This window comes from Ischnura elegans (genome assembly GCF_921293095.1).
Source record: "Ischnura elegans chromosome 13 unlocalized genomic scaffold, ioIscEleg1.1 SUPER_13_unloc_1, whole genome shotgun sequence".
NCBI classification, from domain to species: Eukaryota; Metazoa; Arthropoda; class Insecta; order Odonata; family Coenagrionidae; genus Ischnura; species Ischnura elegans.
The window spans coordinates 14839335-14911423 of record NW_025791657.1 but is presented as its reverse complement, the minus strand read 5'-3'; the positions used below and the strand labels follow the sequence as shown (position 1 = coordinate 14911423).

At 37.3% G+C, this 72089-nt stretch overlaps 2 protein-coding genes across 3 annotated transcripts in view; both read left to right on the top strand.

Moving 5' to 3' along the window:
• LOC124172259 (oocyte zinc finger protein XlCOF6-like) overlaps window positions 1-5748 on the top strand; it is a 13513-nt gene extending 7765 nt beyond the window's left edge. The window contains exons 3-5 of the mRNA XM_046551683.1: window positions 348-479; window positions 2105-2177; window positions 3810-5748. Of these exons, the coding sequence (XP_046407639.1) occupies window positions 348-479; window positions 2105-2177; window positions 3810-5659 (2055 nt within the window). The 3' untranslated portion in view covers window positions 5660-5748. The remainder of the gene's footprint in view (window positions 1-347; window positions 480-2104; window positions 2178-3809) is intronic.
• Window positions 5749-29034: 23286 nt separating this feature from the next.
• On the top strand, window positions 29035-62715 carry LOC124172180 (zinc finger protein 271-like). 2 transcript variants are annotated; one of them, XM_046551595.1, is made up of 9 exons: window positions 29035-29118; window positions 29266-29459; window positions 29569-29706; window positions 33637-33804; window positions 43692-43796; window positions 44508-44627; window positions 46663-46794; window positions 48585-48657; window positions 59871-62715. In XM_046551595.1, the coding sequence occupies exons 2-9, from the start codon at window positions 29292-29294 to the stop codon at window positions 62300-62302; spliced, it is 3336 nt and encodes a 1111-aa protein (XP_046407551.1). In that variant the 5' UTR covers window positions 29035-29118; window positions 29266-29291; the 3' UTR covers window positions 62303-62715. The 2 variants fall into 2 exon arrangements, with proteins under 2 accessions (XP_046407551.1, XP_046407550.1); XM_046551594.1 differs by having other exon boundaries at window positions 29053-29459.
• Window positions 62716-72089: the final 9374 nt, after the last annotated feature.

Here is a 72089-nt window from a genome sequence, read left to right as displayed (position 1 = left end):
TGAGTTTTTTTTCGAATGCTATTATCGATTGAAGGATCTAAGGAAGACGATGGCAGACTAAGCCCTCGAAACGTGATCCTAAACCCTTGCTGATAAACCCTTGGACCCGGCTGGAAACCCGAGAACTCTTCCTCCACTATTATTGGTTATTGTACAATTTATTGCAAGTGAATGTATAACATAAGCTGTTAGAATGTGAATATTACAGATGTGTATTTTTTGAGGTGGTGTGTAGATATTTCTAAATTCTATGAATAGGAATCGTTAGTTTTTTGTGAGCTTACAAAGCTTTTTCTATATTTCTGTATCTCTGTCTTAAATTGTGCTGATTTTGGACTCATATGCAGGCACAGGCCTCAACATCTTCCCAAGGCGAAGAGGTGGATACTGAAGGCACAGGAGCCGTTGTGATAGACCTTGACACACTGCTGGTTTTGGCCAAGAAAGAACTATCTCCCAAGGAGACGTATGCCACTGAGGTATGCATGAAATTCACATTCAATTAAATTAATAGATGAAAGTGATGTTTGGAAGAAATCCTCAATTTCAACTGCTGTAAACTCAGGCACTTGAGCCCAGATTTTGAAGCCTTAAACATTATGTTGGTGGTTGTATTTGGGAATTGCTCCATAGAAAACATTTTCACACTCAACGTTTCACTTCTACTGGGAGCGTTATCAAGGGAATGGGAGGGAATCAATTCTCGTCCTGAGCTTATATATGTTTCGTTCACCCAATGTTGACCCTATTTTGAATTTTTGTGGAAAATGATAGCCGTTGATCATTATATTTGGCTAGAAACCCTCTCCATATGCGGCTGAGGTTACATCCATCCTCCCTATAGAAGTTGTTTCTCATTTTCGCTATCTCGACGGATTCATGTAATAAGACATGGATGGTTTTCTTTCATCTTTGCCAATACCTATGTAGCGTTAAACATGATTTTATTACACAGCAATTCCCAAAAACAACCACCAGCATTGATAAAAGAAGCTGTGAAAATCTTCGTACGAAACTTAACCATTATTTTCAAAAATAGGCACAATGTACTGTAACCGATGCTGCTTGGCAAAGTTCATGTGTATCTTCAAATTAGCATTCACAAGGCAAGAAGAACTGATTCAATATCGTGAGTGATTATATTTGTGTATATACAATGAAGATTGATGGAGTGTTGAGTGTTTCCCCCTCCCCCCACAATTCCCCGCTTTCCTAATTTTGAGGTTTTTATGCTTTGTGTATGCAACCATTGAAAGGTCCACAATTTTCCCAATCCCCTTCCTCCAAGCAACACCTTTGAGGAGCGAATGGAGGGTGACGGAACTTGCACCCCCTCCTTCTACAAAATTAGAGCATGCTTCAGCAAACCCCCTTCACCGTAGTAAGGACTCTATGAAAACCTGCTTATATGAAAATACAACTCTCTGGTTAATAAAATACAGACAAATTGCAGCTTGAGGAGACATATGGACCCCGGCTTCAAGTTTCAGCCAAAGGCTATACCCAAGGGCTGATGGTGTCTTGCCTGTCAGTTGGAGGAGAGGTAGAAAGAGAAGAGAATCGTGGAGGTTAGACTGCGAGGTGAAGATTGGCAAAGAAGAGGAAATAGGAGAATAGAATGTCAATTTCTCGGACCTTGAGGAATAAGGTCAACCAATGAGGCCCCTGCTTAAATATTCTCTCAGCACATGGTGAATGAAGGGGCTGCAGGAGCCAGCCAAGGAGGTCATCCCCATCCGTCATGGAGAGCCAATAAGTAAAACTGTTCTCCCACATGACTTCCCCCCCTGTTAAGAGGATTCATGAAGAAATCCCCTATGTAATCAAGAATAGAAGAGCTAACTCCGAAGAAGACCTGTTGCCCCGCTATAGTTGTACCTTACCTTTGTTTATTCTTTTGTCCCACTTTTTCCCTGGAAAGTAGTGTATATTTCAGTATTTAGGACAGCAAAGTATTGGAGAGATTTTAGGATTAGTGTTGGTGTTGTCACTTCATTTGTTTTTGAATTCACGCCAGAAAAGAATTTTAGATTTTTGTTTCATTTTTTTATTATTTTAGAGATATCATTCGTGTTTGGTCAATCTGAAATCTGCTTACTTTCAGCCTACTGTTATGGAGAATGGGGAGCTGTTTCAGAATCCCACAATGGCCATGGAGTCTATGACGGAGGCAGTGGGTGAGTGCTCTTCAGTGCTTGAAAATTACTCGTCCCAGAAAAGACTTGTATCTAATTCTGACAAGGGAATATTCAAAAAGGGGATCACAGAATTCAATCAAATTTTGAATTTGAATTTTTTTGTACTCTGTTTCTAAACTCTATTTTACAAAAGCTAATTTTTTGTTAATATTTCCATTTAATTCACTGAAAATTTTATTTTTATAATTGCTCGACCCCAGGTCCTCGGTGTTGAAACTGGGCCCTTTAACCACTGCACTAATGCTCAACCTTTGCAGAGTGGCTCTTATACATGAATATATTTGACCTGTAAATGTTTGACTGCATTTCAGTTTAAACTATTTGGTTATATAACACCATATGGGGGCTGATTCAAGGACAGCTCCCAATGGACTCTTAATATTTCATCTATTGAATTTTGAGACCCTGTTTTTGGACACTTCATTGTGAAGGATGTATCATCTGTATTTTTTCATCCATGTATACATTCTTTAGTTTATGATTTATAATTCTGCTTCAGAATGTGATCAGGTCGGCAAATATCTGGTAAAATGTTCGTCATGCTTCAGAGACATTAACCAATATATGCTGTCAGGTGCATTCATATGGGAATTCAAGTGTATTTTACCTACCAATTTTGTCTTTAAGACTGGGTAATAGAAGCTAAATAAGCTTAACTGGCTGAAGCACTCGGCCGGAAATCGAGGGATCCGGGTTCGAATCCCGGTCAAGGCGAATGATTTTTCCTCTGTGGATTTTTCGCCCTATTCATGGTGATTGCTTGCCTTGCTTGACTTAATCCATGGTGAATTCAACCCTGAATACAGGGTCAGCCACTGAAACCAGACGATTGTATATTGCCCTAAGACGGAATTGGGGGAAGGTTACTGATATGTTACAAAATGTATTGTCTGCCATTTCACTGTGTCTTTGCATGCAAAGCCTTTTATCAAAATATTGGTTGCATTGTGCAAACATGACAAGGTCTTTGTCATTTTAACATTCTACGTAACTGGTCTGTTCTGATGGTTCATGATACCAATCCATCCTGAATCATCCAGGCTCTCAAACTAAGTGTGGCAGAAAGTGATATCAGCGGCACTGTGAGGACAAATTCAAAGAGAGAGTTAGAACCCTTTCCTATATTCTCATTTGGGGTGTGCATTCACTGAAGCCATAATATAAAATTTCGGATCTCTACCTTCTAGCCACTCTACTTCCTTCATATATCTGTATTCCATATTTTAAGCTTTGTACTGTGAGGAAGTAATTGTTTTTTATAATAATCATAATTGTTTCAATTCAACACTATGTGTATGCATGCCATTTGTAAATTCAGTTTATGATTACTTCAGTGCATGAAAAGTGCATTGATGTGTTTTCTGTGGTGGATAATTGAGGGTAAACCTCAATGCTTAGCTCAATTTTTCTGAGCAGTGTCCCTCAATTTGTGAGGAAATGTTTACAAACCACCATAAAAATGATTTCACACCTTGTAATGAGTATAGCAATTAAGCGGAGGATCGGTTAAAGTAGCTGCCTATATCTCTCTATAGCTATTCTAAATTAGTTCAATAAATCATAGATTTCATGCATGAGTCTACTTATTTTTAATGTGAAATTCTTTTCTAGAGTCCCAAGCTCCTGAAAGAGCCTCAGCCTTGTTAGCAGTCCTTGAACCAAAGACTAGAGCATCAAGTTCAAGGAAAGGAAAGAAGGTGATGGATAAAGACATTGAAGAATGCGATACCAGGCTTCCTGATAAAATAACGTCATGCTCTATTCGTGGGGATGGACAGTTGCATTCGAAATCTAGATATGCGTCTAAAATCAGAGAAGATAGAGCAAAAATGACTATTGCAGCGAAGCAATTTGGTTGTGATAATGCAGAAACCATTACGTTTTTCAAGAGCACTGATAATGGAAAGAATAGCCCCGAGGCAGTCATACGGGAAAACAAAGTGAAAAGTATTTGCATGATCAAAAATCCTGGGAAGCGTGCCAGTTTGACGAAAAAATCTTATCATTGCTTCAACTGCAGAGATGAATTCAATGCAAAATATGATCTCATCAAGCACCTCAGGATTCATTTCAGTTCTGGTGAATTGGATATTGATCCAAATTTGTCAATCAGAAAAGATTTGTCCCTTAAAACCTTTGTTTCTAGAAGAGAAGCTAATAGTTCTTGTCAGACATTTTCCTCTAAAAGTTTAAATCAACCGATGTGTAAAAGGCAAGGGGTGAGGCAAAAAATAAATGGGCTTCTTAAGGAGAACTTCTTAGGAACAAGGGAGAACAAAAGTGCGGAGGAAGTGAGAAGAAGCTTCATTGTGGATGGGAAATTATGCACAGTTAGTCCAAAAAACGCAAAGAATTCTTATTCCTGCAGTGAATGTGTAAAGTCTTTCTCTCAAAAGAGTAACTTTCTCCGTCACATTCGTACTCATACAAAGGAGAAACCTTATTCTTGTAATGAATGCGATAAGTCTTTCTCTCTAAAGGGCAACCTTGTCAGTCACATGCGGACTCATACGAAGGAGAAACCGTATTCATGCACTGAATGTGATAAGTCTTTCTCTCGAAAGAGTCACCTTGTCAGTCACATGCGGACTCATACAAAGGAGAAACCGTATTCATGCACTGAATGTGATAAGTCTTTCTCTCAAAAGAGTCACCTTGTCAGTCACTTGCGGACTCATACGAAGGAGAAACCGTATTCATGCAATGAATGTGATAAGTCTTTCTCTCATAAGTGTCACCTTGTCTGTCACATTCGGACTCATACGAAGGAGAAACCTTATTCATGCAATGAATGTGATAAGTCTTTCTCTCATAAGTGTCTACTTGTCTGTCACATTCGGACTCATACGAAGGAGAAACCGTATTCATGCAATGAATGTGATAAGTCCTTCTCCCATAAGTGTCACCTTGTCTGTCACATTCGGACTCATACGAAGGAGAAACCTTATTCTTGCAATCAATGTGATAAGTCTTTCTCTCAAAAAAGTCACCTTGTCTGTCACATTCGGACTCATACGAAGGCAAAACCTTATTCATGCAATGAATGTGATAAGTCTTTCTCCCATAAGTGTCACCTTGTCTGTCACATTCGGACTCATACGAAGGAGAAACCTTATTCTTGCAATCAATGTGATAAGTCTTTCTCTCAAAAAAGTCACCTTGTCTGTCACATTCGGACTCATACGAAGGCAAAACCTTATTCATGCAATGAATGTGAAAAGTCTTTTTCTCATAAGAGTACCCTTGTCAGTCACATTCGGACTCATACGAAGGAGAAACCTTATTCTTGCAATGTATGTGATAAGTCTTTCTCTGTAAAGAGTGCCCTTGTCCCGCACATTCGGACACATACAAAGGAAAAACCTTATTCTTGTGAAGAATGTGATAAGTCTTTCACTCAAAGGAGCCACCTTGTCAGTCACATTCGGACTCATACGAAGGAGACCTTATTCCTGCGGTGAATGTGATAAGTTTTTTTCTCAGAAGGGTAACCTTGTCCTTCACATTCAGACTCATACGAAGGAGAAACCTTAATCATGCAATAAATGTGAAAAGTTTCACCAGAAGAGCAACTTTGTCTGTCACGTGCGGACTCATACGGAGGCAAAACCTTATTCATCCAGTGAATGTGAAAAGTCTCTCCCTTATAAGGGTAGCCTTGTTCGTCACATTTGGACACATCTGAAGAAGAAACCTTTTTTTGCCGTGAATGTGAAAAGTATTTCTCCGAAAGAAACAACCTTGTCTGTCACATGCGGATTTACACAAAGGTGAAACCTTATCCTTACAATAAATGTGAAGTCTTCCACTACCAAAGAAAACCTTGTCTTACACAAGCAGGTACATCGGAATGGAGCCTTATTCCTGCAATGAATGTGAAAATATTTTTCCCTCTTAATAGATCCACCTTTTCTTTCATTCATTTGAAAACACACATAGCTAGCTGTTAGTTTCTTATTAATTGGTATTCCTTAGCTGTCAAGGTAAATAATTCTTAATATTACGAGTACTGCTTGTATGAAATGAAAAAAAGTCCCATAATGTTGAAAATGATGTAATAATATTATGTTAGTTCTGTGACCTAATTTGATAGGTGTTTTAGGATGGAAGACTATATTTTCAAGGACTTAATTAATTATTCCTGTATATTTATGTTGATATTTTTTACTGTTAGAAAATTGTCTGTATTTAAATGTAAGCCATGCATTTTAACACTTTCGATAAAAATTTGAGGCACTTTGTCTCAAGAATAATTTTCAACGTAAATGTTTATTGTGTGATTAATCAATATTTAATTGTTTGATCGGTGTTAGTTGATGTAGTGCTTCTGTGTAATTTATATGGAAAAATTAATATAATAATAATACACGATTTATGAAGAGAGTGCTAAACTGAGTGACTGGTCTGTTTTAATTGTTGATGTACCCACATGCCTTTCAATGATAACGTCAGTATTGGGTTGTAGTTTGAATAATGTAGGTTCGAGAGGATGTTATGCCCAGGTGCACTCCAAGCATGCTCAGAAATGGCCGAGAGTTGGTGCTGCTTGTTTTTCGTAGCCCTCCGATGTTCCTTCAATCGGACTTTCAATGATCTACAGGTCTCGCCTATATAATATTTGCCACATGAACAAGGCACTCGATATATACCCTCATAAAGGTCCACTGGGAGTTTGTCCTTCGCTCCGGGTAGCATGTCTGATATCTTTGCCACGCAATTGAAACGTGTAATTAGTTTGAATGCCTGCACCACAATGATCATGCAATTATTTGTTCAAATGACAATAATATTTCCTCTTGAAAACATTGCTAGCCATGGTTAAGGCGGAAATGATCAATCAAGGAATTTTTTTCTCGAGTAAATGGCCATATATTTCCTGGTGACTGTGTCCCGTTGATAGGCATGAAACAAATACTTACGTCATGCGTATGAATAGTTTTTTAAAGGAAATTAGTGTATTATACGCGTCTTTTAGCGTGTCGAGATATATCAATTGAGATGATTTTATCGTGGACAAAATATTTCATGTAAAAATGTGGTCAATATGCATACCCACCTAGTACACGGGAGACTGTCTCTGAAGAAGGGTAAGAGACCGCGAGGAAACGGCCCCTTTTTCTTGTATTTCTTCAATTTTCGAGTGTACACCCCTCCCCTTCCGCTTCTTTCCGAGGTTAACGTTCAGCTTTTCGGAAATTACATTATCTGCAAGAAGAAGTTTGTTGAGATTGAATGATCAAAGCAATAATTTCAATTATTGCCTTATTTTAAAGTTATAATACGGTTAAGTATAACTAAAACTTAACAATACTTAATATAGTCATACCACTGACTGCGCCGACGCGCAAATCTTTACAGCTAATAGGGTTGTTAAAGCCTATCAGAACGGTCTCAAAAAAACGAATGGATATCACTTCTGATGTAATTTCATTTTGATTAGGATTAATTACAGATGCGTTGAAAAAGTAATGGTGGATTTATTAGCAGTCAAAATTCGAACAATTTCATCGCCGCCAAAAACGGTCCGCCATCTTGAAATAGAGTTGATGACGTAGAAAGCCTGTACGCCTGGCTTGTACCTTCGATGCCAAGCTGCATGCCGACTGGACATTGACCAAGGTTATTCCTTATTTTGAAATGGCCTATTTTGTGCGTGAAAATTCCGGATGGATCAAGGCGACATAAAATCCATTCTTCAAGTTAGGCAGGCAACGTATGTAGCGTTGACAGGAATTGAAAATTTTTACGTACCTCTAGTGCAAGTGAACACGATTTGCGCCCTTAATCCCCTATGAAAAAATTGTATAAAACCTGTATAAAATTGTATAAAATTTTTGTATACATTCTGTATAGAATGTTATACAAGTTGCATACTGTCTCAATACAGATTGTATAAAATCTATTGTGACGAAAAGCCTCGTCACGGCGCATTCTGCGTCCATCTCTTCTCCCCGATTCATATTGGCGCGCGGCAACAGCGAGTGATGAGCGACCTTCTTTTCTTTTTCCTATGTTGTCTGCTAGAATTTAGCAGGTCTCTTGTTTTGTAAAGGGTATATAAGGCCCGGTATTGTGGGATGTGGGGTTGGATTCCTGAGAAAGCGGCAGTTGATCCGCTAGAGAAGACGGAGGTCAGCTGTGACAGTGCCAAGGTGGGGCGACAAGACGGGGCTGCGGCAGACGAGGGCTACGGCAATTTCGGAGGTCGGGCAACGCGACCAGGGGAAGGGCGTGCGGAGAGAGAAGCGTGGAGTACAGCGAGACACGAGAAAAGTGTCCTTGCTTTTTCGTCAGGACATCACGACATCGTCCAAGGATTTGCGGGAGGTGGTTCCCCGCGATCGACGCATCGTGACCCGGCGGCCAGGATTCGGACCCGCCGTCTTTGACACTTAAGTACTCTAAACCCTCTCCCGGGACGGGGAAATAATCCCGATCCCTCCCCCGCTCCAGCCAGCCCACGCGCCCTGTACGAAGACAGACCCCCAGTGTGCACGTGTGTCATCCTAATACTCATGTGGCTTCTGACACAAACTCACGTCTCTCTTTCTCGGTCTGAAGACCATTTTTTAATTGTATCACGATTCTCCCGTTCTCGTCATCCCTTCTGGTTGACGTCAGACTCATTTTTGATTGAACAGAACGTGGAGCATGTAACATTTGATAGTAGAACGACGAACATTACTCATAATTGCCTTTGAAGTGCAGCAAGATTTCGAGTGCCCGTGTCTTAGCAATCTCTGAGAGTATACAGTGTTATTTTTGTCCATTTTTGTTCATTTACCCCAACAATCATCTCATCCCTCATTTATTAGATATAAGATTTCTCTTTCTTTTTGTGTATGGCATATTCCCTTCATCATTTTTATTTTTGCAAGTGTATCATTGATGTCTCGCCCAATTCAGCATCACTATTCCATCCCTCATTAGCGTTTAAGGACAGAAGTGTTCGTTTATTTTTCTCTAATAAATTTTTGTATGACAGTCATTCGCTGTGTACGAGGTCATTCATCCCCTTGCTGTGCCATTGTGTTTAATGCCGCGAGTTCCCATCTTGACCGCGAGCCCCAGAACCTACGAAAAATTAAGAACTCGGATAATAATCTCAGTTCGACGGTGCATGGCTCACGGGAGCGTTCCGTCACACTATATACAGATGTTATACAGTCTGTTTACAAGTTATATACAAAAATGAGTGTACATATACAATTTGTATAAAAATATACATTTTCACACAAATTACATACAGGCTGTACTAGAATTGTACATGGGCTGTTTAAGAATTAAATATGGGCAGCATAAGAATTGTACATGGGCTGTATACGGGCTGAATACGAATTGTATACGGACTGTATGAAAGAAGACCTAGGAATACCTCATCCAAAATAGGTGGAGTAATACTACCCATTTTCTTCCTCATTTCATCTCAGGTCCTAAAGAAACACTCATAAAAATTATTCCAACAGACCATTTCCCTTACCGCACTTCCTCTAGGAACCCACATGCATACAAAGGCATAAATAAAAATGGAGTGAATGCTGTCCAAAATATAACATTATAATCCTTTACACATTGTTAAACTGAAAACTAACCAACCATTCAATACCAGATTTTTTAATGATAAATAGGGGATTCTCAAGTTAAACAGAGGAAATTAAGAATAGCATGTAATTAATTCAAAGTAAAACATCATTTACTCATAAAAAATAAACGTCTACAAGGTACTTCCCACACAGCACACGGACATTTTTAAGACACGTTTAGGTTAGGACTGAATTTCGTTCGATACTAGTATCTAAATAATAGGTCCAGACAGGAATTTAAATAAATTAGGCATCAATTCCATACACAATATTTATTGGGCTTCTTTGGTGAAATAATACAACACAAGAAACTACATAAGTATTATGTACTTAATTTTCTTCTCCCCCTGCAGCCGTGTTGTTGCTGTCACTTTGCGTGCCTTAGTGAGTTTCTGATAGCTACCTCCACATCTTTTTCAGGGACTGACATGCTCTCCTGCACTGCTACTGTAGTAATGAAGTATATAAAAATTTCATTGTAGCAAGAAATCGTCTCTTGTAGGTAACAAGCAGATTACATAAGACAGGAAACTACAGTCTTATTAGTCTCGTGTTTAACATTCTTAAGGTTTCAAAATTAGGAAACCTGTCCATTTTAGGCCGTAAACATTTTAGAAACTTTTCTTTGGATTTTTCTTCTTCTTCTTAAAAAAGAGAAGATTTTAAGTAAAAATATTAATACATTATATATTTATATGTATATTAAAGTTATAAAATATACTAGCAATACATATATTATAATTAAGAACATTTTTCATAAAGCAATTGTTGCACGTCAGAATACAACAAACACAACTAAAATGCAAGAATTTCCAAATGAATTGCTGCTACAATATTTTAAATCACCACTTTTAGTCCTGTATAAACCAACAAACTGTATAAGTTGTATAAAATTTTTATACGGTTTTATACAATTTTTTCATAGGGGCTTGTCAAACTTGTAAAAAGTTTTCACCAGCTCCACCGTGGAGTTTGAAAGTTGTTTCCCAGCACATGAAGATGGCATAGCAGGTATTCCCTTCTCATCAAGTAACTTTTTTTACTTGTCTCACAGTTTAGTCTGAAACATAGAACTCAATCATTTTCCTAGACCAAGATAAAAGGGCCACTCAAGTAAAAATTTTTCCCTTGAAACAGAGCTGATTCTGGGCTGAAACTCCACTGAATGCGCTCAAACTGCCTTGAAACAACCTTGTCACTGCACTGCACTGTCTTGTCCTCAACAAGAAAAAGAGCACTCAACTGAAACTCTGATGCCATTCTCCCTTGCAAGTCCATTGAATTTGAACTGCTTCTCCCTTGCTGCATGTGTGCTCCACTGATACTGAACTGGACAATAGCCTCAGGCCAGGTCGAATTTATGGCTCCACTGCATCTCTCTTGCCGAATGTCTTTACTGCCCTGCCACCGAGCTGCTGCAGCATTTGGGTATCCCCTCTCCCTCATGAATTTGAACGGCTTCCCCCTTGCTGCGCGTGTGATACCCACCGTAAGTTTTGCCAACTTACGGAACCCTTCTACCGGACATATACGCGACCCCTGTTTTCAGCGGAAATGTATTTTTTAATTTATTTTTTGGCAACACGTATATCTTTTCCCGCGCGTCAAGCTGTCGATTGCCGTTATTTCTCTCAAGTGGCTAGGAGCGAAAGACGAGTGGTGAGCGTGGGTTTTGGCATGCAAAGATTGATGGCATAAATATTTTCCTGGTACTTCGACAGTTGTTAACGGCAAGAATTAAACGAAATTAAGGTGAAGGGGAGAACGAGGTCGTTGGTGGTGACTGCAGTCATAATTGGAGGTAAGCGTTTTAACTTCTCTCATGGCATGTTTATTCCTTCCATGTTTAGCCATGAGAACGTTGACATTGAATTCGTGTTTTAATCCAGGCACGTTTAAGGATTTCAAGCTCCTTTTTCGGGGGTCATGCAGCCAATAACGAATTCTTCTTTCAACGCGTTGGCGACTGCCGTCCACTTTTCCTGCCTCATGGATACCCCGGACGAGGAGGATAATACACCGACCGGTCATCAATGCCGCGGATGCCGCGCCGTCTGTTAGTCATCCTGCGGAGGACCGGACTCAGTGAGCTGGAGCGGGCTTTCGAAGAAATAAGGAATGCGGGTATGTTTCGCTATAGTGCAATGTGTATTTACTGCTTATGCTTATTAGTTACTGCTGAATGCTTTGGAATCTTACGTGGTTTTCGTTTGGAGTTCACACAGCCTAAGTAACGAGTCATCGCTTCGTTTTTCATTTAACTACGATGCAAAGCGCATGCTTCCTCAGTGATATTTTAAGTTTTGCTTTCTATAATTTGAATGGTTCACATTAATGCACCATAAAACTAATAAGCCAAGTAAAGGAGAGTTTTTCATGTGCAATTTTGCTGATTTGATTTTGAGTTAAGTCGTTTGTGACTCTCATTAGTCATGTTTCTTCTCTTTTTCAGGAGCATCTAACTTCCATGACTTCTTTCATTTGGAATATTTTTGTATGTGCTTTTAACAGTTATTAATTTATTGATGTATTTTCATGTTCTAATAAATTGTGTCTTGAAAAATGTTTTGGTCATTGCAGTTATAATAACTATTGTTGATCGCAATCACCTATCCACCCTTTATCTCTTATCATGCATGCAAAATTGTGGGAGAAATCTGTTATGTGATCATCCACTGTTGGCTGGGTTGCGCAAGTCGTTAATTGACTGTTTCATATGATTTGACAAGGGAATTTTAATGGAATGGGTCGGGGAAATGATATTCAGCATAACAAGGGAGTTTCAGCCTGGCATACAAGGGAGTTTCAGCCTAGCTATCCAATGGAGTTTCAGTCTAGCTGGCCAAGGGAGTTTCAGTCTAGCTGGTAGTCAAGGGAGTTTCAGTGAAGTTAGTGGCCAAGGGAGTTTCAGTGTAGCTAGCCAAGGGAGTTTCAGTTTAGTCAGCCAAGGGAGTTTCATTGGAGTAGCTGGAGTTCTTAATTGCACTGCTACTGCACTGCCATCCCTCTCCCAAACTCCACTGGTTTGTTTCAATTTCAATGCAGTTTCAGCATAGAAGCAAGGCAGTGAGTTTCAAGGTAGTTTCAGCACAGTTTCAGTCAAGTTGCAAGGGAGAAATTTTTACTTGAGTAGGGATAACAATAGTTAATGGTGTTTTTATGGCTATGGAGATGTTTTAATTTTTTTTAAATCAGCATTACGAGATATGAGGGAAAATATTTGGAAATGAAATCCTGTAACTGGGGTGACATGTTCCAACCAGAAAATTCATGAAGCATATCCATAAACTATCACAGCAATTTCAAGAGGCATTAACGTGGTTTATTATGATATTCACTCCAAAATTGAAATTATAAAAAGTTATCACAATATTTACTCTTAAAAATATTAAGAAAGTACACAGGCATAAGCAAAATTGCAGCAGTTGTAGCTACAACTCAAAAGAATGAATACTAATGCCCTCATAGTAGTACACCAACTTCTATGCACACTTTTTTTCCTTCAATCATAAATGCTAAATGCAAGACATATAATTGTGAGATCATCTTTTGAAGATCATGAAAAAGTGCTAATAAATTCTAAGGAACATTACAAACCTGTTGGATGAATGTGATTTTAACAGTCATCATGAGTATTTTTAAATGTTTGACTTTTCTTTCAAGGTAGAGTTTAAGGAAGATGAAAACAGAATGCACAACAATTCGGCATGGTGTGTGAAAATACCTCTCAACATTACTATAACTTATACAGAAAATCAATTATTCAATAATAATTGCTATTTTATTCTGAAGAGAATTAGTTCCATGCATCCATGGCATTGGTATATTACACTAAATTGAAAGTGAAATGCTGATATAAGGACCTCCAACATTTGTGATAATTTCATCAATGGATAGTATGAAACAGGGATACTTTCTAATTATGTAATGATCACTTTTTATCAAGCACAGGAGCTATAGAAATCAAATGAATTCCAATTAGCTGAAAATCACTAAATACACCTTCAGTACTCTGTCCTCACAGGTTCTCTAACAACAGAGTTATTGTAGCAGCTCCGTCAAACACATATGAATTTATTACTATTGAAGATACTTCAGATAAGTATATGATTGCTTAGATTTTAGCACTTGCCACTGCCCAAACAAATACTTTATTATTGTGTAGCTGAGGCAATTACTGTTAGGACTAAATATTGTCAAATTTCAAGCCAATTGTAACGTGTTTTACAGGTTAATCACTCTTTCATGATTTTATTATAAATTCCATACTCTGCTATTGTAAACTTTATCGGTCAAAAAAGAATTTGAGACAAACCAAATTTAAATAATAAAGGAAGTTTTCACTGTTGTCCTCAATGCTTCTATCAAAGTTAAGTAATCACTCAATTACACACATCTATCACAAAATTCTGCTCCAGGAACATTCTAAAATACACTTTTTCAAGTTTACTCGAGATGACCCGGATAATTAATGTTCAATGTTCGTAAAATAAACATACAACTTTCACACCACAAAGTTTACATTCTGACTGAATTTTACTATTTGCCCTCCTTCATAGTAAAACTTACAGTCGATAAAGTGAACATAAAACACTGCGACGACCTCAAGGATATGTAATATCAATACAATTAGAGGATGAGTGACATCACTATCTTTAAAATCTAAAAATGATGGAATGCTAGCTAAATACTGCAACCTTGCCTTGCCCATACCTGGTAACTGACGAAGTACAATAAAAAATAACTCAATTCCACAGGATGAATTTACAATTCAGGACACAGATTACCCCTGTTTAACTTAAATTAATGGAAATTACATCCCTTCACGGACGACAAAGACGAAAAATAACAGACGATGCTCGTTGATACGTTCTTGCACACGTCGATTATCTTTTTTTTCATAGCGCGGCAGATTCAAGTGTAATATTGCAAGTTACGAGAAGTTCTCACAAAATTTATTTCAAATTGTACGCCACACGCCTTCTATTATGACAAAACTCATTCAAAAGCAAAAAAACTGCAATATAATGATAGTTAGAGGTTTTATGAGCATGGTAAAAATCAGTTTCTCTTGCTAAATACTACTCTTACCTCAGAAATCATCCAACCAGCTGATTACTCGTCCGCCATTTTCAAGAGTTATGGAACTCATAACTATTTAACCCCGCTCATTCGGCCCAATAAGTTATGGAACGGCTTATGGGACTCATAAAGTTCTTGAACGTTCCTGCAACGCAAATTGTTTGGTTGCTATGGCTTATGAGTCCCATAACTTTATTGAATACATATGTATCGTTCCTGCAACCGGCCCTTAGTTGAGCAAAATTGTTTCGCGTCTATGTGGAATCGGTACAGGGCAAGGTCATTCACTGGAAATGTTACTTAGTAGACATAAAATTCAGCTTTTGATGCATTCAATTTTAGAGACGATAAAATGACAGGCTGAGAAACAAATAAGTTGAAGCAGGAGTATGGCAGTAGGTGCAGTGTTCCTCTAGTCACTCCTTTTTTCTCAATGCTTGCCATCTCTTCTCCGAACGCTTAGGAGGTGCAAGGCTAAGAATCAGTGTTTAATTGGGTAGATATCAGTATATAGTCCGCTGGAATGCCTATTTATCCCTCTTTCAGTAGTTATATTAATAATATTGCAATATTTTTTGGTCGGCTTGTTGTAACAAAATTCATCCAGATGAAATAGTGAGGAACATTTTGCACCTCAGAATTATACTTAGGAAGAATTGTCAAGGAGGTAACTGAAGAATATTTATTAATGAGAGAAGTATTGTACAAAGTTTTCCAAACTTAGGAATTCAAATAAATATTACAGTATTTCAGATATGGACGATTTCAGAGATACAACACGGCTGATGAAATAGTGGCTGTGCTGGTAGAACTTTGCAAGGGTAGTGATGCGGCGGTACTCCCTCCTGAAGTTTCTGAGCTCACTGAACAAGAAGGTTATCAATGATATAATCATAATTGATATTACGGTATTGCCCTGTCTTAGGATATCACTGAGGCTTTCAAAATACATTAAAACCTGCTACAAGTCAAGCCACAGTTTATTCCAGTGTAATCCACGGACTTAGATTTTAAAGACTTCCTGGCCATTGAGTTGCCACGAGGTAACTGTATGTATAGGTGGCAGAACAACTACTCACCTTTGGTTTGCCTTTGTAGAGATAGCAGCTGACTGTGAAAACATGCATAAACTACAGATAATGCGACCAATTCAGCATAAAACTGTGTGCAATCGTATAATTTCTTGCACAGAAATTTGTAATAAACGAATTAGGTATGCCAGGACATTGCTGTATCGCTCCAGGCTGCACCTCGGGCTACAATGGCAACAAGAGGAAGGTGCATTTTTTTTGGTACCCCGCGATCTTCCAACCCTCAAGAAATGGGCTAACGTGATACCCCGTGAGGGTTTTCAAGTGAAACCAGGGCAAAAAGTTTGCGAAAAATATTTTTGCCATTGGAAATCATAAGGAAGAAGCCTCTTTACGAACGGAATGGTAAAGTGATAGCCGAGGTTGGCATAGTGTTTGCAGACAATACATTTGAGGCCATTGGTGCATGTTAAATTCATGTCCGAAATTTATTTCTTTCATATATATTAATATTCGCCACTTTCTAACTATACTATCATTGAAATAAAATTAATACGATTTTTCGTTTTCGTTTTACCCTGTATGTAATTGATCTTATAGCAACTCTACAAACAGCTAAACTTCTTGAGTGTGCAGTACCATCGCAGTATTCAAAATGTTCCAAATATTTATCTGCTACTCCGAAAATTAAAAGGACTTCAGAACGTGGGATACCACAGTTGGCCGTCAAGAGAAGGATTTCCAAATCACCAGTCGATGATTGTATTCCTTCAGTCGCAGATTGTATTCCACCAGGTAAGAATTATTTTCTCTTGTAGTGATACAGCCACTGCAAATTGCAAAACAAACTATTATCAAGCAGCGACTTTTAAATAAACTATTGTGTGGGAATGCACACTCAATATATTCAAGATCCAAATAGTTTATCCACTAGTCCTTGGAAACTCCCAGAAGTTACGCACCGCAGTGGCATAAATTATTGCAAGTGTTTAACATTTACTGAAGATCAAATAAATTTTCATATACATGTGGTAATAATTAGCTTGACGACATGTTTTGTGATTATAGAGGAGTTGAGCATGTAAACCATTCTTTGTATATTACTGTGGGCAAGTTAACATAATTCTATTTTATTTCACCACAGGATAATAAAAATGAGAATATCCAAGTTAAAATTTTATTATACTCCACGCTAATTTATTTGTGAAATACTATTTGCATTAGATTAACTATAGTTGAAGAACAGCACAATCTCACTGTATATTAGTATACCACATTAAATATTATTTCAATGCAAATATGTGTGGTCTAGCCACATATTATGTGAGGTATTTTATTCCTGTTGCTGAATATATACTGGTTGTACCCCAAAAACTGATAAGAATAATGCTAATAGGGGGATACCAAAATATATGGCATTTATGCATTTATTTAAAATAATTGTTGTGATAGGGGTAGCATGGGATAAATTAATTTGTGAGCAAGGTAAGCTACAGTGACGCTATCAGAGTAGTGCAATTTGTAAATGAAGTAATTCATGTAATGAAGAAGGTGCTGTTTGAAACACTAACAACTGAAGTAAATATACATTGAATGAAAACCCAGTACGTGTGGACAAGCAACATATTTAGTCAGGTATTTGATTCATGCTGTTGAATTTATGGTGGTTGTACCACAAAAACTGATAAGAGTAATGCAAAGAGAGGGATACCAAAATATATGGCATTTATGCATAATTTATTATAATTGTTGTGATGAAGGCTAGCATGGGATAGATTAATTTGTGAGCAAGGTAAGCTTCAGTGAGGCTATCAGAGTAGTGCCATTAGTAAATGGAGTATTACATGTAATGACGACATTGGAATTGAAATTGACAGCTTGAAACTCCTATTTTTGTGGTTTATATGGGCTAAGCTCAGCTTTCTTATCTTGTAATGCATCACTAATGGCATGAATTGATAACTTCTCATTTATATCATTAATGCATTATGCAAGATAATTTGTCACTACACAAACATTAACTTTTATTTTTAAAGCTGATCACTCAATGCTGAACTATATCCAGACTTAGGGGGTTTCAGCGCTGATTGTGAGTAGCAGGCCAAAATTTTATAAAGCTGCAGGAATGTCGGGGTGCCTGGATGATCACTACATCTTCCTGCCTACCTTATCGTCCCAAAGAATCTCCGTAAGAATATAAATATTTTAAAAATAAATACATGTCCCTTTAAATAGCTTAAAACATGTAGCCATAATTCCTTAAACTACAATGCCTTAAAACACTTCATAAGTCATTGAAATTTTCACCAGTACCTCTAAAGCATCTTGATTATTTTTTCCTGTTAGGACGTACTTAAAGCAATAGGTTAGTTTCCTTCATCAAAGAAGACGAAAGGCATTGATTGCGACTCGTTACCCACCATTAGTGCATTCATTATACACAAATTATTTGGTTTTTGAAATATCGGTTTAGAAAAATGGCAAGGGTCAAATTTTATCCTCATTTGAAAAATGCCAGATTGGCACCCATGCGATTCCACTCCACGTGACGTCACAGGGACCTAGTTTCTACACGAGAGGATAGCAGTTATACATCGTCTGAGGTTACCAATACATGCATGACGCACAGAGCCCAGGGAAACATGTCTTAATAATCACCTATAAAACTGGCTAAAGTCGGAAAGTTTTCTTCATTTGATAAGGTATTAATAAACCTTTTTTACGCCAAGCGCTACCAGCCAGCAAGGTACTCAGCTACCCGCTAGCATCCTGCGTCCTATCAGCACTCAGAGCCTCGATCAAGGTCATCTCACAAGGCGGGAGGGGGAACCAGAAATGCGTCACACGGAGTTTCCTACTTACACGTAGCGTTTTTGCGCGCTTGAAATTTTTCACTTTTCATTAATCGCAAAAAATAGATATCGTTATTTAATAATCTAAAAGCGTGAAATAGGTACTCCAGGAGTAATAATCTTTCGATTTAGGCAATAAAAAAATAATAGGAAACCACCCTATTGTTATGCTTGAAAAGATTGGGGCACTGATTCATGGCATGGTATCAGATGGTGCATCAACAAATAAAAACTATTGGACAGAGTTGGGAGTGACGGGCAAAGGTACCAACACAAAAAGTTGGTTTACGAATCCTTGTGATGAAGACCGCAAAGTATTTGTATTTTCAGATACATCTCATGCTTTTAAAAACGTAAGGAACAGATTGTACATCACAGGGGAATTACAGGTTAGTTAATTAAAATTTTGCTCAAACAATATGACATGATTCAGCTTACATTGTATTTTTATCAAACTTTTTTCATTATAGATTGATACTGATGAGCCACTGATTAAATGGAATTATTTCCATATTTTACATGATATGGATGGCTTCAGATCTTAAGAGTGTGCCCTACATTATCTGCAAGCCACCTGAACTTAAACACTACTGCTAAAATGAGAGTAAGATTAGCAATTTACGTAAGGGCATTACAAGCACATATTGAGCATAATTAATAAAATATCCATCCAATTTTTTCCTTCATAAGCTTATATGCATTCTCATTATAGATCTCGAGTGCCTCAGTGGCAAAAGGGCTTCGATTTTATAAAGATTATGCTGTGGAGTTAAAGGATTTTAGTCCAACAGCAGACTTTTGTGCAAAAATGAATGCATTATTTGATGCGGTAAATCGCAAGTTGCCATCAGAGGGTCTTACCCCAAACAGTAGTGATTTTAAAGTCAGCCAATGTGCATCTTTTCCTAATTATTCAACTAAGCAAAGTTATTGCCATGTGCACTTTTTATTGAATAAAGGTACTTAAAAGCTTGATTCATGCTTTTAAGTACAAGTTGTGATTAAACCAAGAACTCTAAGACATGTCTCATGCATTGCATGATCAGGCTTACAATCTCTTACGTATTTTGTCTATACAGGTTTAGGGGGAGTTTTTGGAGTGGCTGTCGAATTGGAAGGAGAAGACACGCACTGCGAAAATAAAAAAGGAGCACTTCTTAACTGACGATACAACGGAATCTTTGAGATTGACTATTTTGTCGGCAATGGATATTACAAAATACATGGTGAAAAATTACAGCTTTAACTATGTCCTCAAATGAAAAATTAATCAAGATGCACTAGGGGTAATGGTTAAAATTTCAATGACATATGAAGTGTTGTAAGGCATAGTTGGTTAAGGAATCATGGCTATATGTTTTAAGCTATTTAAAGGGACGTGTATTGATTTTTAAAATGTTTATATTCTTACAGATTCTTTGGGACGATAAGGCAGGCAGGAAGATTTAATGGCACCCCGACATTCCTGCAGCTTTATAAAATTTTGGCCTGCTACTCAGTGCTGAGACCCCCTAAGGCTGGAAATTGTTTAGTATTGACTGATCACTGAGTATAGAGCAGAATCTCTCCTTATTTCATTATTCACGCTCCGTAAATTAAAGGAGAAACTGGACATGGCAGTTGACATTGCGGACTGGACTGTTGAGGATGTCGCGGACTTTAGTTCCTCTTAGGCAGAGATCAATGCCTGTGTGACAACTCATGTCACAGGATACCCACGCAAACAACTGCTGAAATTTACTAAATGTATTGTATACATTACGGCATTGGTTAATCTCGTGATGACATTCTGCCATTCTGTGGCTAGATTAACCAATCTTAAAACCAAGGGGGCCTATTATGGAATTAGGGGATTTGTTTGTGAAATTCTGCAAGTGCACTGATGTTGCTGAGAGAGTGGTGACCAAAATCTACGAGAATCGGGAAATCGCATTTCCATGCTTTGAGCATGGCAGTGAAATGGTGGCCTCCATTGTCCTGCATTATGTTACTACAAGGATGAGGCAATTTTCCACTATGGAAAATAGAGAAGCAGCAAAGAATAACTGCTGAAAAAAGAAGGTGGCAAAATTGACTAAAACACAATCAAATTTTGTGGACATACTTTTGTTATTGATTTTTTTTCCAGAGAAATCGCATGTGATTACCGTTGTATTCCTTCCCAACCCTTGCCATGGCCCTAATATTTGTGTGCATTTAACACACATAGTCAAAACTGATATCTCATTCATAGCTTAAGAATACATCTGGGTAACTCAACATTCTGCTGCCTTCAAGTGAAACGAGGTTAGTTTTCCTCTGCCAATAAATATTCGCCATGCAAATGTAATTTGCCACCCAGTTGAATGCATGACATCCGATTCCAGGAAGACGAGATGGAAATATTACCTGCAGTTTCTGAAATTAGCTGAGAATTGAGGTTGTTGAGTATGAGTAGAATGTTTTGTTCCGGTTTTATTCAGAGTTTGATTCTTTTAAGAAATCGCTAGGACGCAGTTCAATTGTTGGTTATACCGTTAATGAATCCTTAGTGTGTTACAAACACATTTGATAGCACCATTGTGCCACTTCCTAAAGATTTTATGATTTCTAAATACATGAGGTATCTTTAACCCTTTAAGTGCCAGCCGGCCGATCTTTCAGCCCGAGGGGTATGTGTGAAGAATGCAATGGGCTGATCTATGGGCCGGGTGTATTTTCATTAATTTAAAAATTAAATATTTTTCCCAAGTTGTACAGAAGAGATAACAACATAGGTGAACTTTTTAATTAATGACGTAAGTATTAGGAATTTAAATAAAAAATTTAGCTTCAACACATTCATATTAAAATTTTTATAAAATTTTAATTAAAATCGTGCAAATTCATCAAAAAAGGCCAGACATTCTTCGCGTATACCAGGTAAAAAAGGCTGGCACTAAAAGGGTTAATCAGTATTTATTGTTTCTGTGGTATCATGAGATTGCGTGAAGCAGACGGTTTTAAAGCATTTGGCATCAAGTTATACTATCAATACCTATCATCTGCTTTCCATCGTTAAGTAGGTGCATAGCTTTCAAAATGACACCCTAGCTTTAATTTGGATGTGATTTTTTATTTCGGTGGAGATAGCTTCATTTTTCCTCGTTGGTTATTTCACTAGTATGAGGAGATAGCAGACGATCAGTGGTCAGACCATTTTAAGCATTTCACATAAGATACTGCAACTAATACTTCGATAAGTCTTGTTCCAGTTATATTGTTGTTGCTCTAATTTAGCATGGTAAAATATACTTTAACCTAGGAACATTTGATATATTTCATCCCAATGTGATGTCCCACTATGACTCGTACCATTGCTCGTTGTCCTTAGGGCTTGTAACTGTGCTGCCATCTGTGGTAGAAACTTTGGGAAAGCGACCAAAATTGGCGTCATCTGCTAACATGGCGGGGATAGGAAAGTTGTCGTAGGCTTGTATAATCTGAAGATCAATCATCAAGTTAACGTGCACTCCCAGATTAAAGATACAGAAAGCAACCGGTTTACCTAAATGGGAAAAATAAGAGTTACTTCCTTTTGAGCCCAAAATTTCTTTGAGAATAAAGCAACAGAAAACCTTCCTTACTCAGTATGCACGCCATTCACCAATTGAGATCTTTCACTTATTTATCAGTGAAGAATTACTTGAATTGATATTGAAACATTCAAAGGAGTATGCTAGAGAGAAAAACAACCATATGTTTACTCTGAGTACGCCAGATTTAAAAGAAATGCATTGGGAAAGTAATAATGTACAGGTACAATACATTACCACCCACTATCTTCATGTCTCCATGTTCCTGGGTTTCACCGCGTGGATTTTAGACATCATCTAGACAACGCCGCAGAAAACTACGCATCAAACCCACTATCTTGTACTAGACATACCAAGAGGGTATGTCTGTCCCAATAGGGTGGTTTCCTATTATTTTTTATTGCTTTAATCGAAAGATAATTACTCCAGGAGTACGTATTTCACGCTTTTAGATTTTCTAATGACAACATCTATTTTTCGCGATTAAATGAAAAGTGAAAATTTTCAAGTGCGCGAAAACGCGACGCTTAATTATGAATGCCAGGAAATATCTCTGTACGTCGTATCTCTGGTTCCCCCTCCCGCCCGGTGAGGTGACCTTGAGGCGAGGCTGAGCGCTGATACGTCGCAGGATGCTAGCGGATAGCTGAGTACCTTGCTGAATGGTAGCGCTTGGCTTAAAAAAGGTTTATTAATACCTTATCAAACGAAGAAAACTTTCCGAACTTAGCCAGTTTTAATAGGTGATTATTAAGACATGTTTCCCTGAGCTCTGCGCCTCATGCATGCATTAGTAACCTCAGACGATGTATAACTCCTATCCTCTCGTGTAGAAACTAGGTCCCTGTGACGTCATGCGGAGTGGAATCGCATGGGCGCCAATGTGGCCTTTTTCAAATGAGGATAAAATTTGACCATTGCCATTCGTCTAAACCGGTATTTCAAAAACCAAATAATTTGTATACTATGAATACACTAATGGTGGGTAACGAATCGCAATCAATGCCTTTCGTTTTCTTTGATGAAGGAAACTACCCTATAGTGAGGTAATGGAGAAATGCAGATTCGGAAATGATTTCATAGAATTAAAACATATCTGCACCTCTCTGAAGATTCTCAACTATACTTAAGTAAAACATTCAGACCTTTTCTCATTAGACTAAACCAAAATTCCATTCAGTGTGGAATTTTTCTAACAAACTGTCCATTTATGTGCAAATCCGGGCGGCAGTCAGCTAAAATGCTCATCCACAGGAAACTAATTAGATATGGTTGTCAATTTTGATGTCTAGCCTCACCTACATACCATTTCTATCAGTTTTTGCTACATGACTATTCTATGTTTCTTGAATTTTTCCCTAAAACAATCCCTGAAGTCCCTAAAACATCTTACCATGTATATCTATAGTTTCTTCACCAATTACAGTCTGTTGGCAACTCAAAGTGATGGTGAAGTTATGGTTATATTTCAGTGGGGACTGAAGGAGAAAATAGAATGGGAAACTGCACAGTTATGCCTTTGAAGGATTTAGCAAAAAACCAAAAAAGGGATTTGACAGTTTTTGTTTGACAAGTCAAAAGATATTCTCTTACTTTGATGGCATGGAAATGGAAGGGGCAGATTTACACCTTATTTCTGCTTCATGTCAATATATCAAGTTCGGGAAAAAAGGTGCTGGCCTCTATTGATAAATGGGCTCTACAGTGCAATGGTGAATGCGTGGCGATTTTACACCATGGTCATGGGCAAAGCGATTCCTCAGTCATAATTCGGGTCTGAAATCATTAAAAGTTTCACTGAGACAAGAAGCACTTTCCAATACAAAGGCTGAGGACAATTGGCAAAACAATTGGTGGGCATATGTGGGTCGCCCTTGGAAATATGACATGCCCCAGCATGTCCACCAAGACAGAATAGGGCACTCCATCCAAAGGAATACTGATAACTCCCGGTGAAGATATCGATTGCGCAAATCACAGATGATTTTTGGGTGTATAAAGTGCAATTCTTACCTTCATGCAGAATGTTTTCACACATTTTATCGAAAGTGAGGATGAAAAATAAAAGATGCAACCTAAGTTAGAAAATTAGATTTTTCATTTATATTTAACGGAGTTTTCACTGCATTTCGTAAATGCAACATTATGTAAATCGAATATTATGATGAATATAATAATGTTTTACAAAAATTCATCTAAATTAGACATAAATAAACTGGTAAATATGAAAAATCCAAAGTTTGAAGTCATACATACAGTCTGGGGAATAATGGGTTACTGCCGAACTCAAGAAGAGCTTTCTTTGTATTAGGAGTTACCATCAAGCCATTTCCAAAGTATTACATTCATTGAAAACTGTGCAAAAGTGAGGAACTTGGGTTAATAATTATTTGGCAGTGATTCAACAGCTTGACAACGCTTGACCTCATAATGAAAAAGCCGTTAAATACTAGCTGGTAACACTTATGGGAAGACCAAACCAAACCTCTAAATTCCCCAGACGTTGCACAGTCTACTAATTACTTGTTCCATTCGATGATGCAGTTTATGGCAGATTATCAGTTGCAGTGATGTGAAGACATTGAAACATGGCCTGATTCACTATGAATAGCCACAAAAGATGAACACTTTTACCATTGCGGTATAGGTCACAGTAACCGGGAAAAATTCCAGCTAGAGATGGACAACTTCTTTCCCCTGACATGTCCCCTTAAGAAATCCCAACATAGTAGGGTTGCCATTGCCAAGCCATTTCTATAGTAGGGTGGATCAAACCTTATGTATCAACCACAATTTTTAAATTATTAATCATATCAACCATTAACCCTTTAGTTGTGGGAGCATCAAATTTTTGCTGTCACTGTGTGCGGGACATGAGCAGGGAAGATATTTTTCCCTCGACCCCGGGCGTGTGTCTAGCAGGTGGTGGAACCCCATAATCCGGGACTGCCCACCGTACCCCCTCATGACAGGCGGCGAATGTAATATGTCCTTGGTAATTAGGCAGGGACGGAAGACCCACCACCGATAGTATAAGAGAGGGAGACCGATGCTTTCAAAAAAGTTTCACTGGCTAATGTACAACAGCAAGAAAAATAAATTCCTAGGAAATACATGGATTCGTTGGAATTGTTTTCACCGTGAATGCACCCTGGAGAGCAGAGAGGTCTCTCTCTCTCGGAGAATGGATATTTAACAGATAACTTAACTGATTATTGTGCTAATGCTAAAGTTAACTGATTATTGTGCTGATGCTAAAGTCAATAAAATCACATTTATTTATGAGTTCATACATTTGTCATGCTGATAATTATATATATATATGTGTTTTTTTTTGTTCTACCCTGTCATATATTTAGCTGCATTCAATAAAACCAGATGTATTTATGTGTTCATACGTTTGTCTTGCTGTTAATTATGTATAAATATGTATTTTTTTTGTTCTCCTCTGTAATATATTTAGTAGCATTCTGTGAAACCGATGTAAAATGTAAATCTGCTTATTCTTGTAATATGTCTGACTGGATTATATTTATAACCATATATGTTCCTACGGGACAAACTTGTCCCAGAATAATAAATTTCATTTTCTATTCTAACGGATAATCTGGGTAGCACACCCCGTGGTGAGGGTGCCCAGTCCTCGAAAGATGCCTTTGTGAACTCTGCCACTAGGTTTGGCCGATTGCTAACAACCGGGGAAAGGACGGCAACAAAATCTTAAGGAAAGGCTGCCAGTGTTAAGAAAATCTGGTCAAATGTAGAAAAACGCTTTTCCCGCACTCTCCATGCAGACTATTTAAAAACGTTCCCGCAGCCTAATGCTTAAAATAAGAAAATAAATACATCTAGGGAATGAAAATTTTGAACTCTATATTTAGGTGAAAGAGTTTTCACCACAGAAATCTGCATTGAGTCGAATATATTCTGAAAATTATCACCAAATATCAATAAACATTCCATTATGCATTAAAGAGATTTCTGTCTCCACACACTCCAACCTCACTGAATAAAATTGTCCGACAAAAGAAAGCAGCATCCTATTTCAAACATCACGCAATTACTACACAAAATGCTAAAAAAAAGTAAAAAATTCAAAGAAAATAGACCTAAAACTAGATCCCAAGAATCAAAATACAATGCACATACTTCAATGCACCTAATTTAAACCAATATATGTGCATATGATAACATCCACATGAGACTGCTTGACAACCGATAAACTAATTTTCAGGTCCCTTAAATTACATCATTTAGTAGCAAATGGTTATGGATTTGTTTATTCCCTTTCGTATGCTCCGTTTACACAACTGAATACTTAAAGAAGTACTGTGGTGCAGACTCATGGGTACATTACCTTAATGAATGGATCAATGTTGAATATGAATGCAATACATTCCTAAATTTAATTGTTTATTACACACTAATTTTTGCCAGAAGACGAAATTTCTGCTTGTCGTTGCCACTGAATTACCAACAGCAACATAACTACCAATCTTGCCAAGGGTTCACAGATAGGAAAAAACCGATTTGGGAAATTGGACTTGTTACACTTTAGCGTAGACCATATACGAGGAGTAATCATTCCCCCTATTGTAGCAGAGTAACAAAAATTATGCTCAATTGACAATTGATCGTTAACCAAAGTGCCTATATAGATAATATAGGATGTATAGGCATCATGCAGTTACACAATACATTTGTCCACTTCAGTCACCAAGTGATTAAACAATCACCATACTGAGTTAATCTTTTAAAATTTATGCTATAACATTTCCGTCCGCAAACAATTATTTTCCTTGACATCTTACAGCAGTCGAGACAAACCAAAGAGTGTCACTTTGAACTCACTGAAACTTATGATGTAACAGCCTTCTTATAAGAAAAAAAACAAGGAGTACTCACCCTGGAGTAATTTCTTATTAAATTTTTTCTCAGAACTACGTTCGATTCCAAACAAATCTTTTTGAAAACACTGAATTTCGTGAGTTTCTTCAAACACAGTGGGCACATAGTGGCGGGCAGGCCATCTCTCACAGTAACCTGGAGATAGCAATAAAGAAGATATACGTGAAGTACGAATTTTCTTAGAAAACACGGAATGGGGTTACAACATTGTAAATAAAAATCGATAACATGCAATGTGCCACTTACTTGTAATCCGACTAAATCATGTAGGGCATCCTTCACAGTTATTTTACATGCTAATTTCGAAGAGAATATGTTGTAATAATAATCATGATTCTTCCTACAAAGTCTGCAAAGATTACTCTCGGATTTCCTTTCCAAAGAGTCCGATAAAATTTCGGCGTTACAGTTCATGTTTTCACTTCAAAATCTCATTCAGTCTTTAAATCAGGTCAATCGTCAAAGAAATTATTCACACAAACTGACACAGATCCAAATATCTCACTAAGAAACAACTTTCAATTCGATTATAGGTGAAAATGAAAACACTTATGAATACTGAACGAATGGTCCATAAAAGTCGACAATTAATACATCACCTCAATGATATATCACGAGCTTAGACAGAGAATAGTATTAACAATTTTCATGATCATTGAGACGATTCCTCACGTGAAAGCAGCGTAACTTGTTAACATACGATCATGCAAACAAAGATTGGTTTTGAATCGCGAATTTATAGTTCATCTTTATTCCGCTGCAAGCACACTCATAGAACAGGCCAAATATCCGGTTTGAAGACTAATTGCTTTCCATTTGATAATAAATGGAGTTTTCATTTGAGCTTCACGAATCCTCCTTTAATTGATGGTAGAGTTTCAATTTTTTGTTAATGATAACTAATATATTTGACCATAAAGGAATTTAAGCCTAATTTGGGCTTTTATACGGTTACATTGGTTTCATTGCTTTTACACCCTTGAAGTCAGCAAAAGTACTCCGAAATTTCTTTTTTGTGAAACTGAAAATGTTTTTGTTAAATGATCATGTTAGGACTTATGGAATAAAGTTGAATACATCAGTCATTATTGGAAGAATTCGTCATTTTTCGATGTTAGGCCCATGTTGTACTTCTTCTCGTGGTGAGATACGGAACTAAAGCCCTGAATCGAAACTAATCTTTGCTTCACAGGTCTGTTATAAACTAGGACGTCAACGACCATTTATGTATTTTCTGTACATTATGTATGGATGTAATTTCTTTTTGAGGTGATATTTAAATTTGAGCTTTCATAAGTCTTTTTTAATAACTTATATTTCCCTAATAAAATCAGACAAGGTAAGTAAAGAATAGTTAACATTCCAGGTTTTTAGTTGCAATTCTTCCCGCTAGAAAACCACGTATGCAATAGGCCTTTTTTCGACAAATGATGAATTCCTACGTTCTGAACTGAATTATTATAGAGTTTAGTTGCACGAATACAAACGTGCTTATTCTTAGACCCTTTTCTGAATTATATATTAAAGCTATTTAGGAATCATGTTTGTCACTGCAAGACCGAATATGAGTCTGCCAAAATTGCCTTAAAATTATTTCTGCACCAAAAATTAATTTATCATTAAAATTTACTGATTTTTTTTACAATCATAAAACGGATATTTTAATATAAAGTCATTAAAACTTCCACTCATTTCATCTCTTGGAAAGAGACAAGTCTTCAAAGGCGGATACAAGGCCTCTAATAGATACGAGTCTCTGGTGGTAAAACTTTCAACTAAGACACCTTCCAAAAATACTGAATCAGTTTTTCCTTGTAATGTCTCATATTAACAAGTGGTGGCTACCTGTCATTGAGCTTGAAAGTTGTTGAAAGTAATTTTATACTGTTGCGGTGTAATTTATATTTTAGGTGATTAATTAATTATTTACTTTTTTGGTAATTTCATTGAGCATTCTAAATCATTTTCATACATCATCGTCCCTTTTTCCTGTGGGAATTTGAAATCTGTGTCACTGCTGTGATTTTGGTTTCTTTGACGATTGGCCTGAATTGAAGATTGAAGGAGATATTGCTGTGAAAACATGAGTGTTACCACTGGGACTTTCTCGCAGTATCTTGGAAGTAATTTCGAGGGTGCTCCTTGTAGACTTTGCATGAAGAAAAATGATAAGTATTACAGCATTTTCAACTCAAATATCTCGTCCACAATGACAGTAGAAGGTGCCATTCATGAATTACTCGGTTTAAGGGTAAGTGACGAGTGATATTTTATCCTAGTAATTGTATTCCATATTATGAACTTATTTTTCCAGATAATACCGAATTCTCTTAACGTGTATAGTGTTGGTTGATATTCAGGTTTCTGTGGAAGATGGCCTGCCCAACACTTTATGTCCTCTGTGTTTGAAAAAGCTGATGGAATTCAATGATTTCAAAAAGATATGTTTAGAATCGGACGCAGAACTGAGGAAAATTTCGTCGAGAAATTATTTCAAGGTGAGTGGTTTTCCTGTTTTTCGCATTCTGAGACAGTGGCTTGTTTAGTTTTGTAGGATTTTACGTGTTCACTTGATCGGATTTACGTCGACAGCGGTGACATATCTAGGAAGATTTATTCATTGAAAGACTCAACTGGTTACAACTACAACTTAAATGAAGTAACTTAGCAATGTAATTTCTACATCACTTACTGTTGCTAGTGGAACAAATATGATAATGCATGAATGCATAAAGCAAGTCCATCATTTAATAAAAAGGCGCCTTAATTATAATAATACATTGTTAGAGTTTTTAATTTATAAATAAATAACGTTAGAGGTTATGGAATGCCCTTGTTCACGCGACGGAACAGTTAAACAACCCTTACATTCCAGAAACATTTCATAATCCGTGAATCCTTGGCCGGGTACCAGTCAAACCACAGTCAATGTTTCAGTGACCCAAGGCCTTATGTCTTTTGGTGCAACAACGTGTTTATAAATCAATCGTGGGAATTCAAATTCAATAATGATCAACGCAGAAAGCAATCTATTCGACTGGCTTCCTTTTATACGTGGTTCACGTTTATACATGCTAGCTTCAGTATTCGTTGAAATAAATAAATCCTTTTTAATTTTCTATGTAGTTATCAACTATGAGCTTGAGATTTTGATTAGTTTATCGGTTGCCAAGCATAGACTCAAATTAAGTGTGTGTGTAACATTTCTCTTTTTCTTGGCCTATTGCTTAGATTAAATTTTCAGGTAATTAATTTAAATACGTATTTACAAATGTACTGTGTATTTTTATCTTAAAGACTTTAGGCATGAAAAGTGATAGGTTTGTAAATACAAGTGTTCAAGTCTCAAAAATCAATATTACAGTGAAAACATATCCAATCAAACATTTTTATTTTATGGATTTTGAATTTAAAAACAAACTAGAAAAATTGATGTAGTTTACACTTAATGTGGAGGTTTATTATCTGTGAAGGTTGCTTATGTAAAATATTACATTCATTTTTTATATAAACGTTGCATTTGAGTTATAACATTTGAATGTATCTTGGTTAAACATCTATATCAGTATTTTTATTAACATATGTTGTGTGCATTCAACATAAAGCATTTAATTGAATAGATCAATCCTTTTGAAAGGAATATGTTCTACATCTAAGATTTCAATGTTTTCGAAATGGAAATTTGGTATAAGCTGCCGGCTAAAAAGTGCATAGAGGTATATGCTATCATTGAAACTTGTTTTGTGTAATGAAATCATATTTTTTAAACAGTTAGATTTTAGTCATGTGCATCATAGTTCACAATCAATGAAAGGCATCAATTATACTAATTACATTGATTCTTAAATTTTCATTCAATATTGATCTTAAGTGTTGGTATAAAAGTGTGCTGTGTACTTTGATTATTATGCGCTATATTGTAGTGTAATTTTGGAAAAGTTAAGTTATTCATTTGATATTTTTTATGTCCACAAATTTACAGTTAAGGATGGGTTTTGTTCGGACCTATGTATCGGTATTTCTACATTAGTTGCAACATGAGGGTAGAAATTGTTTTTAGATTAGAGGGTGGAATAAATTAAGTACTTGCTTGGGAGATTTTTTTCTAGATTTTGTAGGTTTATTTGGCAAAAGAAACTGTCAACAAAATTTAGAGCTCTTAATTTTCATCGTTTAAATGTATATATTTCGTTTTCTAATTTAAAATGGGATGTAAAATTTAAAAACCTTTGAGATAATTGTAAGGTTTTGTCCTTCAGTCTATTGAAATGGATCCTTATGGATTTGTTATTATTAGCATGTCAAAGGAAGGGAGATCACAATTTGACTAATATTTTATAGCAAATTTTAATATTGAATGAAGGCTATGAAACTGATGTAAAATTTTACGTTGCAGAATTTCATTTGGCAGTGCTAAGTATAGGTCATCAACAAATTTATGTAAGGAATTAAGAGAGTTAATTAATCAATCACTGATTGTGAGTACTGTTGCTAATAAGGCTGGTTGCCACTGGGAATCCTATGTGATCTCAATTTTTATTTGATGTTCATTGTTTCTGTGTTGGTCCATTTCATCTCAAATCAGGCTGATAGAGCAAAATCATGTCATGCGACCATCACTGATTTCTCTGAAAGTTATATATATGAAAGCAGTATCCTCATGATTAATGATGGTCACTTTATCTCAGCTCAGAAATGAACCGTTGTAAAGTTACCGTCCTTTGAACATTGCAGTGTCAGGCCTCAGAGTAAAAAATGAAAACTCACATAAATGCTGATGACTAAGGAACCATGACCCATTAAGCCTTGGTTATTGTTTTGTTTTGAAGATAATTTATTTATGCACATTTTGCCATAACTTTCAAGTCATTTGAAGCAGTAATAAACAAAGAGGACTTGTTTAAACAATAAATATTAGTCATTATTTAACAATTTATTACTAAAGATGACCACCTTTTATTTTCTTTAAAATTTGCAAGTGAGTAGTTAAAATGTTCTGCTATCAATAAAAGAAACTATAAAAAAAAACAGTAGTATTTTTATACTTTTTGTTTTAAGGCATGTGTTAGACATGTTTTCGACTCCTTTACACCAAGATTGCATACTTTCAAGGGGGGGAGGAATGAAGTTTCATTCTACTTAGCATTTATAACAGTGAAAATTTCATATCTGAATGATTGGTTACTTCTATTGACTGAAAGCTAGTTAAATCTTGTTTAATTCTATTGTATCCAATGTGTGCAAACACCCACTGCTACTGTCTGGAAACCATGAAAGAGTCGCAAGTTACACAGAGTATTTTTCAATGACACTTCACGTAAGTCTTCTACTTTAGGCAATGTGGACATTTTGATGGACCATGTGGATGCATAAACGAGACATAAATGTCATTCTCTTCTAAACACACTGCAGTGATTTAGGAAATTCACCAGATTTTTCAGGTGATATGTGACAGATCGGTGTGGTAACTTTCAGAGAAATTGATGATGGTCACCTGACACCCCTCCGCCTGATTTGAGATGAAATCCCCCCGTTTTTAACGGCCGAGGTTGATATTAATAAATATTTAGTATTTATTTATATTTAATCAAAGGTAATTATGCATCTACAAACAATGTTATTAAAAGGGGTGGAATGACTTGCAATACTTATCTTTGGATTAATTAATAAGTATATTTGAAAGGAATTTAATGCATGCGCATAGTTACAGCTGTTCATGGAACTTATCACTGGTCTTAAAGGAATATCAACTTTGTGTCTATCAGCAAATCATAAAGTTGCTTCAATTGTTATTGAAAGCTTTTAATATTTAGAAACTTAAGCAAAGATCTCTCTATTATGGTAATTTCTTAATTTTTTAATCACATTCCTGTTTGTACATAATTTCTGTGTTATTGCTCTATTTAGTATTAAGGATAATAATACTATAATAAACTTAATGAAATATATTTAAAAGAATATATTTCACTAAGTAAATTAGTAAGTATATTTGAAATATATTAATATATTTTTTTTAATAAATTTAATGAAAGCTACCCTTAACAATGTAATTTTCTGTAAAGAGCATCCATACAGTAATTATGTCCTTTAAGCAAATCATGAAGTTGCTTGAAGTGCTACTGAAAGCTAATAATTTTTAGAAATTCCTGCAAAAATATCTCTATTATAGTAACTCATTAATTTCTCTGTCATATTTGCATTTGTGCATTATTGCAATGTCATTGCTCTATTCAGTATGAAGGATAATAATATCATGCTTTTATTAAAAAATTGGTTTTATAAAATGGTTTACAATTTATTATCATCTTCAGTTTTGATTTCTTCTTACCTAATTAACATTCTATATTCTATTCCAGGGCCAATATTTGGAGCATCTAATTTGTTGATTTTGAAGAAAAGTTTTTTTATCAATGTTATTTTCTCTATAGAATATCCAAGGAGAGAGGACAGCCGATGATGAGTTAGGATCTTCTGCAGAGACAAAGGATTGTATTCCAGATACGACAATAGGCACTTCACAGCTCGCAAGCTCAGTCCAAGTAACTGAAATATACATTCCTATGCCAGACTCCCAAGGATCCAGAGCCAACATATTGGTAAGTTTTGTTCTCATTCACCGTTAAAGCTCAGTTGAGCAACATATGTGATTTTATATATGATTTTACTCTTTCCCAGCGAACAACTTAAGAAAAATCTTATCGGGATACTGCGCGGGTTAGAATGTTTAAGAGCGCCGACGTTTCAGGTACCGACTCGCTACCCATTCTCACGGCTACTGATGGAAAATTCGAAAAGACCGTTGAAGCCCAGCGTTAGGAGGAGCCGGATTGGTCGAGATCCGATTGTTGTCGTGGAAGACAGTGGACCAGCGTAGACTTAGCTCTGGCAAGCAAAACTCTTTTAAGGGTTCTATTCCAAGAGCTGCTGATCAAAAATCTGGTGTCTCTGTTTACTTTCTTATTTTCAAGTTTTATTTCAGTCGTCTCTTTGGTTAAACGGTCCCAGAAATTACTTGATCGCCACAAAACTCTGGTGTCATCCCACTGTATTTTGTGGTCCTCATCCAAGCTATGCTCGACTATGGCTGATTTTTCTGGTTGACCAAGTTGGAACCCAACAAAAGTTGAGAAACCTTTCCCAGTGTGCAAATATCTCAGTTGTGTGGCAGAAGTGGATTTGTGTACGTATCTTTCAACTGTACAACCTTCATTTGTACAATAGGAATCGACAAGCCTGGGCATGCTTATCTGTTTATACTTAGTCAGTCTCAGTTGTACAACATTGTTAACCTTCCTACAGAAATTCTGCAATTCCCATGCATTAGGCGTATTGTGAACTGTCTTGAATCTCTGTTCGAGGCAATAGTCTTGGCCATAATGCAGCTTGGTCTCAAGATAGCTCTCTATATGTTAAAGCTGCCATTTTTCTATACCTCAACTAAGGAGATTTGCAAAGTTTTCATTTCACCTCTTTTGTAAACGTGGGGAAAGCAAAGAACACAATTGAATGTATTCATGTAGTATGGGGCTGTATAAAATTCAGCAATCACTTGAATTTGGATATTCACTGCATTCAATGGAAATATTTTGTAGAATTTGATTTCTTTCTTTTTTTATACATATATTCTTTGTCGATCCTAAAAATATGATCCTGAGTAATTGCATCTATATTTTTTCCATTAACTGGATTTACAGTTTCTTAATGGGTGTCCTTAACCCCTCAAGCATGGTAGGCATTTAATTAAATCCCATCCCAGCAGCCGGATGAGATGTAAATGACTTTGCCTTTTTGCGTGCTATCTTTCAATAAGTTATAGGTGTCATAACATACAGTTAGTACCGTTGAAAATTTTTGTAAACCTTTATAATAGGGTAGTTTCCTTCAACAAAGAAAACGAAAGGCATTGATTGCGATTTGTTACCCACCATTAGTGTATTCATAATACACAAATTATTTGGTTTTTGAAATACTGGTTTAGACGAATGGCAAGGGTCAAATTTTATCCTCATTTGAAAAGGCCAAGATTGGCGCCAATGCGATGCCACTCCACGTGACGTCACAGGGACCTAGTTTCTATACGAGAAGATTGGAGTTATACATCGTCAGAGGTTACCAATGCATGCTTGAGGCGCAGAGCTCAGGGAAACATGTCTTAATAATCACTTATTAAAACTGGCTAGCGATTTGAACAAATAATTATTGTTTTATATTACTTGTTCTTTGAACAAATGAATTTATCTTCATTTTTCAATTATATAAATTTTGTCTCGAATTCGTTGCAATATCTCTAACATTCCATGCATTTTTTAACACAATTACGTGATGTATTTAAATGATGTCAGGTTGAAAATGTTGTAGCCGAATGGATACTCTCGATAGGATTACCTGTTTCACCTACTTGAGAAAAGTAGCAATCACACTCTTCATTAAATGTATGTACCCATCACATGAATTGACACGTGACATGAGAAATTCAAACATCAATGAGGCCACGGGGAAAAATGGACACATTTCAAATTAATATGCAACGCTTAATAATATTTTTATCTTTAACACTAGAATGCCAGGATATTGACATACCCCAAGAGCACCGGGAGGGTGTCATTTCAACACCCGTGCTCTTATAACCATGTTATGTTGCAGATAATATTTTTCTTAGTTGCTAGTGTAAAGCATCATCTTTGTTGTAATATTTGTTTTTGGTTCCTTAATATTTTCAAAAAAATAATGTTTTTTAAGAGATTTCCACTGAAGTAAAAAAATACTATGCAAAACATTCTATTCTCTTTGACTGCGGCATGTTTTTTTATGCATCTGGTTTTCATCTTCAAATGTGGAATTTTGATTTTAAAGATAAAAATTTGAAAGCAATAAAATAAAAAATGACTATTTAACTACAAAATTGTATAAAAGAAAACAAACACTTTGTAAAAAACAAAAAAATAACACCTTTTTGTACAGACTTCCTAAAAGCTTTAACAATATTGCAAATTCTTTACTTTTCTGGAACTTTTGCACTATTTTGGCCATACACACTGACTTTTTACGCAGCTTTCAATAAGCTACATCCTGTTTTATTGCATTTTATCTTTACTTGAAAGTTTCTAGTCCATTCTGGTTCAGTTTTGGGCAAAATCTTAGAGTTGTCACAAATGTCAACATGAGGGTGTCGAGAGCTTAGACCAAGAACACATTTTGTCGGTTTTTCCTTTTGGCTTTGACGATAAGTGTAATGCAACCGTTTTTGTACAATTTATTTGAATACAGCTCTCTCTGAGAAGCTTTTATTCCAGCAGATATATACTTCTTTCTCTTATTTATGATACCCAAAAGGCTTGTACCCTTTCTTTCAAGCAAAACCAAGCAAAGTGATGTGAATTTGGCCAGTAGTGATATTTCTGCCTTTGGTCCAGTACGACCGCATAAGTTTCAATACATCATAATCAGTAAAGCGATTGCCAGCTTGACGAGTGTCGTCCTGGCCAAGGTAATGAAATCTGTTTGTCATATAAATACTATCCTTATCCACTACAAGCCAGTATTTTTGCCCATATTTATCAGGCTTTTATGCCATGAATTGTGCGAATGGGCATCTAGCTTTGTTGGGAAACCCTTGTTCATCAAAGGTTTTGTGTGGCCCAGGCTATGGTTCCACAGCGTGGCCATCTCCTTCTCAGGTAGGATCCTGAATGAGAAGGCGTTGTCGCTTTGAAGCCTGGCGAGTGTCCCTTCCACGCCGGCACACAACCTCATGACTATGCAGAAATGTCTTCTGTCCGATAGCCAGTGCTGATCCAGGTTTGTCTAAAACACATCACTAATACCATTCACAGCAGTGGATTCGGGGGTCCCAGGGCGGGCCCCGCGAGGATACAACTCGAGGACCGGGAACCAAGTCTGAGACTTATACACCCGTGCCTCTCAAGAGCGGAAGGACAGGAAGCAACAAGGAAGGAAGCGCCACCGCGATAGGAGCCCGACAATGCCTCCTGGGAGGGAATAGGGAAGGAAGGGAGGGGACGAGGAATCCCGCACCATCACAAAGGCGGGCGAAAGCGAAACCAAGCTTACGCAATTAATGTTCTACCAATTTTAGTAGATTTTTCTATGAGGAAGAAAAATCCATCGATCAAATCAGTAGCTACCGTTCACAGCAGATACAAATACTCAAACTCATGATACATGCTAAGATGTTTTTCCTTCGTAACTGAAGTACTACAATACCCTAACCATAGCCTGGGCCACACATAGCCATTGACGAACAGCTGTTTCCAACAAAGCAAGATGTCCAATCACACAATTCATGTCATCAAAGACAGGAATATCATTTAAAATTGCAACAATTTTGTCTGGCATTACACATCTCTTCAACACCATCATAAAGACCAAATTTGATGCAAGTTGAGAAGCACCTCTGGACTGGCCGTGACACATATCAGGCAGCCAAACAAAGAGGCTCAGCAGAAGCCAGCTGTATTGCTGTGCACTTCACTACACTTATGTTTCACGGCAAATAAAAGTCGTCACCGTAAAATTTGGCTTGTTTCAAGGAAAATCATTCGCAAATAGAGCGGAATGTACTTACCTTACGAGCTAATAAATTTTGGAAAAAAATATAAACTATGTACTGTTATTTATAGAAATTATGTAAAACATAAAGAGTCGTGAAGGTAATATATTTCTCTAGAGTACTAATTTGGCTAGTAATAATCGAACTGCATCGCACAAAGCGCCTTAACCGAACGAATAAATGACTAAGTATTCAAAATGACAACCTCCGGCATTCAAGGTAAATTTAAATTTTAAAGATAGAAAAAAGAGAGGGAGTATCCCTAACACTATCGTTGCATTAAGCCCTTAAAGTGATTAAAATTAATGAAACATTTTATTCTACAACACTCTTTAATCCTTTTGAGATGGCGGAGTTTTCATCTTAGCATGACTGCTATACTAAGCCCCAAGAGACTCTTCTTTCTCGTGGTATGGAGCATTTTTGGAGGTCATTCATTAACACTAGAATGCCGAAGGGTGTCATTTTGACACCCTACGCGTACATTTTTTACGGAGCTGGCCCTTAGAGAGTGTTGTAGAAAAAAATCTTTCGTGACTTTTATTCATTTTTAGATCTTAACAAAACGACAGTAAAAGGGATACCCCCCCTAATTTTTTTCGTCTCAAAAATTCAAATTTACCTTGAATGCCGGAGGGTGTCATTTTGACACCCAGTATATTATATCACTTCTTTCTTCGGTTTAGGTGTCTTGTGGGATGCGGCTTGATAATTATTTGTCAAATTAGTATAGTGTAGTACATTATCTTCATATGTAGTACCTTTATGTATAGTATAGTATATTTTAGTATATTATATTACCTTCATGATTGTTTGTCTTACATAATTTCAATGAGCATCGGCTGTATACTACTTTTTTCAAAAGTTTAGTAGCTAGTAAGGTAAGTATATTCCGCTGCCTTTTGCAAATGATTCGCCTTGAAACCAGCTAATTTTTTTTTACCGAGGTGACACTTATATGCCCTGAAACATTGCAGTAAAGTGACGCGCGCGACAATGCAGTTAGCTGCTGCCGAGCCTCTGTGCTCGGCTGCCTGGCTCGCGCGCGTGTTTGGCGGACTGGGTCGCTATGGTCGCGACCTGCTGCTTGACTTGCCTCGGCAGTTCTGTCTTGATAATGGCACTGCATAGACGTGTTACGACGGAGCAAAGTATTGAAATACTAAACGATATTTCTGGAGACGTGTTGGAGAAAGCGTCTGATGCAGATTTTGAGTCGGGCAACGATTGGGTTGCACAGGAGGTGCAATTTAGATCATCCAAAAATGATGAAAATAGTGAGCACGGTCAGTTTCAGTGTTTTGTATATTTCAGTTTATTAATTTAATCACGAAAGATACACATATTTATTTTACAATACGCATGTACACATAATTGAGTTACTGGATCTGCACTGGTTATCGGACAGAAAAGAAATTGTGCGTGGTCGTGACATGGTGTACCGACGTGGAAGGGGAGCTGGGTAGACTTCAAGGCGACGACAACTCCTTGTTCAAGATCGTAAGAAGGAGATGGCCATGCTGAGGAATCATAACCTGGGCCTAACATTGACGAACAGCTGTTTCCATGCAAAGCTAGATGTCCATTCAAGCAATTCATGGCACCAAAGCCTGATAAGTATGGGCATAAATACTGGTTTGCAGTGTATAAAGACAGCATGTATTTGGTAAACTGATTCCATAAAATCCAGATTGACCAGAGGCGTCAAGAACGGCTCTCGTCAAGCAGGCGATCGCGTTTCAGATCATGTTGTATTGAAACGTATGCAACCCTACATGAGCAAGGGCAGGAATGTAACCACTAGCATTTGTTTCACATCACTTTTGCTAGCTCTGCTCGAAACAAAAGGGTACTTGCCTTTCGGGAACCGTAAATAAGGGAAGAAAGGAAATACCTGGTGAAATAAAAGCTTGTCGAGAAGAGTTGCAATCAACTAAATTGAACAAAAATGGTGACGTAACACTTAGTGTTAATCAGGGCAAACAGAAAAAAATGTGTTCTGGTTCTATGATCTCTTCGCCCTCATATTGACATTAGTAACAACTCTAACAAATCGCCCGAAACAGTAAGGTATTGTAATGAGATAAACTTTGAAGTAAATATTATTGATCAGATGGGGTGGAAATACTTGGTCAGAACTAGAACCAGGCGATTGCCTGTTTTTTTCTTTCCAGAATACTTTTGACTTGGTCACTATAAATTCCTGAGTACTATATATAAGGAAATAACTTCACAAAAGATGTCCCGAATTATTTTTACAAAATTTATCAGAATAGCTTGCTTTCCCTTACATTGAGTCAACGAATATCTGGCAACTAAATCCAGAACTGACTAGGGATTGTCAAGTATAGATAAAATGCAATGAAAACAGAACTGTTGCTTTTTGTAAGCTTAGTGAAAAGTCAGTAAACCTAAGGCCAAAACAGGCCAAAAGTGCCAGAATGTAGAGAATCTACTATTTTGATGAAGCTTTTCGTAAGTCTGTATGAAAAAGCATTCGATTTCTTTTTGGGTTCTACGAGGTTTTTGTATTTTATTTTTAAAAATTTCGTAGTTTTGTGACCGCAATGGTTTTATTTTAATTTTCGTCTTTTGAAGCACATTAATACATTCTATGACGAAAAATTTATGACGAAAGTTAACAATGATAATAAAAAGAAAAACAATGTCCTATTTATTTTATTCTATCTATTCAATCCTGTCGTATTCATTTTAATTTTTTATGCACATAAAATTTAACCAATTACAGTGAACAACAAATACTTATAAAAAAGTATTCAATTATTATATATAGGTATTATTACACCTTCATGCGTCTTCCGACGTTTCAGCGCAATCTTTTCGATGGATGCCGCATTCCAGGAGAGTATTTTTTTGTAAAAAAATTTTTTACTTCAGTGGTACTCTATTAAAACATTAAGTTTTTTTTAATATTAGGGCAAAAAATCGGTATTAAACAAAAGTTGATACTATCTACTCCAAAATAAAACTAATCTGCAACGTTAAATGCATATTAAAGCATGGGTGTCAAAATGACACCCTCCCGGCATTCTAGGGGATACAAATTTCCCGGCATTCTAGTGTTAAGAAGGGTCTCGCGGAACCTTTTTCGACCCCTCCCAGCGAGGACTCTGCATTATCTCGGACTCCGAGAGTAGTTGTGCTCCCTCCCTACCGGATTTACGACCATGCCTAGGGCATTGGTTCACAGTCAACTTATGTATTGCTATTATGTATATAGCTCATGGATAATTGTTGCTTGCAAATAAATATCAAACTATGAATTGTATTCCTCATTTTTTCTGAGCATTGTCAAATTTTAAGCAAAGTTCTATGGTCAATATTATTGCATTTAATTTAGCAACAATTTCCATGTTGATATTTATACGTAACTTGAGATGTAAGTTAATATTTATCGTAGAATTTCGTTTAAAAATTGTTAACACTGCTCAAAAGAAAAAGAATTCAATTCTTAGTTTATATTTCTTGAGAAAAGTACAAATATTTATTTGAAAAACTGACTGGATAAACAGTTGTATGACCGCAGTCCCTTACTGCTTAGAGGGGTAATAAAAGAAAAGCGGTTGGGGAACCTGCTCCCCCGGATTCCGTGGATAAAGCCTAAACTTTGCTGTGTTGGGTCCAGAAACAAAGACGTTGTACACTTACACCGTACAACCGCCATAGAAGGAGGAGAAGTAGAAAATGTATATATATACAGCTTTTGTTTTCTTGGTCAGGAAAATCTCAGACGGAAATATACAGCTTTCATCTCCAGGGTCAAGAAATGTCCACACGTATATTTACGTCTTTAGTAGGGAAAAGGTTAAAGGCCAGCAATGAAAAAAATGTTCGTGTAGGGTGTCAAAATGATACCCTTCGACATTCTAGTGTTAATCACCTATGATCTGAAAGCTTCCCGTCAATGATTTTCCTTGGCAACAAAATGCACAGCTATAGTGTACCGTTCGCTAATTGCTTTCAAGTCGAATAATACAGAACAAGGTTGTCATTGAGATACTGAAGATACAATAGGACCAGGTAGTCCTAACGTGTCTTAAACATCTGGCAAATACTATTCCACTTGAAATATCTGCAAAATACTCAGTGAATTTTTTTCTCTTCCAATAATTATTATTTCCCATTAAATACTGCTAATTAATACAATTACACTATTGTGTTTATTTCAACAAATTCAAACAAATCATGCTCCTTATCTCTGTGATCCATCTACATCCAAAACCATTCATCATAGATTTTGATACGAGATCACTCAAACTGGCTGAAAGCTTGGACATATGAAATGGAACCAATATGTTAAGTGCTTCATTTTTTTCTATTCAGTATCAAATCAAAATAATTATCCTTGACATGAATGTGTATGGTTCACAACATCCGATATTGTCAGGAAATTTTGCTGACGACCTCAGCACCGAAGCCCATTATGACTTGCCTTGTTAGCGGGTGATTACTGTTGGGATGGCGCTCCAAAAGAATGAGTGGAACAAGTCATTCAGTGAAGGAATTCATTGTGATTTCTCACGCATTGCATCATGCAATTGCCCCTCTTCCAACTTACACACACCTATCCCGCCGACTGATTTCTGCCTACCGCGTCATCTGCGCCTTCCCATCCACCAGCTTCCTGCAAGGTGCTGATGGCAGCATGGCACCTACGCAGGCACTTCTCATTATGAGTGCCTACAATGAATACGTATGGAGTATGTTTCTCTATGGACGTGAGGCTTGGACGTTGACAGCAGCAGAGAAGTCAAGTGTGGAAGGATTCGAAATGTGGTGCTTTACAGAAGAATGATGAAGATAAAACGGATTGACTGTGTGAGTAACGAGGAAGTGCTAAGAAGAGTGGGAGAAAAGTGAAACCTCCTAAAAACCTTAAGCAGAAGAAGGGACGACTTAGTTGACCACATTTTGAGGCACGATGGTCTGATGAAGACAATCGTTGAAGGACAAGTGGAAGGGAAAAGGGGCAAGGGACGGCCCCGAATGAGTTACATAGGACGGGTCATAAAGGATGTAAAAGAGAAGAAATATGTAGCTATGAAAAGATTAGCAGATAGGAGAGAGAAATGGAGAGCTGCGTCAAACCAATCTTAGGATTGTTGACTAATGATGATGATGACAATGAATAGATATCCAAATGAAATAAATATAGTAAATAAATGTAAATACATAATAAATAGATGTATAAATATAATAGTGATGGAGATCCAAATGATGTGAGACATCTTTATGACCATCTGGTCTCACGTCCCGCATTCGGTGACAAACTCAAGTGGCGCCGCTTACAAAATTGTGTTTATTTTAGCGCTGATATTTGGTTATAAAGTCACATGCATCAGTAAACCATTTATTCGTCAGTAATCATTGTGTATGGGGAGCGTATAATGCAAGATTTTCCTTGAAATTCATTAATTTGATAAGTTTGTTTAACGTATAATGCAAAAAGGAGTTATCCTGTTCTTAAAAAGTTGATCAATACATGAAAACTGAGGTTATTTTCTTATTCAGAGGCCTAATGTTAGTCAAAAACGAGTCTTAAATGTAAGACAACAAATTGGGTGTTGAGCAGTGTAATGTTGATTAATTGATGGAAATGAGGACTATGAAGGGGATTAGGATGGGTCGGCTTGCTAGCATGTAACCCCACTGCCACCTTGGCTGGCTAATTCCATGCCAAGTTGGACAAATAGAACTGGTTACATCAGTTATATCATTGAAGTCAGTGACAATAATGCCATATGTACCATGTACATGCTTTCGGTCAGCTTGAATAGTGGTAGGCAAAAAAGGAGATTTTATTGTAATAATCATTATCGCTTGTAAAGAGTATTATCATTTTGTCTTTATTGAATGATACCCAACATTCTCTTCTCTTTTCATGTGAATAAGGATAACGGAGACCACCTCGGTGAAGGGGATTATCCCGTGCTCTACACACCAGATCCAGCTGAAATTTCAAGTGACCTCTCAGATCCATTGGCATTGCATGACTTGGTGAGCTTCCTTTTGCCCAGTGCCATGATGTGTTAGGGTTTGAAGCTCAACATTGTCTGCCAGAATTGACTTAAAATATCTTGAGTAAATCCAAATAGCAAAAATATAATTTCATGCTGAAATGCATTGTATGTGCATGGTCTCATAAGTTGGAGTGAAATAGGAAAAGGCGTGGACATAATTATCTGTATGAAATAATTAGCCCATTTACTGCCAGCCCATTTCAGGTGGGATGCACGAAGACAGCCGAGAGTATTTTCCGGAATTAGCAACATTTCAGATTTAAAAAATGTTCAGCTACTTAATTTTATTTAATACGTCTACATTTTTTTCCCAATTCTTTTGATATAAATGTATCGCATAACCATTGGTAGATTATGGGGCTTTGCATAAATTACAGCCGTTGAAAAGGCCACAATCACGAGAAAAGTGAAATGATTCGGGCCGATAAAACGGCCCCTGGCAGTTTAAACTCAACAAATGCGGACCGATATATCGTCCCGGTGGTAGTGAAAGGGTTAATAATGGGAAGGATGGTTAAATACTGTTGGAGTTGAACTTTGAGCAAGGAGTCACCAAAAGTTATCAGTGCACACTTTACGCCAGCTTGAGTGGACTCTTGCAAAAGAAGTGGTTTCATTGTTATTTTTCAACAGGCTATTGTTATCGTTTTTTGGCCATGACTGAGAGACACCCATAATTCTCTTTTAGTTTCATAAGAAAGAGGAGAATGAAGACCACTTTGGTGAAGAAAGTTATCCCGTTCAGCACACAACAGATACTGCTGGAATTTCGAGTGGTGTCTCAGACGCATTGGAAACTGGTGACCTGGTGAGTTTACTCTTGCCTTGTATAGTATTATTTTGCTCTCATGCAAATTCATTCTGTTGCGGAACATTGTGAACGACTTTCGGCAAGAAAAACACAACCTTTGACTAGGCTTGCGTAACGTGAACGAGAAAACTGTGTTGTGCATGAAAGAATCCTTCAAAATGAACGATTTATTGAAACGAGCAAATTGGGTTCATTCAGTGAGCACTGTGTGCTCACCTTTGCTTCATGAGCAAGAGAGTGCAGTGACTTTATGGCACTGAGAAGTTGCTACTTTATTGAGAGTGGTCTCACCTTGCTATGGTCACTTCCGATACAGAATTGGAGCTTATGAAAGGAAGAAAGCGAGAGTCATGCTATTGCATTTGCTCTCGTGGAGTGATGTGTTGATAAATTGATCGCTGAACCAAGTGCAGTTGAATGCACCCAATTATTTGTATCATGATTATCTGGTGAAATTGCACAACAAGAACAAATTTATTCATGAAAAGCAAATATGGTACATCATATTAAGATGTTTCTGATTTTTATTACAGTATTGATGAGATGCACTGAATTGTTGAGGCCTTTACTTTGTAGAATTCCATTATATGGTTGGAAGAAAATTACTTTGCTTTTCTACAAAACACACACTTTATTGCCAACTAGTTTTGATTCCCTTCCCCTCCAATCACCTGACCACAGAGTATATATCCCAGCAAAATCTTATGTGTATCATTAGTCTTGAAAATGGTGCAGTGTAAAAAAACTAGACGGCAATAAAGTGTGTGTTTTGTAGAAAAGCAAAGTAATTTTCTTCCAACCATGTATTGATGAGGCTAAATGAAGAGGTTGAATGATACAACTTTCAGTATGCTGTTGGCTGATTAAGTAGCTGCAACTTCTACGAAGTGATTAGAATAGTTACTTTAGTTAAGGGTCAGTTTGAGATATGAAAGTGATGAAAATATTCCTTCCTTCTATTATATTCCGCTCACTCTACATACTCATGGAAGCCACCACAGAGTCACATGTGCACACACTTCGTAACAAGCAACAATCACTGAGATATAAATTAACAACCCTGAGGCAACAATCACCTACAATAGTCCAATACTCACATCAGCTACCCATAGAGCAAACCACTATACAATAGCATATTATCGCAGTGTTCATGTGAGAAATTGCTCTCTCAAATCTTCCGTAACTACAGTTACTCACTCTTCCCATGATCACTAAGGGGCTATGCCCCTTCCACTCTCCAGAGCTTGCTTCAATGTTTAATTTTTTAGTTTTAAACAAGTTTCATGTGATTAATTGGAAAACTTACTCTTTAACATACTAAAATACAAGATTTATCATGTGTTAAGTCAAATTTGCTGCAAGAAAATGGATAACATTTGCTCAAAGTAATAACAAATTTAATTGGAAAATGTTTACATAAAATATCATCATCCGCCAAGAACTATAATGCTAATGGGCACAGCAAAGTTGAGGGGTGAGTGGAAATGCATGCGGCAGGGATTAGCCATCATGTTGTTGCTAATTGGCTATGCAATCAGCTGATGTGAGGGAGCTCCATCACCTACTATCACTTCAGTGAGAATGACAGAATTTAAAATAACCCCTTTAACGGTTTGTGTCATGCACGAAGTCACCAGTTATCCCACATCTGTTGGGTAATAATCTAATGAATAATGAAGGACGCAATACCTTGGAGCAATTCAAATTACACCTAAATCTTGGTCACACATTCAAGCATCAGACAAATATTCATTTACTCATAAGTAGTGATAAGTTACTTGACACTAATCCAGCATTTTCTTGATTAAATAAGTGATTTTTTTCATTATTCAAGCACTATGGTACATTATTTTAAAATTTGGTACTTATAAATATAGCACACAAGCTGTGAACATGTGAATATTACACAAGTGAATCTTTAAGGGAGGTGTGTAGGTGTTGATCAATGAATTAAATGGGAATCATTAATTTTTTTACTAACTCAAGAAGTTATTTCTGTCATTTATGATGCTGATTGTGGACTCGAATGCAGCCACAGGCCTCAACTTTGTCCCACGGTGAAGAAGTGGATGCTGAAGGCACAGGAGCATTTGTGATAGACCTCGACTGTTTGCTGGTTATGGCCAAGAAAGAGCCATCTCCCAAGGAGAATGATGCAATTGAGGTATGCATGAACTTCACATAATTAAATTAAATTATTGGATGAAGGTGATGTTTGGGGGAGATCCTGTATTTGAAGTATCGTAAATGATTGAACCTGTTGGATACTTTCCACAAAGGATTTTTATGCAGCCCAATGGATTCAAACTTGCCAAACTTATTTCAAACGATTCAAAGTCTCATGCTTTCGTGTGAAAGTTCCACAGAGAAAAAAATCATTCGCCTTGACCGGGATTCGAACCCAAATCTCCCGATTTCCGGTCGAGTGCTTTAGCCAGTTAAGCTACCGAGGCGTCATTCTTCCCTGTGGATATTTTTGGACACGACCGGACAAGATGTTGCCCGGTCAAGGCAAATGATTTTTTCTCTGTGGAACTTTCGCACGATTGTGCATTGCAGGTGACTCATGTAAAAGTTATCACCGCGGCTAGTCCCGATATACTTTAAATTCTCATGATTTGTGCCTGTTTTCATATATCTTCATCTTCTGCATATACTTAAAGAATAATTTGGACAAGATCATTACCATTGCTCCAGTGCATGAACAACTATCTTGACATGGTGAAGACGTACTCATGTTCTGCAATTACACAGCAATTTACAACAGGAGAGACTTTCATATGGCCTCAAATGTAAAGAAACTTTTGTTTTTGAGCGTCAATACTCCTCCAAAACACAAGTTCAAATATAAAATTAAACTTTTTTGTGTGGTTCAAGTTATTTTGCCTTAATGAGTTTTAAGTTGATTAACTTTTTTGTTGCTGCATGCATGTGTTGTAATTGACTATTTTTCCCCGAGTAATATCTTGGGACCCATAAATCATATTTTTAATTTTATTGAATTCAATCAAGTGTAATATTAATAGAATTAATAATGATGGGCATAACTTGGAGGAAATCCTTTACTGTGGGAGTTGAAGGAAAAGAAAAACTTTGCTCTTTCCACATGGTGACGTATTGTGACTGACAATGGCATCGTTACAGCATAACATTATCAAGGTGAGGAGTATTCCTAAATATGGTGTGGGAGTCTCATTTCAACTTGCAAGCCTGCTCTTACTACCAGTGATACAACTTAGGTGCGTTTCAGTTTCATTCGATGTAGTGAATCTTTTCTTGAGTATCCCAAGGAAGAAGGCATGAAAGGTGCATTTGGCAGAAATTACTCTCACCAAGTTGGGTACACCTCGCCCAGTGTTTAGTGAACAGAGTGAACGCCTTCAATTGAGCACAAATCAAAACAGATTTTTCTTCAACAGCAAGCACTACAAACACTAAGTAGGCCTTGCCATGGGGTCACCTTTGTCCCCCTTCCTAGCCAAACTTTATGCGGATAATTTTGAAAAACTTCTTTTCTCCTGTAAACATCCGCTACAATAAAACTTCATAAAATAGTATCGATACATAGTCAATGAGTTCTGTGTGTGGCAAGGTAAATCAAGACCTACCCAATTTCTCAACAGTTTTCAATTCATAGGATAAACATATCTAATTCAGCATAGAAATCAAGAAATAAGGCATGCTATGGAATGTTATGGGTATAGACCACAGACTCAATTGGATTACATTTCTGCTGTTGTTTTATTGTTTTCAATGAATGTCAAATCAGATTTCCTTAAATTCTTAAAATTCATCGATAGAGAATACATTTATTTATATTTATTATGATTATTGCTTTACTTCTTGTAAAGGGGGAAAATATGATTTAATGTGGTTAAAAAATCACTTGTGTTTAATTACCTGCAACAATAGTTCCAATTCCTTATCCATTCATATTTTGATGCTTACTTTCAGCCTACAGTTATGGAGAATGGGGAGCCAATTCTGAATGGGACTATCGCCAATGAGTCTTTGACAGAGGTGGCGGGTGAGTCCTCTGAAGTGCTTGAAAATTAATCTTCACGTGGTAGACTTGTTGAAACTTATTTAGACAAGGGCAATGTCCAAAAACAGGAACTCAGAATTTGTTCAAATTTTGCAAATGCATGAAATTTTTTATGCTTTCTTTCTGCTTCCTATTTTACCAAATCCTGCTATTCATCAATATTTCCTTAAATTTCACTGAAAATTATATGTTTATGTGTGGCTCAACCCCAGATCCATGGCGTTACAACCAGGCACTTAAACCACTCATTCAGACTTTGCAGAGTGGCACTTATATGAGAATACTTTTGACGTGTAAATGTTTACCTGTGGTTTTAGTTTAAACTTTTGGTTATATAACCATATATGGGTGCTGTCGTGGAAAGCTCCCAGTTGACTATAACACAATAAAATTTGATTGAATTATGAAACCTAATTTTGGACACTTACCTTGTGAGGGATGTAGCATCTGGCTATGTTATTTATCTATGCTTTCTTAAGTTTACGTCAATAGTTATGTCATAGAATTTAACGAGGTCAGCAAATGGCTAGTAAAATTTTATCTATGTTTCAGTGTAATGAAGCAAAATTTGCAGTCGTATGCATTCATATGAGTATTCCACCTTACTTTATATAATATTTTTGTATCTGAGGCTGGTTAATAGAAATTTTTTGCCAATAAATCACCTTTAAAGAAAACCAAACGTGAACTTCCAGTTTCCGTGTCAATGTGGAGCTTGCATGGGTTGTTGATTAATATAGAAACTATTTATAACAGGTATAATGGATAATTTTACTTGCAAAAATACCAAAAGATTCTTCATTCGTCATCAAAAGAAATAAAAACATTGACTTCAACGTCGAGAAAAATTTGTCTGAACCGACCACTGCGTATAGATACCTGAGCTCTGCTGAAGCGAAATGTGATGTCATATGTGCCTAGTATGCCGTTGGGAGTCGGGAAATACACTGAGTGCATGCTGTGAACATTATTTTGAGGGAGGATTTAGCCACTAATCACTACTTGCCACAAATCACTAGCTGCTAAGGAAGTGGCCACTAATTGTGTATGTGCTGTTATTCTTGGTAAGTTTTCCTATTGCTTTTGTGCCATAATTATTACTTGGGATATTAAAAATGCGACATGGGGATGATGAAGTATAAGCTTTTTGTTTCATATGAATCAGCTTTAAAAAAAAGTTGATGATTACATTGCCGCTCGTTTGAATGGTACACCTAAAATTCATCTACATCTACATACTACACCGCAAGTCACCTAAAAGGCGTGTGGCTGGGAGTGTTAGGAGAGCTGCCTTTTTTTAGGACATTAAAAGTTGATGCCACGACCCTCATGGAATTTGTTATGAAAAATTATTGCTATACATTGGCAGAAAATGAAGATGTAAAAGAACTTGTAATATTGGAGAATAACATTTGTAAGCTTACAAGCTGTGCTGTTGAGTTTGATAACACCGCATTAGTGTAGAAGGTATCCTATTCATCGTATGGTGGTTAGATTCTCCTCCTGCTGAAAATGCTGAAAATTCACCACAACCATGTCAAACTTCGTGTGTTACAATCAGTGGCAATGAGATTATTAGTAGTAGATTAATGGGAGTCATCATGCTGAAAATAACACTATTTTGGCACAGAAATTTCGTAGAAATCTCCAAGCAGTGAGCAAAAGCTGCATTGGCTGCAATTCACCTTATAATACAAGCAATGACAGTCCTGAATGAGGAATTTTCAGGTACCAACAAATAAATGCATGAAGTTATTGCATATAATAGCATAGTGGACATTATAAAACATAAAAATTGCTTTAATTATACAAATGAATGTAATACCGTGGATAACATCAACTTACAATTAACGTATCCACCTCGAATATGGCTGTGCCTCAGACTCCTACAACGATGTTATTTAGGCATCATAAAACTTTTGGTTTAACTGCTCCATTTTTATATTTTTTACCTTGACGCAGATATTAGTATTATAAATAATTCAAAATATGAGGACTTCCAAGCCTCTATCATCAGCTATATTGCTTGAAGTTGAAAATAAGCTACATGTCTCACAATCAAGGCTCTCTCAGCAGGGTGGTTTCCTTCATCAAAGAAAACGAAATGCATTGATTGCTATTCATTACCCACCATTAGTTTATTCATAATAAACAAATTATTTGGTTTTAGAAATTCCAGTGTAGACGAATGGCAATGGTCAATTTTAACCTCATTTGAAATAGGCTAGATTGGCGCCCATGAAATGTCACTCCACGCGATGCCACTCCACGTGATGTCACAGGGACATAGATTCTATATGAGTAGATTGAAGTTTTACATTGTCTGAGATTACCAATGCATGCATGAGGCACAGAGCTAAGAGAAACATCTCTTAATAATCATATTTTAAAATTGCCAAAGGTCGGAAAGTTTGTTCACTTGATAGGGTATTAAATATAATTATTTCAGCCAAGCGCTACCTGATAGCAGGCTGCATTGTAGCAGCAATAACAGCCTTGCATCATCATTTTAGATATCAACATTAGACAGAATCAATAATGACGGTGACGTCAATAGATATCGTCATTTGAAAATCTAACAGCGTGAAATGCGTACTCCAGGAGTAATAATCTTTCGATTTAGGCAATAAATTATAGGAAACCACCCTACTGCTGGAAACTATTATAAACAATCACAATAATTGCTTTGTGTGATGTTTTCGCACACATGATGGCATCAAGACTTCTTCAGCAGTGGCTTGAGGGATGAGGGAGTTTTTTGCGTGCTTTAAAATTCCTTATATTTATATTGAATATGTCGCGAAGAGAAACTCAGATTTACCTCTGGTTCTCTTTATTGTATTCAAAATTCTGTCCATCTGTAAAATAAAAAAATCAAGGAAGTTCACCATTGTGGAGTCTATAGACAAAATGAAATAGAAACCTGTCTAAATTACCGCCAAAGGTTTGGTTCAGTTTTGAAGTAATGGGAAAATTTAGCTTTGTACACTCCTCATTAAATTCACTTTTTTCTACACTTAGCAACTGTGATCTGTGTGGCCTTACAATGATTCATGGAAGAAGTGGAACATGGATAAAAGTGATTTGGCTACAAATACCCTAAACTCAATTTCAATAAGGCTTTGTGTGCAGCAGTAATAATTCTGCAGAGTAATGACATTCAGCCACCAGACCATGCCTTCTTATTCTTGTTAGTTAAGATTTCATGGCTATAGTTCCATCCAAATTGTTAACACTATCAGAACCAATCCCCAACATATGTCGGACTACTGCACTGCAGCTCCTATTATACCATGAACGAGTATAAGTTTGGTTTGGCCCTATATAATTTCTTTACCTTGTTTTGCTTCCATATTAGACCAAATTTCACTGGTCATGATTGCATAGTCCTGCCACAGATGACGGAATTGTGAACTTCATTATTCAGATTTTGTAGATAAGCACTGATATGCAGAACAAGGACTTTTTATTTTTTATCATCTACATGCAATGTATTTAAAGAAACAATCATTCAACTTTTCAACGGTTGATTTGCAATTTTTTCCCAATTGTTATTAACCCATTAGTGCATAAAGTTAGTTTAGTTAAATATTCAATTAAAAAGTAGTTATTCCGGTTAATAAGGTTTATTGTAACTTATTTCTGCAATTGTTCAATATTTGTAATCAATACTTTAAATAATACAGCCCGTCCTATGTATCAGATGCCATGCACAGGTGGCAGTAGTTACTGTAATGCATTCCTATGGGAATTTCTCTGAAATTATTTTATAAATGGGTACATTAATCATGAGAGTGATTTGCTATTAAAAGAGGATAGATAGATAAAATAGATGAACGGCATATTAATTAGAAAGATGTTATATTTTGACAATGTTACATGATATTCGTAGAAATATTTTAGATGAAGTTCAACGTTTCATTTACTACAAATGAATTTTGGTCTCCCTTTACGTTCTACTCTACGTCTTTAAGTAACAGTTAATATTGACCTGAGGTTTAGGCAATCAAATCTAACAGAATTAACCCGTCAGTACCCAATTTTTTTTAAGTCACGCATATTTCTCTTTAAAAAAATATGATACATATGATACATAGATATGAGCTCAACATAATGAACACAATTCAAACTGAATAAATAATAGAGGAAACCTTCTATTAAGTATGTGCACCGAAATGTACTCTAAAATTCACATATTAAATGCATTGCTGGAGTATTGGCTCAGCACTGCACTGGGTGCCATATGGCTCCCATGGGCACAGAGTATACTGGGTTACGGGTTAGTGACGGGTTTGACGGGTTAATTGATGGGTTAATGGGATGAGGAGCATGATTTCCTAGGGTAGATAGTTTTCAAATTTTTTCGCATAATCATGGTGAGTGACCTTCAAAATTTCGAAGGAGAGAGTATTATTTTCAGTAACTTTTTGATAAAGGAGCCACACATTTTGGACAGCAGCATTGAAAAAATTGGCTAATACTAGCCAACACAATTTATTCTCTCTTATAATGGACCTATATGAAGCAACAAACTGGTCAATTTGATCTACTCTACATATCTCTAGGCTATGAGATGAGAAAACTGTTGGCTGAGCTATAGAAATCTTGCTATTTCTTCTCTCGTGACCATCTTTTTGTGGCACTGACGCAAAACTTTTCGTAATTTGTTGCAACGGTGATGACACAATAATCTTTGCACCTGACAAGTAGAGTTTTATCACAAATTTTAAAGCGATAGTCACCTCTTTGTTCTGTCTTCATCACAAACTTTATCTTGAGATAAAAATTTTGTACTCTATTCTCCTTCATTGTACTACTAGCACAGATGTTTGGAGAAGCAAGGTGCCTAATGAGTTTCATTAAAGTGAAGTAATAATAAAAAAACTCATATCCTGTATCTTTTGGAATATTGGAAGCATTTACTATGAATACAACTACATCTCCACATAGACAAAATTGCTGGGGTTTATGAGCATCCATACTGTTGTACACTTGAAATGTGGGCTTATATCTAGCACTAGTACATGAGGCCCAATTTTTAAAGCCAAAATGAATAGGCCCTCCCCTGTTACATTGTTTTGCATAATGCTTCCCATAATAGGGTATGCAATCTCTCTGCAATCGATTAGTTTTCTTCCAGGCCGCCAAAAATTGGAAAGCAGTTTTAAACATATTCCAAAATAGCCTTATTTGGAACAGGCAGTCACTTCCTTCAACCTCTGAGCTGTCAGTCAGGAGTTAATATTGCAGGACTTTCAAATCGGTTACCGCAAATGCTTTCCGATAAATTTCTAGGCACATCATATTTGGACCAAAACAAATGTTTATTAGGATACTAGCATGCCACCTGGCATTGCTCGGGAAGGATCGTACCCAGAGAAGGGGAAACGTAAAACTAAGAATTCATGGTCATAACCTCTGGATGGGAAAATTTGTATGAACGGATGAATAAACACAATTTGATAAAATGCATGGTTAAAAAGACGGCAAGGATGTCCGTGGTCCAAAATACCTGTGAACGGTGAAGTCATGAGGAAAGGCAGTATCGGAACTGGTAGATATTCAAACATGGCAGAGTGAATGGGGATGTTATCGAAGGGTGGGAGAGTAGGCAGAGGGTGGAGTGTGGGTGGTAGGTGGTGCTGAGCACACTCACCAGGTTCGGTAATGAGAAAACGATGCAAAGGATGTATGGGGCACAACCAAAAGTAGGTAGCGCTACAGCGTTTGTGAGCATGGATGCACCTTTGTACAAAATTTGGCTGCAATCCAAACAACAATATGGAAATGCAAAGCGGCCAGACAAGCAGATAACCTCTTTTATGCATTAAAAAGATTAAGCATAGCCTAACAATATTATATCACTGAGGAATGCCGTAAGTTCTTCTTTCTCCAAAGCTAGGTTAACATTTTTATAGTTAGCATGTATCCACTTTGTCTGAAAATGTGATTTAACAGTTTCTCTGAGAAAAATAAAGAAAAAGTCCAGTCGACTTTCACATTTCAATGCCTTTTCAGAATGAAGAAATGCATTTCAGGTTAACTAGAGGATTCCCATTTCTCCACTCATATACATTCTATGATATTACATTTGAGGATAATCTTGTATCATCTGTCACCTCCATAGGTGCCATTGGGTGTTTATATTCATTTATTGCCAAGGCCAACAATCGTTTTGGAATATTACTTACAATATGCTTGTATTCCAATGTTTAATTAAACTAAATTCATTTTAAAATTACATAAACCATACTAAAGTATAAAAAATTGGTCAAAATATAATAGCGGCCAACCTTCAGATTAGCTACGAGAAAAGACCCCCGTGCATGTCATCCGAAATATCAGAATGTCAGTTTTCAGTGTTGATAATAAATACAAAATGGTACAGAAAAACTAGAAAAAGTTAAAAATTAAAAGATTAACCTTTAGAACAAAAATGAGATAAAATTTATCAGCATGTTGAGTAAAACGCTTCAATAAAAAATAATTTACTTATCATGTGCGGGTGACTGAAAATTCTTTCAATGCCATGTCTCACATAAAAGCTTCTCAAGTCGATAAATTCAAGTATAACACTAAAATATTAGTGGACCAGTGAAGACAGACATCCATTTGAACTTAAAATAGTATCAGAATGTAGCGCATGTCAGCTGGAGCCCTGTGAACCATTCAGTTATGCTAAAAAACGTCGGTCCTATAGAAAAATATCCTCTTCAAAGGCCTGGGGCTGAAAGTATCAAATTTGGTACAAAAAAGATGAGGGTATCACCTTAATTGACGGTGGATCAGAGAAATTGGAATAATTTGGGTGGTAGTTGAACTTGTAACTGCTAGGTTTTTTTGTTTGGGATGTTCAGATGGCATTTTGTGTATTGTTTCACATATTAAATACTTTGAATTGTATGAAAATTCATTCACGACTTAATCAGAATTAAAATAATATTTTTAATTATGGTGGTAGCTTCAGAAATTGGATAAACTATTTGGCAATATTCATGTATTTGAAAATTGAATACTAGTCGACAAGCTGTAAATCAGGAATCTTTGCCATTTTTTAGCTTTTTAACCCTTTCACTGCTGTTCAATCTGCGGAAACCTTCTCCTCACATGCGGCGAAAATGTTAAAATGCGTCTCCTGGGCCCATGGAGCAGGTACTTCCAGGATGGGTGTGGTACACCCTCCGAAGGGTCACTAATCCCCGACCCTATCCTCGACGAACTCACCCTTGCAGGACCGTCTCATCGGCCCTACCAGCGGGGGCCCTACCTCCGGAAAAGTGACCGCTCTGACTGCAATTTGAAAATCAATCAATCAATCCGATCATCACAATATGATTGTTTTCATCGCACTCCTGCCAATCAAGCAATCAAGTACGTCTTTGAGCCGTGTCTCTGCGATAAAAAATAACGATTTTGTTAACTTTGCAACAAAACGTGGCTGCGGACCACCGGAAAATGGCCATTATATCAAAGTTAACAAAATCATTATTTTTCATCGCAGAAACACGGTTCAAAGACGTACTTGATTGCTTGATTGTCAGGAATGCGATGAAAACAATCATATTGTGATGATCGGATTGATTGATTGATTTTCAAATTGCAGTCAGAGTGGTCACTTTTCCGGAGGTAGGGCCCCCGCTGGTAGGGCCGATGAGACGGTCTTGCGTGGGTGAGTTCGTCGAGGAAAGAGTCCTGGATTAGTGGCTCCCTTCGAAGTGCTTCGGCAAAAGTGCTGACCGCATGGTAGGGAGGAAGAAAAAGTACGTCCACCGCAGTCTGTCGTGCGGACGTACTAGGTACGTCCACAGCAGTGAAAGGGTTAATGTGAGGTCTGTAAAATGACAATATGAGGAAATGAAAAAGATAATCTTACAGACTTAGCTCATCAATCAGGCTTCACAATGGTTGCTGGCTAGGCTTAAACTGTCGTGAATGTAATCTTTAGTACAGGGTCTGCCAGTGAAATGGGACAAGCATAGATGTCCTTAGGACGGAGATGGGAATTAGTGTGGGGGAAGGCTACTGATGTGTTACCAATTGTAGTCCACCATTTCAGTTCGGCTTTGCATGCAAAGCCTTTTTTTTAAATGGCGGAAGCATTGTGCAAACGCGACAAGATTTCATCATTTTAACATTCTACATAACTGGTCTGTTCTGCAATGACCTCATGTTGGAATCACCAAGTAACAGTTGACATTCCAACTCGTATTAGAATTCATATTGACTTGTGTGCATTTATTTAGGGAATGGGTAAATTATCTGAGTATAGTCAAGGAGTTTGAATGAGATATCAGGGACAATATATAGAACTGTGGTACCTATCTACTTAGCATCTTCAAACTTTCTATGTACAAGTTCTATCTATGGACGAAATTAGGAAATCAAGTAGATTTTAAAACTAAGTTCGCCCATAAATCAGGTTGGACTGCAATAGTTGACTTGGGTGGATTAATGGTGGATTTATTCCTTTTTGCAGAAAGTGTGCTGAAATTTTGAAAATAAATATGCCCAAAAAATGTCACTTACAAGCCATGTGTGATGTTGGCTACAACAATTGTCTCATATTGATGGCATAAGTAGTAACTGTAAACACTTTCACGCCAAATGTCAGGTGGAGGGGAATGGTATTTTCATGTGTGGGAGATGTAAGGCCGGGTATAGCTTTTGTAGATTTGTCAACGCATTTGACCAAAGGCCTGCTCTAGCCAACACAAGGGAAGAGAAGTGACCACTGAGGTAGCAATTGTCAGATGCATTCAGGCCCTGCCTGGTGCCCGAAATAGTGAGGCCTTTGGACCGCTCGATGGCAATTAAGCGCAGTCCTCCTTTTCATTTATGATCATCCTCGACGCAAAGATCATTTACAAAGTGGTTATATTGTCAATGGTTTTTGCGATTATATATGTTGTTGAATACTACAATTTTTATGCTTTTAAATGAATCTTTTGTTTTGTTCTACGCATAGTAAATTTTTGAATGAAATTTTAGGGTTAAAAATAATGGACCTCTGGAGCTATAGTTTTAGTACTTTTTGTTCAGAAACCTTTTTATTAGCGCAGGAAATATGTTTCAAATTCCACATTGCTTAAAAGAGTGTTAGTAATACTTAAACCTTATCCCTACAATACACATACTATACGTGTGGACTTTCCTGGCCCGGGAGACGACGGCCGTATATTTACTTGTGAGATTTTCTTTTAGGACGGTCGCGGGTTAATGCCATTTTTGTCTCGGGACCCAACCGTGCGGGGTTAAGGATTTACTCTCGGTATCCGGGAGCAGGTACTCTGACCCTCGTCTTTTATAATCCCTCTTAGCAGTAAGGGACAGCAGTCATGCAATTGTTTATCCAGTCAGGTTTCGAAGTAAATATTTGTTCATTTCTCATTAAAAATAAAATAAGATTTGAATTGTTTGTCTTTTAAGCTCCGTTTACAATTTGTAAACGAAATTCTATGATAAATATTAACTTATATCTCGAGTAATGTATAAAAATCAACATGGGAATTGTTGCTGCATTAAATATGTTAATATTGGACTTAAAACTTTGCTTAAAATTTGGCAATGCTCAGAAAAAATGAGAAGTGCCAATCAAAGTTTGCAATTTACGTGCAAGCAACAATTATCCATTTGCTAATTACATATAGGCAATACATAAGTTGACCGCGAACCAATGCCGCAGTTATGGTCGTAAACCCGGAAAGGAGGGAGCACAACTACTCTCGGAGTCCAAGATAATGCGGAGTCCCAGCGTGGAGGGGTCGAAAAAGGTTCAGCGAGACCCTCCTTAACTTATGTCCTCTAAAAATGCTCCATACCACGAGAAAGAAGAGTTTCTTGGGGCTCAGTACAGCAGTCATGCTAAGACGAAAACTCCGCCGTCTCGAAAGGGTTAATAAAAGTAATTCATTGAAAACCAAATGCAATATTTCTTGAAAAAACACTGGTGAAACATTAAGTTGACCATGGATTTGTGCTATGATAGGGTTAGAGGGTCTAGTCCAGTGATGGGGGAAAATCCAAATCTGAAGGATGAAAATGCAGGGGTAACTCCACCTCAAAAAAGAGCTTTGCACTGTAAAGTTTCAAATATTCTAATGCTACACGTAGCACGGAAATTGTTCTCCTATTTTAGGCACCAGCAGGAAATGGTAAAGTATCAATCTCATGTTGTGTGTCCAGAGTAAATGAATTATTCTGAGAATTATGTAATGAAGGCATTCTAAATATTTATTCTGCTCTTGCAAAATAGAAAAATGCACTCTGTATATTTTTTTAAGCCCATCTTAAAGGCCAAAAAATATTATCCTTTGTAATTGTTTGGAACTGATTGATTTTTCAAAATATCGATGCATTTTGAAGCATTGCATTAAATATAAATCATTATACGGACATTTCCTCTGGAACAACAGGTAAATCTTAAGGGGCTTAAAAAGGGGCCGATTTAATCATTCATCAATAATTTTAACCTAGGCATGAGATATCACATGCTTTTATATTTGAAAGAATATAATCAATATTGCAATAGGCATTGGTAAGAAAAATTTTCTTTCACAATATGAGGGGTGCTGATCAAAGAAATTGATCTTCACCTACTGCTATTATTGTCCTTGTTTACCTGTACCGAATATAGTTTTTTTGAAAATGAATGTTGTCCTCGAAGGTAAAAGCTTATCATTAGCCCTATTATTGCACATTTATATTTCTCTCGTTGATTTCGAAATCTTGCGATGATTTTTACATGAGCTGTAATTATCTTCTGGCCCTAGCGGTTCCTTTTTGTTTGTACTTTGTTTATTCTAAGCCTTGCACTGCAAGGAACTATCCGCGTTTAGTAACAATTTTTTTGTTTCAAATTAACATTATTTGCATGCATTCCATTGGTAAATTGAGTTTACGATATTCGTGTGAATGAAATAGTGCATTGCAGAGTTTTCTGTGGTAGATACTTGAGGTTAGTTTTTATTCCTTTGCTCGATTTCTCTGAGGAGCAGGGCCGCTCAATTTGTGAAGAAACTTTTGGAAACCACTGTGAAAAAATTAACTAAGACCTTATGTATGTTTAAATCATCTTACCAGAAGATCGGTTGAAGTGACTTATTTGGTATTTGTCAAATGGCAGTTATAAATTATATCCACTAATCATAGATTTCATGTTTGACTGTAATTATTTATATTGTGAAATTCTTTTCCAGAGCTCCCAGCTACTGACGGAGTGTCCTTGAAAACAACGTCATCATGTTATCTATTGGCGGAAAGAAATGTAAGGATTAATCAAAGGGCAGTCTGTATTGCTCCCGCAGCCTCTCTTTCACTTCTTCAACAAAAGACTAGGTTATCCCATTCAGAGAAAGGAAGGGAGGTGATGAATGAAGACATTGAAAAATGTGGTGCCCTGCTGGCTGACAAGGTAACATCTTGCTCAATTTCTGATGATGGACAGTTTCATTTGAAACCTAGAGATGCATCTGAAATCAGTGGAGATAGAACAACAACGACCATTGTTGGGGAAACAGGTGGTTGTGATATTCCAGACACCGTAAAGTCTTTCAGAATTGCTGAAAACGGAAATGGTGGCCCTATGGCAGTCACTCGAGAAAGCAAAGAAAGAAGTACTCTCGTGATCAAAAATCCTGGGAAGCGTACCAGATCTAAGGACAATTTGTATCATTGCTTCAATTGTGGAGATGTATTCAATGGCAAAAATGATCTCATGGAACACCTCAAGACTCATGTTGGTGCTGGAAATTTGGATGTTGATGCAAATTTGTCAATTGGAAAAGATTTGTCCCTCACAACCCTTGTTTCAAGAAAAGAAACTATTGGTTCTTTTCAACCAACCTCCTCAAAGAGTTTAAATCAGCAAAACTGTGAAAGACAAGGGGTGAGGCAAAAAGGAAATGGGCTCGTTAAGGAAATCAGTGGAGGAAAAAGGGAGAAAAACAATGTGAGGCAACTGAGGAGAACCTTCATTGCAGACGGGAAATCGTGCACAGATAGCCCACACACCGAAAGAAAGCCTTACTCATGCAGTGAATGTGAAAAGTCTTTCTCTCAAAAGAGTAATCTTGTCCGTCACATACGTGCACACACATCAGACAAGCGTTATTCATGCCATCAATGTGAAAAGTCTTTCTCTCGGAAGGGTAATCTTGTCCGTCACATACGTACACACGCAGCAGACGAGCGTTATTCATGCCATCAATGTGAAAAGTCTTTCTCTCAAAAGGGTAATCTTGTCCGTCACATACGTGTACACACATCAGACAAGCGTTATTCATGCCATCAATGTGAAAAGTCTTTCTCTCAGAAGGGTCATCTTGTCTGTCACATAGGTACACACACAGCAGACAAGCGTTATTCATGCCATCAATGTGAAAAGTCTTATACTTCAAAACAAAACCTCGTAGCACACAAACTTAAACATCCAGGAGTGAAGCCTTATCCATGCTATCAATGTGAAAAATCTTTCTTACAAAAGATGGACCTTGTCTGTCACTTGCGGACTCATACAAAGAAGGGCCCTTATTCGTGCAATGAATGTGGAAAATCTTTCCCTATTAAGAGTCGTCTTGTCTGTCACATTCGGACTCATACAAAGGAGAAACCATATTCATGCAATGAATGTGGAAAGTCTTTCTCTCAAAAAATCTACCTCATCTCTCACATACATAGGCACAAGGAAGACAAACCTTATTCGTGCGATCAATGTGAAAAATCTTATACTTCAAAGAATAACCTCGTAGCACATAAACGTGCACACGCAGGAGAGAAACCTTTTCAATGTACCATTTGCAGGAAGTCTTACACTGCGTCTTCTGCCCTCACCTTCCACATGTGGACTCATGCACAGGAGAAACCTTACTCATGCAATGAGTGCGGGAAGTCTTTCTCACGAAAATGCAACCTTGCCAGACATAACTTGAAACACACCGGGGAGAAACCCTATTCGTGCAATGAATGCGAAAAGTCTTTCTCACGAAAATGCCACCTTGCCAGACATAACTTAAAACACAGAGGAGTGAAACCTTACTCGTGCTACGAATGTGAAAAATCTTTCTCGCAAAAGAGCATCCTTGTCAGTCACATGCGCTTACACACAGGGGTGAAGCCTTATTCATGCCATCTGTGTAATAAGGCTTTCACTCACAACTCCACCCTTGTCCTTCACTTGCGGACTCACACAAATGAGAAACCTTACTCGTGCAAGGATTGCGAAAAGTCTTTCTCACGGAAGAACTACCTAGACAGACATAAGTTTACGCACACGGGAGTGAAGCCTCATTCGTGCCATCAGTGTGAAAAGACTTTCTTTAAGAAGTCCGACCTTGCCTTTCACTTGCGAACTCATACAAATGAGAAACTTTATTCATGCAAAGAATGTGAAAAGCCTTTCTTTAAAAAGAGATGCCTTGTCCTTCATATGCGCACGCACGCAGAATTAAAGCTTTATCCTTGCAAACAATGTGAAAAGTCTTATAATACTAAACAAAATCTAGATATACATATGCGCGCACACAGCGGAGAGAAACCTTATTCGTGCAATCATTGCGAAAAGAGTTTCTCACAAAAGGTCATCCTTGTCCGTCACTTGCGTACACACACCCACGAGAGAAAGAAAATTTAAGGAGAAGAAAAATGTGGGGTAAGTGAGGAGAACCCTCATATTAGATGGTGTCGCGGCTCCCGCAACACCGTGAGGTCGGGTTATTAACGTGGGTTTGGAAGGAAACACGTCAGTTGGAAGTGTTAAACACACAGGGGTGTCTTTATTGGTTTTCCATCACTAAACAGAGGTAGAAAGTAATTCCATAGCTTCCCTCGGTGAGGACAGTCGAGGTCGGATGCCCGGCTACTTCTGTCGTGGGGCTGCGACCGGGTCAGTCCGGACTGATCTCTCTGGAGATCGGAATAGGACCTTAGCGATCTCCTTGTCTCCCCCGCAGCTCGGACGGGGGTTTTGGTGTTCATCTACATCTTCATAATTCCCTGCGAGCCACCTCTAGGGTGTTTTGCAGGGTGTGATCAATCACCAGAATGCATTTGGACTCCCTCATGCACACCACACCATCCAAAAAACGTCCCGTATAATAACAAAATATACTAATATATATGCTGTTAGAAATAGCAATAGAATTAAGAAACATGCATTAAGTTTTATATAGATTAGTAGGCTACACTAAAATTCATGCAATCTATTTATGAGTTCTACCGCTGCCGTTATAATCTCTTATTGATCGTGGAAAAAATGACATTCGGAATCTAACTGTCCTATAATCTATCTCTTATTTTATTTATATGATCTGATCTTTCGTAGTATGTTGGCGTCCGTAAGATATGGTTAACATCTTAAGAAAAGACATTGCTCTTGAATTTATCTAAAAGGTTTTGTCTATTTTTCAATCTACGGTCCAACAGAGATTCTCATTCAAGTTTATCTAAGAGGTCAGTTACACTAACAAGACTCGTAACGACCCTTCACAGCCCTGGCAGCTCTCCTTTGAACGCGTTCTAACTCTGTTATTAAGCCATTTTCATGGCCTCTTTGTTGGCGGCAGTCAAAGCACATCAAGTGGTATGGCGGCGTCAGTGGACTGAGTACTGGCTACAGACTCCGTCCCAACTCCTGCAGCCAGGTCCAGTAGTCTGCTTCTGTGGGCGATGTACTCCGATGGGCGGCTCCCAGATGTGCCGGCGTCTGTGGAGGGGACACCAAGGGGCGGCGTGCGCACTTTAAATGATAGCGACATCGCTAGAGTAACCTCGCCAGACGCATTCGTGCACGCACAGGAGTGAAGCAGTATTCATGCTATCAAATTGAAAAGATTCTCTCTCAAGGTCCTCCCTTTCTTTCACTTGCAAACACAAAGTGTTTTGTTTCAGTGGTTTAATTAAATGGCATTCATTGGTCGTCAAGGGAAATAAGTAATTATAATTATAATTTATTGACACATAACATTTAAAGTTCATAGGATCGCTACCAGCTGCAAGTAAATTGGTGTCTTGTCGTAGTCATACTGTAAAAGCAAATGCAATACATAGAAACCTACATTAAAAACTTACATTTACATTTAAAAATATTACATAAATTACAAAAATAAGTAGCCCTAATTCAGAAAAACCATCCATACTACAATAGCTTTTTCAATTAACATTGCCTTTATTTTAGTAAATGCATCTTTTGAAAAAACCACCTTTATTTGAATTGAGTTTTCCCAACACACAGTTCTGAATTTTTACTCCCATGTGATAGGGGGAGCTTTCAACAGCTTTCAGTTGGTGCTTTGGTGTGTTAAATAGATGCTTTATTCTTGTATTATGGTCATGCTCAATTTTATATGGAAGGAATAAGCTTTGGTGCTCTATGACACATTTCATTATTTCATAAATATGCAATGATTGTGATTACTTCCAATATTATTTGGTTGAAATGAAGGAATTATGTCATAATATTGAAATAATATAATAGCATTCAAGCATGTATGTGGCCTAATTTCATAGTTTCTGGTAAATTTACTCTACTCTTTTCTCAAGGGCTAACTAATGTATCCCTATTGTTAGCTACAAGACTTTTTTTACTGGTAGAATATTGTGTACATATAAATTTAAGCTAATTATTTCAACACTTTCCATTTAAATTTCTGCCACTGTGTCTCAAGAAGATGTATCTCTGTCAATATCAAGTGAATCATAATGTACAATCGTTGAATAGAGTGGTAAATTGAGTTAATGTTCGGTTTTAATTGATACTGTACCCACATGCATTTCAATAGTTATTACTATTATTTGGTTGTAGTTTGAATGTCTGCCTCAATACCACCATAGAAGTCATGAGAGTCACAACCACATCCTCTATTGCCATAGCCTATAGTTGTGGTTCAAGCAAAGAGTAAGGAAATTCATGAATCTGATTTAAAAGAGGGAAGGCACTGTTCCACATTTGTTGAACGTTGCCATCTATCTTTCTAATCAGGATGTCATTCCACTGCATCTTACCTGATACATTTACTTTTATTTATGGATCCATTTTCTTATCAATACTGTACTGTACATGACTGTACTCTACTATACTGCACTGTCAATACTGTACAGTTCTGGATAAAAACAAACTCATGCAATACCTTCATGTGCCTCAGTGTTTTACTTGCTGCAACAAGAGGCTGATGCTATGTTTAGTAAAATTGTCAGTGATATCCTTGAAGCCTTTTTTATTGCTACTGTAATAGAAAAATGAGAAGTTATGCATTGGTCCACCTAAATATCTCATACGTGACAACTATGACAACAATAAATAAATACTTACAGTTAACCATATTCATAAAGGACTTGACCCAAATGCCTTTTTTTCTCCCCCCCCCTCCCTCGAAAAAGACTTTGCTCCTGATGGTAAGATGTTGTCTTTGAAGAAATGTGCTCACGTTAGAAAGAATTTAATTGCCATGACAATATTTCCAATCAAAGTGATCAATTTACTCGTATTTTCACTTGTTCATGAATTTTATTACAAATTAACCAAAACGAAATAAATATTCGTATTTCTAATCTATCGCTGACACCACATATTTGGCATTTAAAGTGTGATTGCGCACTCTAGGGATTGTACTACGATGAAAATTCACACTTATTGTTGGTAATTAATTTTGAAAGCTCTCTTCCTTCTACGTGACTGACTTAAAATCTTGATTTAGTTTCACCCCTCTCTCTGCACAATCGTCTACCACTTGAAGACCCCGAATAATTTGCAAATCGTTCTTTTAATCAGGATCTACACACCATTCTTGCGTGGGCAAAACAAAGAATGCATTATATATTTACAATGCATTAAATAGCTTTCTCGAATTAGTGGTGACAAAATTTGATATAGATACCATGGTCAGTAGGGTGGGCCGAAAAAAGGTTTTTTTTCCTGATCAAATTTGCCCTATGCGGGAAAGTTGCGAAATGATATAAGGATCTCGCACACAAAATGTTTTTCAAATCGGATAATATTAACCACTGCCGCCCGAGCTCTAAAGTTTAAATTTTGCGAAAAATCAGGCTGATTTAAGAATCAAACGGCTATGAAGACGACTTTTATGAAAATATGGGATAATGGATAATATCACAGAGTGAATACATGTTTATAGTTTATGAAAATGAAATTTGAAGTTTTTTTGACAAAATCTATGGTTAAAAAAATGTCTATGAATTAACAACAAAATTAGAGTATAGACCACCCGCACAACACAACTCATTTTTGCCTACATTTCTAAAACTCCATTTTGGGGGCTAAATTGCAGGTAAAATAATATTTATTTCGATTGAATTTCATTTCTTATCAAATAAGTCATCATATGGTAGTAAATAATCACACAAAAAGTGATAAAAAGGTAAAATATTTTAAATTAACATCAATCATAATGACGAATAACGTACCTGTGGAGCTATTTTCAACAAGAAATTCAGCCAAGGCTGAGAAAAAACAAAACCTGAACACCAAGCATTTCACTAAGTAGCTATCTGCTAGTTTCGTAAAGAAACTACCCAGAACTCACCACGAGGATGAGGCTACCATCGAGTTTCACCCGTGTCCCCCCAGCCAACCTGCCGAAGGACACGATTGTGAAAGCACATCAATTACTCTGAGAAAATTATTCTATTCTATAATTATTATTATCCGTCTCTTATGCACGATAATGCCCATCCATGCCTGCGTTCTATACTGCACACGGATTTTGATGCTAACATTATCATTTGTACCATCCTTTAAACTGCTTGTGTATGGCAGGGAAAAGGTACTTGTAATACAGAAGGTCTTCAAGAATCTAACAAGGTCTTCCAAGTTTTTGTTTGTCATCCCAGCTACCATTGGTGGTTGAATTACCTCAATTGGTTCACAGTCAACCAAGTCGATATAATTTTGAGCATCGAAGTTAAGAAAGATTTTGTGCTTTCCCGGCTAATGGACTGAGTGAAGAGTTCTCGGGATCGCCACCGGGTCAGGAACTCCATATATGCCGACGTTTCGATGACCGAGTCGGACATCGAAACGTCGGCAGATATGGAGTTCCTGACCCGGTGGCGATCCCGAGAACTCTTCACTCCATCCAAGGTTAGCTTTGGAAAATTCGAATTTCCTCAATTCCTCCTGCTGACTTTCTCTTGATTTCAATGTATTTGTGATGGCTATTGCACGAATTTGTCTGCGTTCATCGGCTAACATTGCAAGCGGAATATTCTCTGTGTGAGCAAAATTACATTTCCCTGAATCATAGAGTAGCGGCGTAATTTGATGTCTCTATCTATATATTTCATAAGAAGAATCATGTTCATAATAAACTTCGGGACTTCTGTTCAGTATTGTCTCAATTTTATTGAAAACCGCATTGGAGCGTAAACTTCGATAACAAATTTTGCCAGGGTCATCAGTTCTTTGGACGGTTCTGAACGATAGTTCATTGCAATGAAGCAGGCAAACAAACCAATGCAAAGGTCTTCTTAGGGCCATTTCCATTATCCTGATTACTCCAGCATGGCTTCCGGTGTTAACCTCAGTTCCATCGCACACAATTGCTTGGAGTCCATCGATAATGATCATTTCCTTCCCTAGAAAATTCGTTAAGGAATCTTAGAGGCCAATAGCTTTGCTGACACATGGGGTGACATGCCATAAGTAGCGTGAACCGGGCTCTTGAACGAGAGTTACATGCTCCTCACCAATTGTTTTTCACTTTGATTGACTATAAACGAAAGCAGAGTCTTTCATCCCCTCGAAGTAAAGAGATTGCAGTTTAACAGTTCCCACATTCTTCCGAAGAGACGTGCGCAATCTTTCTCTTTCCCTTCTAACTTTGTTCTTGTCAACAAAAAGTACATTGACTCCTTGAGTAACCAACCCGATATCTATTAGGTCCGCAGATGCAAGTGCTGCAGAGGTATGGTTTGACATGCAGAATTATTCACAGGATGATGCAAATCTTGGCAATTTCATATTACTTACACTAACCTTTTTCCATGAAATCCTCTCCTTCACTTGCATCACATAACTCTCCGTTCAATGTCATTTCATTACCTGAGTCTTCCGAACAGAAGTGTTATGACAAAATAGGGTGGAACATTCGGGTGTTCCTTTGTTCCTTCTAACCTGCAAAGCCTCGTCTTCCTATTTTTGGTCTCCTGCACATCGATGGCGCCTATCTTCATTTTCCTGCCAATTCTCTGTCCTTAGGGAATTCCCATTCTAAACAAGGCATTTTCGAAAGAATATCACAAACAGAATTACTCTCACTAAAGCAATTTACATGCCGCAACATCAAAAAGCAGACGTGCGTGACGAAGAAAGTCTTGCTTTAGATCAATGAAAACATTCTTGTTGACTGATCGAAGAATAATGCGATTATTTCCATGATATTGAATAATTTGTCAAACAATTTGCCTGTATCAAACAACTGGGATAGAGGATCTATGCCAAATGCCTTCAATGGCATAAGCCACTGTCTCCGCGATTCCCGACAGAGAAATAATGGTATTTTAACTTTCTTCTTCAATGTACCGAGAGTACAAAAACATTTTCATCATCTCTTCATAAGTGGGCAAATCATTACCCATGAAATTTTCGGGTGCAACAAATATCACGCACTTCACTCCACACCTGGTACGCTTTCCCTCTATTCTAACCATTGCGTCAATCCTCCCGTAATCCTTTTGAAGGTTGGTTGGGGGCACACGGGTGAAACTCGATGGTAGCCTCTTCCTCGTGGTGAGTTCTGGGTAGTTTCTTTACGAAACTAGCAGATAGCTACTTAGTGAAATGCTTGGTGTTCAGGTTTTGTTTTTTCTCAGCCTTGGCTGAATTTCTTGTTGAAAATAGCTCCACAGGTACGTTATTCGTCATTATGATTGATGTTAATTTAAAATATTTTACCTTTTTATCACTTTTTGTGTGATTATTTACTACCATATGATGACTTATTTGATAAGAAATGAAATTCAATCGAAATAAATATTATTTTACCTGCAATTTAGCCCCCAAAATGGAGTTTTAGAAATGTAGGCAAAAATGAGTTGTGTTGTGCGGGTGGTCTATACTCTAATTTTGTTGTTAATTCATATACATTTTTTTAACCATAGATTTTGTCAAAAAAACTTCAAATTTCATTTTCATAAACTATAAACATGTATTCACTCTTTGATATTATCCATTATCCCATATTTTCATAAAAGTCGTCTTCATAGCCGTTTGATTCTTAAATCAGCCTGATTTTTCGCAAAATTTTAAACTTTAGAGCTCGGGCGGCAGTGGTTAATATTATCCGATTTGAAAAAAATTTTGTGTGCGAGATCCTTATATCATTTCGCAACTTTCCCGCATAGGGCAAATTTGATCAGGAAAAAAAAACTTTTTTCGGCCCACCCTAATGGTCAGGTCTTTGGCCGTTTTCCAATTCGCAATTATTCACCCTCCGTGCACTTTTCGATCAACTTACGGATGTGACGACAGCAAGGGTGGATCCAATTGGCGAGGGCGCAAGGGAACGAAGGGTAATTGTGAACAAGGGAACGCGGATGCTCCCTCGTTCACGCGCCCTCGTGGGAAGTGGACGTGAAAATGGCGGCAATGGAAAACTCAGAAATCTTGAACTGGAGTTGTAAGTAATTTTTTGTTTATTATGCGAAGAGAGAGCGTCCAATCGGTGCCAGAAAAGTCAAAATACTAAGCAGTCTAAATTACAAACGTAAACAAACCGAATAGTAGGGTGAAATTAATTCTTAAATCAACCACAAGATGTCCTAACCCGACCCTGCGCTTCACATTACGTTACTGCCAGTAGTTCGCATTATTTCCGTTCACACTTAATGGCGCCAGCAGAGCATTTGTAAGGGAGCAGGCAGGGTGTAAGGAAGAAAGGGAACGAGGGAATGAGTGCATACTACGTGGATTGGAAAACGGCCTTTATGTTCATAGAATGCTATCTTTGGTGTATCATATTTTCCCTCACATGGCGTGTCAAGTTTACCTTTTCTTACATATAAATGGATCCGTCAAAGAAAGACAGGCCTACCAACTCCTCATTCAGGTACCACATGTGGTTTGGAAACCTCTTTTTTACTCCTTTCGCTATGTCCAGGTTAACACTTTCGTAATTTTAGGATCTGAAAGTCACTGTTGCAGGGAGCAGATGCAGCACAAAGAGCGGAGAACCACAACTTTTTCTTTTCTCTTGAGCATATATAAATCTATTCCACCAATAACCGCATTTCGTGCCCCTCTTTGATTGCATGAGAATTTTACTTCCATATCCCACGCACATTTATCCGAGAGATTAAATGCTTGCGTCAAAAATTCTATGGCACCGCCCCTTGCAATGTCAAACAAATCATCAAGTTTCGTCAAGAAACATTCTCTTCATCTCCACGGTAATTATATAATTAATAAATAAGAGAAGTATACCACTCTTACGAAATTCTCGCAGTATCCTTATAGGGCAAGAATTCCAATTACAACCTGGTTCTGCTCTTGTATTTATCAGTCTCATCTGTTGAGACATTTGGATACAAGCAGTTCCGCTTATCATTTCTTATCCAGTTCAATGGAACTATAACCAATGCATCGTCTCCTGTAAATTTTACAATGGAAAATTCCATTTCAACTTGGGTTTTCCTGGAAAGAAGTTGAGCAAAATGCATCGTTGGTAATAATCTTATTTGAAAATATAAAAATGCATTGTAAAAAAACTAGACTACACTTCGAAATGCCTTGAAATGCACTAGAGGCAGGCCAGCATGACACCAGCCACTCTAATGGAAATAACACCAGCTTCTCTGATATTTCATCAAATGCGTTACCATTTGGGAATCTGATAGGCAATAGGCCTTATACATCCATGCCTCGTATAGCGCAAGGGATGCGTTCCTTGGGGTCCTTGCGCTATACGAATTGCGTTGTACGAGAGCGTTTTATCATTGGAAAGATAGGGACGCGCTCCTGGTAGCATAGGTTTTGGGTATCTAATTTCCTCTAACCCATGTATATTCCCATAAATAGCCTTATAATACCTTATTTATATAAATTTAATTGTTTAAAATATCTTTATAGATAGTAGGCACGCATTCAAAGACTTATTCACATTTTAAAAAATTCGTACGTTCTTTTTAAATTCCCTCCTGTCGTGCGGGTGGGCTAACAGCTGCTATCTCAGGAGTTAATAATGCATTGCCGGCAGTTCACTATTTTTCAAACCAGTCTAAAAACAATTATCGTGCTAGGCCCTTATGTCGCTCATCGAAATGACAGGCAAATGCTACTTTGAATGCCATTTCATAGCTAGCGGAGTCTATGAGTGATAAATCATTTTAATTTGAAGCTACGTGAAAGAGTCCCTAAGTGCCTCGAAACCTGACCCAGGTTCTCCTTCCCTGAAAATTAATGAACGAGAATGCATCCTAATCCAAAACAATATCTGCTCGTCAACATTAAAAACTAGTCCTTGTGACTTAACTTTTAACATTCAGATAATCTCCTTTTTGTATTCATTGGATGTCCTAGAAAGGTCTTGTGGGTATGTCACCATGACGTCAAGTCAACGGACATAAAAGGGCACATTTTGGTCACTTGGTCATCGTGTATATACCAAAGTTGTCACATTATCCCGGGTATACCAGGGATGTCCGTAGGATGTCATTTTACTGTGAGGATTGACGCCGGGGTATACCTATGACGAACATGGGGTGTCCCAGGGAGGTCATGTGGGTACGTCTCCACGTCATATTTATAGGAAATTTCGTTATCCGTAGAGTATTCCATTCTGGTCAGTGGGAAATTGAATCCATCCCAGGGACGTCACAATATCCCGGTGGGATGTACTAAGGGATGTCCGCGATATGTCATTTTACTTTGCCATTGCTAATTGTTATGGAAATGATTCCAGCGATGGTGGTCCGTTCAATTTGGCCGGAGACATTGTACCCGCATCATCTTCTTGGTCCAGGGCTGATGATTTTACTCCCAGAATTTCCAGTTTGACAGCTCCTCATCTGGTGTAATATTGGACCACCTTCATGAGAGAAGCAGTGAGATAGATTTTTACCCATTGCTTTTTGGAATTGATTTGATGTCATACATTGTAGATTAAACAAATAAAAATGGAAATGCTTTGGCAAGTTCCACTAATCCATCTCCAAAAAGCCGACTGAAATCATGGGAAAAATGTTAGCTTCAACGAGTTTTATGTATTTCTTGCACTTGGTTTTCTTATGCCAAACGTAAGACAACGTTCCATTCAAGAGTATTGGTCCCGAGATCCGCTAATTCGCACCATGATTTTTGGAAAAAGTATGCCGAGAGACGGATTTGTTTCAATTTTGCGCTGTCTTCATTTTGTGGATAGCCACAATCCGTCAACTATACCATTTTTCTGAACTAACGGCGGCTGACC

Excerpts from the sequence above, each read along its gene's own strand:
- LOC124172180 (XM_046551595.1), top strand. The coding sequence starts at position 29,292 with ATGAGTGTTACCACTGGGACTTTCTCGCAGTATCTTGGAAGTAATTTC. Across the intron at positions 33,805-43,691 it reads GATCCAGAGCCAACATATTG|GATAACGGAGACCACCTCGG; the intron begins GTAAGTTTTGTT and ends CATGTGAATAAG. Across the intron at positions 48,658-59,870 it reads GTCTTTGACAGAGGTGGCGG|AGCTCCCAGCTACTGACGGA; the intron begins GTGAGTCCTCTG and ends ATTCTTTTCCAG.